Source organism: Triticum urartu, chromosome 4, assembly GCF_003073215.2.
Source record: "Triticum urartu cultivar G1812 chromosome 4, Tu2.1, whole genome shotgun sequence".
Classification (NCBI taxonomy): Eukaryota; Viridiplantae; Streptophyta; class Magnoliopsida; order Poales; family Poaceae; genus Triticum; species Triticum urartu.
Window position 1 is genome coordinate 89,718,380 of NC_053025.1, and position 71,284 is coordinate 89,789,663.

General features: G+C 42.7%; 4 protein-coding genes across 18 annotated transcripts; 3 read left to right on the forward strand and 1 right to left on the reverse strand.

Annotated features, from left to right (window-relative positions):
- Positions 1-14,843: 14,843 nt before the first annotated feature.
- LOC125550831 (aspartic proteinase Asp1-like) lies at positions 14,844-18,048 on the forward strand. The gene is made up of 8 exons (XM_048713927.1): positions 14,844-15,101; positions 15,497-15,614; positions 15,945-16,165; positions 16,252-16,488; positions 17,057-17,195; positions 17,277-17,459; positions 17,551-17,620; positions 17,708-18,048. Exons 1-8 carry the CDS (start codon positions 14,944-14,946, stop codon positions 17,818-17,820), a joined length of 1,239 nt encoding a protein of 412 aa, XP_048569884.1. The 5' UTR covers positions 14,844-14,943; the 3' UTR covers positions 17,821-18,048.
- Positions 18,049-30,247: 12,199 nt separating this feature from the next.
- On the forward strand, positions 30,248-46,765 carry LOC125553609 (aspartic proteinase Asp1-like). Its single transcript, XM_048717369.1, has 9 exons — positions 30,248-30,382; positions 30,495-30,621; positions 30,771-31,006; positions 31,088-31,309; positions 31,610-31,702; positions 46,103-46,148; positions 46,236-46,406; positions 46,490-46,565; positions 46,659-46,765. Exons 1-9 carry the CDS (start codon positions 30,270-30,272, stop codon positions 46,763-46,765), a joined length of 1,191 nt encoding a protein of 396 aa, XP_048573326.1. The 5' UTR covers positions 30,248-30,269.
- Positions 46,766-47,845: 1,080 nt separating this feature from the next.
- On the forward strand, positions 47,846-52,804 carry LOC125550832. Of its 4 annotated transcripts, none has more exons than XM_048713930.1 (7): positions 47,863-48,378; positions 48,449-48,553; positions 48,715-48,776; positions 49,661-49,727; positions 50,215-50,400; positions 50,598-50,803; positions 52,554-52,804. In XM_048713930.1, the coding sequence occupies exons 1-5, from the start codon at positions 47,884-47,886 to the stop codon at positions 50,227-50,229; spliced, it is 744 nt and encodes a 247-aa protein (XP_048569887.1). In that variant the 5' UTR covers positions 47,863-47,883; the 3' UTR covers positions 50,230-50,400; positions 50,598-50,803; positions 52,554-52,804. The 4 variants fall into 4 exon arrangements, with proteins under 4 accessions (XP_048569889.1, XP_048569887.1, XP_048569888.1 ...); XM_048713931.1 differs by lacking the exon at positions 52,554-52,804 and adding an exon at positions 51,693-52,091; XM_048713928.1 differs by lacking the exon at positions 52,554-52,804 and having other exon boundaries at positions 50,598-52,091.
- Positions 52,805-57,849: 5,045 nt separating this feature from the next.
- LOC125550833 lies at positions 57,850-63,758 on the reverse strand. 12 transcript variants are annotated; one of them, XM_048713936.1, is made up of 8 exons: positions 63,436-63,752; positions 63,240-63,320; positions 62,638-62,726; positions 61,765-62,113; positions 60,997-61,111; positions 59,781-59,930; positions 59,072-59,185; positions 57,850-58,221 (listed from the first exon to the last, which is right to left on the reverse strand). In XM_048713936.1, exons 4-8 carry the CDS (start codon positions 61,773-61,775, stop codon positions 58,195-58,197), a joined length of 417 nt encoding a protein of 138 aa, XP_048569893.1. In that variant the 5' UTR covers positions 61,776-62,113; positions 62,638-62,726; positions 63,240-63,320; positions 63,436-63,752; the 3' UTR covers positions 57,850-58,194. The 12 variants fall into 12 exon arrangements, 7 of the variants coding, with proteins under 7 accessions (XP_048569893.1, XP_048569895.1, XP_048569894.1 ...); XM_048713938.1 differs by having other exon boundaries at positions 61,765-62,101; positions 62,815-63,758; XM_048713937.1 differs by having other exon boundaries at positions 61,765-62,101; positions 63,240-63,756.
- Positions 63,759-71,284: the final 7,526 nt, after the last annotated feature.

A 71,284-nucleotide genomic window follows, 5' to 3' on the forward strand; every position in this document is an offset into this window, starting at 1 on the left:
CACAGCTACCTGCTACAGTGTATCATACCTAACCCTGACGGCAGGGGACAAGGGCCTTAAATGCCCGTCTGTGTCGCTTAAACAGTGCGAAAAGGGACCGCCAGGGACGCCACCGTTCGCCACGATGGCGATCTTGTCAGCGTCGCTTGCCATCGCGCACCGCAAGCTGCACAGCCTTCCGCCACGTATGCCTGGAGGGGTCCCAGAGTGACACGTTGGTGGATGTGCTGGAGCGCGGGCACAGTGGCATCTTGCCGCGGCAAGCGCCTTGCCGCTGTCGTTGTCTTGTCGCGTCCGGGAGCTTGTCGCTCACCGGGCCTTGCCGGGACGCGTGGTGCGCCGCGGCAAGTTCCCTGAAATGCCTTGGGTGGCCTTCCCGGCAAGCTCCTCTTGCCGGGGTCTTGGGATGCTTTTGTTAGCCTTCCCGGCAAGCTCCTCTTGCCGGGGTCTTGTCTTCTTAGCTTGGACACTTTGTTCTTGAATGGCTCCAAAGGAACCACGGAGGACCTTGGCGGTCACCCGGCAAGCCTTGCCGCGGGATGCTGCGACTGCCCGTGCACAAGTTCGGGATACTAGGGTACTGCTACTCTAGTATAGGGGCTCTATCGTAGTCCTTTCGATAAGTAAGAGTGTCGAACCCAACGAGGAACCGAAGGAAATGATAAACGGTTTTTAGCAAGGTATTCTCTGCAAGTACTGAAATAAGTGGTAACAGATAGTTTTGTGATAAGATAATTTGTAACGAGCAACAAGTAACAAAAGTAAATAAAGTGCAGCAAGGTGGCCCAATCCTTTTTGTAGCAAAGGACAAGCCTAGACAAACTCTTATAGAAGGAAAAGCGCTCCCGAGGACACATGGGAATATCGTCAAGCTAGTTTTCATCACATTCATATGATTCGCGTTCGGTACTTAGATAATTTGACATGTGGGTGGATCGGTGCTTGGGTGCTGTTCTTACTTGAACAAGCATCCCACTTATGATTAACCTCTATTGCAAGCATCCGCAACTACAACAAAAGTATTAAGGTAAACCTAACCATAGCATGAAACATATGGATCCAAATCAGCCCCTTACGAAGCAACGCATAAACTAGGGTTTAAGCTTCTGTCACTCTAGCAACCCATCATCTACTTATTACTTCCCAATGCCTTCCTCTAGGCCCAAATAATGGTGAAGTGTTATGTAGTCGACGTTCACATAACACCACTAGAGTCTAGACAACATGCATCTCATCAAAATATCGAACGAATACCAAATTCACATGACTACTAATAACAAGACTTCTCCCTTATCCTCAGGAACAAACGTAACTACTCACAAAGCATAAACATGTTCATAATCAGAGGGGTATTAATATGCATATAGGATATGAACATATGATCTTCCACCAATTAAACCAACTAGCATCAACTACAAGGAGTAATTAACACTACTAGCAACCTACTAGCACCAATCCCGGACTTGAAGACAAGAATCGTATACAAGAGATGAACTAGGGTTTTGAGATGAGATGGTGCTGATGAAGATGTTGATGGAGATTGCCCTCTCCCGATGAGAGGAGCGTTGGTGATGATGATGGCGATGATTTCCCCCTCCGGGAGGGAAGTTTCCCCGGCAGAACAACTCTACCGGAGATCTAGATTGGATCCGCCAAGGTTTCGCCTCGTGGCGGCGGAGTTTCATTCCGAAAGGTTGCTTCTTATTTTTTTCTCAACGAAAGACTTCATATAGGAGAAGATGGTCATCGGAGAGCCACCAGGGGGGCACGAGGTAGGGGCGCGCCCTAGGGGGGGCACCCCCCACCCTCGTGAGCAGGGTGTGGGCCCCCTGGTCTTCATCTTTGGTGAGGATTTTTCATTATTTATTATAAGGTATTCCGTGGAGTTTCAGGACTTTTGGAGTTGTGCAGAATAGGTCTCTAATATTTGCTCCTTTTCTAGCCCAGAATTCCAGCTGCCGACATTCTCCCTCCTTATGTAAACCTTGTAAAATAAGAGAGAATAGCCATAAGTATTGTGACATAATGTGAAATAACAGCCCATAATGCAATAAATATCGATATAAAAGCATGATGCAAAATGGACGTATCAACTCCCCCAAGCTTAGACCTTGCTTGTCCTCAAGCGAAAGCCGATAACAATAAATATGTCCCCATGTTTAGAGGTAGCGGCGTCGATAAAAATAAAATACGGACATGAGGGCATCATGATTATTCTCATAACAACAACATATATAGATATTGTCATATGATTACTTATGTTCAAGTGATGATCTATTCACAATGCAAAAGTATGAATCAGAAACCTTATTGAGAACCAACAAACTATAACCTCAATCATTGAAGCAATTGCAATTTATCATAACATCGGAAAGAGTCTATGTCAGAGCTAAAAAGCAAGTCCACATACTCAACTATCATCTAGTCCTTCATAATTGCTAACACTCGCGCAATACTTGTGGTTACGGAGTTTAATTCGGACACAAAGAAAGATAGGGGCTTATAGTTTCGCCCCACAACCTTTTACCTCGAGGGTAATGTCAACAATAATAACTCATGCCCCCCTACATCCAATTAGATATATATATATATATATATATATATATATATATATATATATCAGGTTCTTTCCAACATGCTGGGCTTGCCAAAGGATAAAATGAAAAAGGAAAGGTGAAGATCACCATGACACTTGCATAAGGTAGAAGATAATAATAAAAGATAGGCCCTTCGCAGAGGGAAGCAGAGGTTGCCATGCGCTTTTATGGTTGGATGCACAAAATCTTAATGCGAAAGAACATCAGTTTATATTGCCCCTTGTGATATGAACCTTTATTATGCAGTCCGTCGCTTTTATTACTTCCACATCACAAGATCGTATAAAGCTTATTTCTCCCACGCCAATCAATCATACATATTTAGAGAGCAATTTTTATTGCTTTGCACCGATGACAACTTACTTGAAGGATCTTATTCAATCCATAGGTAGATATGGTGGACTCTCATGGCAAAACTGGTTTAAGGGTATTTGGAAGCACAAGTAGTAACTCTACTTGGTGCTGAGAATTTGGCTAGCATGAGGGGGAAAGGCAAGCTCAACATGTTGGATGATCCATGACAACATACTTTATCTCAGATATAAGAAAACATAACCCATTACGTTGTCTTCCTTGTCCAACATCAACTCTTTAGCATGTCATATTTTGATGAGTGTTCCCAATCATAAAAGATGTCAATAATAGTATATTTATATGTGAAACCTCTCTTTCCTTATTACTTCCTATTAATTGCAACGATGACCGAAGCTATGTCTGCCAACTCCCAACAACTTTTAATCATCACACTCTTTCTATGTGAAGTCATTACTATCAATAAGATCAATATGAACTTTTGTTTCTTCTTATTCTTTTTCTCTTTTCTTTTCTTTTATTTGGGATCATGGCAAAAATAAGCAAGCCCTTGACTCAATCACCAATCTTTATTATATAACTCACGGACTCAATTACATAGAGAGATCATAAAGCAAAACTCGAAACTAGATCATGCCATAAACTTTATTCTACTAGATCAAAATACTACTAATAGGATCGAACTAAGAAAAACGGTAAAGATAGGAGTTGTGATTGTGATACGATACCGGGGCACCTCCCCCAAGCTTGGCAGTTGCCAAGGGGAGTGCCCATACCCATGTGATTATATCTCCTTGGTTGATGAAGAAGGTGGAGGTGTTGTTGATGATGTAGGCTTGTCATCCATCTTACAAGGCATAGGTTCACCATCATAGAAGGATGATCGAGTCTCCGGAATCCTCGAATCTGCAGCCAAACTCATTCTTTTGAATCTATATTCATACTCACAGTTTTGGTTTTGCGGGTCATAGATTTGGGCTTGGAGGTGCTCGTTCTTCTCATATAGCTTGAAGATGGCCTCCTCGGTGTTCTTGGCATCCGGCTTGTAGTTGTTAGTGAACTCCGTGAGCATTGTGTGGCTAGCATTGATTCCACGCTCCACCATCCCCTGGCACTTGAAAATTTGTTGCTCCATTGCTTCGAGCCTCGTCTCCACGCTTCCGGTTCCCTTTGGTCCCTCAGCATCGCGGATGTGCAGCAACCCATCACGCATCTCAATGGTTTTAGGGTGTCGCAGCACCTCCGCGAGGTAAGGGTTGATGACCTTCTCGAAGAACTTGTCCTTGGAAGCACTTGGGGACGTCATGATAATCTAAATCTGTCAGAAAAACAGCTCGAAACAAAAACAGGAGATTTTTGCGTGATACGGGAGTCAAAAACCCCCGGGAGATTATATAATGAATTTTTACCGACCAAAATACGTATCGTGCAAGAAAACGGAGTCTGGAAGGCACACGAGGAGCTCACGAGGTAGGGGGCGCGCCCTCCACCCTCGTGGGGCCCTCGTGTCCTTCCCAGACTGCTACTTAATTTTCTGTTTTTCTAAATATTCCAAAACGGAGAAATTTTGCCTTAAAAAATTTTTTGGAGTCGGTTTACTTACCGTACCACATACCTATTCCTTTTTGGAGTCTAAAACATTCTGGAAAGTGTCCCTTATGTATTCCTCCGGGGTTACGGTTTCTATAATATTGGTTTCAACATTTATGGGATTACCTGAGATATAGTGTTTAATTCTTTGACCGTTTACCACCTTCGGATTTGTGCCTTCGAAGTTGTTGATTTTTATGGCACCGGAACGATAGACCTCCTTGATAACATAGGGGCCTTCCCATTTAGAGAGAAGTTTCCCTGCAAAAAATCTTAAACGAGAGTTGTATAGCAATACATAATCACCTACATTAAACTCACGCTTTTGTATCCTTTTGTCATCCCATCTTTTAACCTTTTCTTTAAACAACTTGGCATTTTCATAAGCTTGGGTTCTCCATTCATCAAGAGAGCTAATATCAAATAACCTCTTTTCACCGGCAAGTTTGAAATCATAGTTGAGCTCTTTAATAGCCCAATATGCCTTATGTTCTAGTTCGAGAGGTAAGTGACATACTTTTCCATATACCATTTTATACGGAGACATACCCATAGGATTTTTATATGCGGTTCTATAGGCCCATAATGCATCATCAAGTTTCTTGGACCAATTCTTTCTAGATCTATTGACAGTATTTTGCAAAATTAATTTGAGTTCTCTATTACTCAATTCTACTTGACCATTAGATTGTGGGTGATATGGAGATGCAATTCTATGATTGACGTCATATTTAGCAAGCATTTTACGGAAAGCACCATGAATAAAATGTGAACCACCATCAGTCATTAAATATCTAGGGACTCCAAACCTAGGAAAAATAACTTCTTTAAGCATTTTAATAGAAGTGTTATGATCAGCACTACTAGTTGGAATAGCTTCTACCCACTTAGTAACGTAATCAACAGCAACTAAAATATGTGTATATCCATTAGAGGCAGGAAAAGGTCCCATATAATCAAAGCCCCAAACATCAAATGGTTCAATAACAAGTGAATGATTCATAGGCATTTCTTGACATCTACTAATATTACCAATTCTTTGACATTCATCACAAGATAGGACAAACTTATGGGCATCTTTGAAGAGAGTAGGCCAATAAAAACCGGATTGCAATACCTTATGTGCAGTTCTATCTCCCGCGTGGTGTCCTCCATAAGTTTCGAAGTGGCACTTGCGTAGGATCTGTTCCTGTTCATGCTCAGGTACACAACGTCTAATAACGCCATCTACTCTTTCTTTATAAAGATGTGGGTCATCCCAAAAGTAATGTCTCAAATCATAGAAGAACTTTTTCTTTTGTTGGTATGTGAAGCTAGGTGGTATAAATTTAGCAACAATGTAATTAGCATAATCAGCATACCAAGGGGTACTACGAGAAGTACTTATGACATTTAATTGTTCATCAGGAAAGCTATCATCAATAGGTAGTGGTTCATCAAGAACATTCTCTAACCTATATAAGTTGTCTACAACGGGGTTCTCAGCTCCTTTTCTATCAACAATACGCAAATCAAATTCTTGTAACAAGAGAACCCATCTAATAAGTCTAGGTTTAGCATCTTTCTTCTCCATAAGATATTTAATAGCAGCATGATCAGTGTGAATAGTTACTTTAGAATCAACAATATAAGGTCTGAACTTATCACAAGCAAATACAACTGCTAAAAGTTCTTTTTCAGTAGTAGCATAATTTCTTTGAGCATTGTCTAGAGTCTTACTAGCATAATGGATAACATTTAGTTTCTTATCAACTCTTTGCCCTAGAACAGCACCTACAGCATAATCACTAGCATCACACATAATTTCAAAGGGTAAATTCCAATCAGGTGGCTGAACAATAGGTGCAGAGACTAATGCTTTCTTAAGTATTTCAAATGCTTCTACACAATCATCATCAAAGACAAATGGTATATCTTTTTGTAATAAATTAGTCAGAGGCCGAGAAATTTTTGAGAAGTCCTTAATGAACCTCCTATAAAATCCGGCATGACCAAGGAAACTTCTTATACCTTTGATGTCTTGGGACATGGCATCTTTTCAATAGCATCAACCTTGGCTTTATCAACTTCAATACCTCTTTCATAAACTTTATGCCCCAAGACAATACCTTCATTAACCATAAAGTGGCACTTTTCCCAATTCAAGAAAAGATTAGTTTCTTCACATCTCTGCAAAACTCGATCAAGATTGCTCAAGCAATCATCAAAAGAAGATCCATAGACGGAAAAGTCGTCCATGAAAACCTCACAAATCTTTTCAGAAAAGTCAGAGAATATAGCCATCATGCATCTTTGAAAGGTAGAAGGTGCATTACATAAACCAAAAGGCATACGTCTATAAGAAAAAGTACCAAAAGGGCATGTAAAAGTAGTATTTGATTGATCTTTAGCTGACACAGGTATTTGAGAGAAACCAGAATAACCATCTAGAAAGTAGTAATGTGTATGTTTGCATAATCTTTCTAGCATTTGATCGATAAAAGGTAAGGGGTAATGATCTTTCTTAGTATCCTTATTTAATTTGCGGAAATCAATTACCATCCTATAACCTGTAATAATTCTTTGTGGAATCAATTCATCTTTATCATTAGGAACAACAGTAATACCTCCCTTCTTAGGGACACAATGAACAAGACTTACCCACTGACTATCAGCAACGGGATAAATTATACCTGCCTCCAGAAGCTTTAGTATTTCTTTTCTTACCACTTCATTCATTTTAGGATTTAGACGTCGTTGAGGATCATGAGCTGGTTTGGCATCTGCTTCCAAATTTATTTTATGTTGACATAGAGTGGGACTAATGCCCTTAAGATCATCAAGAGTATACCCAATAGCAGCACGGTGCTTCTTCAGAGTTTTCAATAATCTTTCTTCTTCATGCTCTGAAAGGTTAGCACTAATAATAACAGGATAGATCTTCTTTTCATCAAGATAAGCATATTTAAGATTATCGGGCAACGGTTTAAGCTCAAACACGGGATCACCCTTAGGTGGAGGGGGATCCCCTAGGATTTCAACAGGCAGATTGTGTTTCAGCATAGGTTCTTGTTTAAAGAATACTTCATCTATTTCCCTTCTTTCATTCATAAACATATCATTCTCATGGTCTAGCAAATATTGTTCTAAAGGATCGCTAGGAGGTACGGCAATGGAAGCAAGACCAATAATTTCATCCTTACTAGGCAATTCTTCTTCACGGTGTTGTTTACTAAATTTAGAGAAATTAAATGCATGAGTCATATCATCCAAGCCAATAGTAACAACATTCTTTTCGCAGTCTATCCTAGCATTAACTGTATTCAAGAAGGGTCTACCAAATATAATGGGACAAAAGCTATCTTGTGGGGAACTAAGAACAAGAAAATCAGCAGGATATTTAGTTTTCCCGCACAAGACTTCAACATCTCTAACAATTCCCATTGCTGAAATAGTATCTCTATTAGCAAGTTTAATTGTGACATCAATATCTTCTAACTCAGCAGGTGCAATTTCATGCTTGATCTTTATACAAGTCATAAGGTATAACACTAGCACTAGCACCCATATCACATAAGCCATGATAACAATGATCTCATATTTTAACAGAAATAACGGGCATGCCTACCACAAGTCTATGTTTATCTTTAGCACAAGGTTTAGCAATTCTAGCAGTTTCACCGCAGAACTGAATAACATGCCCATCAATATTATCAGACAAGAGCTCTTTAACAATAGCAATATTAGGTTCAACTTTAACTTGCTCAGGAGGTGTATATGTTTTAATATTTCTTTTACAAACCATAGTTGAAGCTTTAGCATGATCCTTTATTCTAACAGGGTAAGGTGGTTTCTCAACATAAGAAGTAGGAACAATTGGATCATTATAAGTGATAGTCTTTTCTTCAACTTTAATAGGTACAACTGCTTTTACTTCTATGGGAGGATCATATTTAAACTACTTCTCCTTAGGGAGATCAACATAACTAGCAAAAGATTCACAGAAAGAAGCTACTATCTCAGAATCAAGTCCATATTTAGTGCTAAACTTACGGAAAATATCGGTATCCATAAAAGATTTAACACAATCAAACTTAGGTGTCATACCCGACTCCTTACCATTGTCGAGGTCCCAATCTTTAGAGTTGCGTTTAATCCTATCGAATAAATCCCATTTGAATTCAATAGTCTTCATCATAAAAGAGCCAGCACAAGAAGTATCAAGCATGGTGCGATTGTTATCAGAAAGCCAAGCATAAAAAATTTTAATAATCATTTCTCTTGAGAGCTCATGATTGGGGCATGAATATAACATTGATTTAAACCTCCCCAAGCTTGAGCGATGCTTTCTCCTTCGTGAGGCCAAAAATTATATATATAATTGCGATCACGATGAACAAGATGCATAGGGTAATACTTTTGATGAAATTCCAATTTCAATCTTTTATAGTTCCATGATCTCGTATCATCACATAGCCTATACCATATCAATGCGTCTCCCTTCAAAGATAAAGGGAAGACCTTCTTCTTAGCAACATCATCGGGTATACCTGCAAGCTTAAATAATCCACAAACTTCATCCACATATATTAGGTGTTCATCAGGATGCTTTGTTCTATCTCCTGTAAAAGGATTAGCTAGCGGTTTCTCTATCATACCCGAAGGATACTCATAAGGAATTTCATTTTCATATTCATTTTCAATAGGTTCAGTAGGTTGAGGAGCAACTCTTTGCTCTACTGGTCGGGGTGAAGATACCCCGAACAAGCCCCTCAAAGGATTACTTTCCATAGTAACAAGTGACAGTAAATTTCAGCACACTATATAAATTTTTCCTTACCAAATTCCACCTACCAAAGGCGCTTCACTCCCCGGCAACGGCGCCAGGAAAGAGTCTTGATGACCCACAAGTATAGGTGATCTATCATAGTCCTTTCGATAAGTAAGAGTGTCGAACCCAATGAGGAGCAGAAAGAAATGATAAACGGTTTTTAGCAAGGTATTCTCTGCAAGTACTGAAATAAGTGGTAACAGATAGTTTTATGATAAAATAATTTGTAACGAGCAACAAGTAACAAAAGTAAATAAAGTGCAGCAAGGTAGCCCAATCCTTTTTGTAGCAAAGGACAAGCCTGGAAAAACTCTTATATAAGGAAAAGCGCTCCCGAGGACACATGGGAATATCGTCAAGCTAGTTTTCATCACGTTCATATGATTCGCGTTCGGTACTTTGATAATTTGACATGTGGGTGGACCGGTGCTTGGGTGCTGTTCTTACTTGAACAAGCATCCCACTTATGATTAACCTCTATTGCAAGCATCCGCAACTACAACAAAAGTATTAAGGTAAACCTAACCATAGCATGAAACATATGGATCCAAATCAGCCTCTTACGAAGCAACGCATAAACTAGGGTTTAAGCTTCTGTCACTCTAGCAACCCATCATCTACTTATTACTTCCCAATGCCTTCCTCTAGGCCCAAATAATGGTGAAGTGTTATGTAGTCGACGTTCACATAACACCACTAGAGGCTAGACAACATACATCTCATCAAAATATTGAACGAATACCAAATTCACATGACTACTAATAGCAAGACTTCTCCCTTGTCCTCTGGAACAAATGTAACTACTCACAAAGCATAAACATGTTCATAATCAGAGGGGTATTAATATGCATATGGGATCTGAACATATGATCTTCCACCAATTAAACCAACTAGCATCAACTACAAGGAGTAATTAACACTACCAGCAACCTAGTAGCACCAATCCCGAACTTGAAGACAAGAATCAGATACAAGAGATGAACTAGGGTTTTGAGATGAGATGGTGCTGATGAAGATGTTGATGGAGATTGCCCTCTCCCGATGAGAGGAGCGTTGGTGATGACGATGGCGATGATTTCCCCCTCCGGGAGGGAAGTTTCCCCGGAAGAACAGCTCTGCCGGAGCTCTAGATTGGATCCACCAAGGTTCCGCCTCGTGGCGGCGGAGTTTCATCCCGAAAGGTTGCTTCTTATTTTTTTTCTCGATGAAAGACTTCATATAGGAGAAGATGGTCATCGGAGAGCCACCAGGGGGCCCACGAGGTAGGGGGCGCGCCCCCCACCCTCGTGAGCAGTGTGTGGGCCCCCTGGTCTTCATCTTTGGCAAGGATTTTTCATTATTTATTATAAGGTATTCCGTGGAGTTTCAGGACTTTTGAAGTTGTGTAGAATAGGTCTCTAATATTTGCTCCTTTTCCAGCCCAAAATTCCAGCTGCCGGCATTCTCCCTCCTTATGTAAACCTTGTAAAATAAGAGAGAATAGCCATAAGTATTGTGACATAATGTGAAATAACAGCCCATAATGCAATAAATATCGATATAAAAGCATGATGCAAAATGGACGTATCACTGAGTCGTCTCGATGATGTCGGTGCAGATGTCCGGCTCAGGGCCCGGTTCACCGATCTTGCCGATGAAGACGTGGATTCCGCCAAAGGAGACCCGGTACCCGTACTCAATTGAGCCGGCCTCGGGGCCCCAGCCTACGTCGTCGATGTAGAGCTTGCCACGACGACTCTTGGCCATCCGGCCCACAGCGTACCCCTTGATCCCTTCAAAGCTGCCCTTCAAGAACTCAAAACCACCGTGCGCAAGCCCCACGGTGGGCGCCAACTGTCGTGGAATTGTCACGGCAGATGTCCTGGTGGAAGGACTTAGTTGTGGAGCCATTGCGACATAGTTAGCTTAAAGGGGTTAAAACGGGACAAAGGACACGAGGAGTTTATACTGGTTCGGCCCCTTAAGGTGAAGGTAAAAGCCTAATCCAGTTTGAGGTGGTATTGCTAGGGTTTCGATTACCAAGGAGCGAATACGCTTAGCCTGGCTTTCGATCTGTTGTCTCTTACCCTAAGCCGTTGCCGGGTCGTCCCCTTATATACACGGGTTGACGCTCCGCGGCTTACAGAGTCCCGGCCGGTTCATACAAACGTGTTCGGCCCAGTGACTTATCTTAAATGCCTTACAATACAAGTCACATATACATGGCAGTTTACACTTACGGGCCTTAAGCCGCCTTTGGGTTTTGGGCCCTTTAACAAGCCTACTAAATGAACCGCCATCTTCAACATATTCATGGGCTTGGTTTATGAACCGCCATTGGGATAACCCGGCCCCTCCTGGGCGGGTCATATCCAATAGTCATATCCTCGACAATCATCATCTTCACCACCAAAGGAGACTTAAGTACATGGGTATAGGCACTCCCCTTGGCTTGTGCCAAGCTTGGGGGATGTGTCCCAGTATCGTATCATCATCACTTTCATTACCTTTACCTATCTTAGTTCAATCTTTAGTTATCTTTTGAATTAGTTGAATAAAAGTTTAGCATGGTTTATTTTTGAGTTTTAGTTCTCGTAATCCATCTATCCATGTAATCGAGTGAGAGTTATATAATAAAGTTTAGTTTGAGTTTTTTCTTCTTTACTTTTATGTTTCAATCAAAATAAAAGAAAATAATGAAAAAGATCAGATCATATGCTAATCTTATGTTAAGTAATGACATCACATAAGGAAAAGTATAAGTAAAAGTATAAGTGGTAAAATTTATTAGAGATCGACAAACATAGCATTGGTCAATGATGCAATTCATGAAAGAATTAATAAGGGGAGAGAAGGTTCACATGCAAATACACTATCTTGGACATATTTTATGATTGTGAGTCCCCATCAAATATTATATGCCAAAATTGTTGATGTTGGACAAGGAAGACAAGTAATGATTTATGTTTGTTCATATTCACATAGAAGTTATATTGTCATAGATCCTTCAACATGTGGTGCTTGCTCAATATCTTTGCTAACCAAAAATCCGCACTAAGTAGAGATACTACTTGTGCATCCGAAAACCTTAAACTCAAAATCTTGTTTTGAGAGTCCATCATACCTACCTATGGATTGAGTAAGATCCTTCAAGTAAGTTGTCATCGGTGCAAAAGGGCAATAAAAATTGCTTCTAAATGTGTTGGATCATTTAGTGTAAGAGAAAATTGAGCGTTGTACGAACTTGTGATGGAAAAGTAATAAAAGCGAAGGACTGCATAATAAAGGTTGCTATCATAAGGGGCAATATAACATGACGTTCTTTTGCACTAAGATATTGAGCATACAAACCAAAAAGCGCATGACAACCTCTGCTTCCCTCTGCGAAGGGCCTATTATTACTTTATGTATTTACTTTCAGGCAATAGTCAAAGTATTCTTCCCTCTTCCTTTTTATTTTCTCTTTCTGCAAGCATCATGTGGTGAGAAAAGATCTAGGCACATATATCCAGTTGGATGTAGGTGAGCATGAATTATTATTGTTGACATCACCCTCGAGGTGAATACGTTGGGAGGCGAAACTTTAAGCCTCTATCTTTCTATGTGTCTAGTTGAAACTCTTTGCTCATGGGTATACAATGAGTGTTAGCAATCATATAAGATTAAATGACGGTTGAGTATGTGGACTTGCCAAAAGGCTCCGATACAAGACCCTTCTGGAAATATAATGAATTGTAATTGCAAGGTTGACTGAGAACATAGAGTGTTGGTTTTCAATAGAGTTTATGCTTTTACTTCGTTGTTGTGATGAATTGTCACTTCTTCATGAGAAGTTATGTGATAAAGTTTGTTGCTGTTATAATAAGCACGATGATACTATGTCTTTATTTTGTTTCTATCTACACCTCTCTCTCTAACCATGTGGGTATGTTTTTCGATATCGGTTTTTCGCTTGAGGACAAGCAAGGTCTAAGCTTGGGGGAGTTGATACATCCATTTAGCATCATATCTTCCTACTGTTATTTATAATGTTTTGATGCATAATAATGCTTTATTGAGTAATTATAATGATTTTTCTCTCATAATATGCAAGGTTCACACAAAGAGAGAGAATATCGGCAACTAGAATTCTGGACCTGAAACAACTACGTCAGGGCACCTATTCTGCACATCTCCAAATGAGCTGAAAATTTACGAAGAATTATTTTGGAATATATGAAAAATACTGGAGCAAATAACTACCAGAGGGGGGCCACCTAGTGAGCACAAGACACCAGGGCGCGCCCTAGTGGGTTGTGCTCAGCCCAGCCCACCTCCGGTGCCCATATTCTGGTATATAGGTCATTTTGACCTAGAAAAATAAATAAGGAGAGGACTTTCAGGATGAAGCGCCGCCGTCTCGAGGTGGAACTTGGGCAGGAGCACTTTTGCCCTTCGGCGGAGCGATTCCGCCGGTGGAACTTCCCTCTTGGAGGGGGAATCGAAGCCATCGTCATCACCAATAATCCTTTCATCTTTGGGAGGGCAATCTTCATCAACATCTTCAACAACAATATCTCCTCTCAAACCCTAGTTCATTGTCGCTAGGTGATCCACGGACATCGCTGTAATTTTTGTACTATCATGATTAAAGATGAATAGATTGAAAGTTTCTCAAAAAAAAGTCAGATGTGTGGTGCGCATAAACGTCTTGTACCCTAGAAAATGTTGTGCAAATTTTAGACAGGCTTGTCCCTCTTAGTCACGCCAAGGCCATTTAAAAAGAGAAGTGAAAACGACATCAGACCATCAATAGGACTGAAAGCTACAAGCAAGTGATGGTCTGATTACTTAACACGGCGTCTCTCCGTGTTAGTTTACGCGACATGATAGCAACTCAAGTCTCGGCTCAAAGTCTTTTGGTCGTTGGTCTCCATTTTTAGGTGAAGAAAATGCAAGGAAAATTATCCACTAGTCCACACGGAATTAAAACCAGAGTCCAATACATATATACTGTACCTTTACTCCTTTAGCATCTTACACACAAATTTTCATGTTTGACGTAAAAACAAATTAGTATACAATGGAAGTATGTCAAACTCAATATAAATCACAATGTGTGTATTTTTGTATGTATACGGCGTAGGGTTTGCCTGAATTTTCAGGCAGATTGAATATCCAGCGAATGTCAGATTTTCAGATATGACAATTGGAATTTTTTTAATGATAAATTATGTTAGCTGAGGATGGCAAGTTTAGTTGATGCATAGCAAATCCTCATCAGTTCAATTTTTTTTTATTTTTTGCCAGAAATTATCATGCTCGTCAACTAAATTTGCCATCTGCGCGGCAATATAAATTTCCAGGAAAAACGTATTTGCCATGCCTAAAACTCTGATATCATATTGTTAACATTACTGAAAAAAGAATCTCCCTTTTTCTAGCCAATAAATAAATAAAATTAAAAACAAGAGAGAGATAAATGAGTAACCGGGCAGAAGGTTCGACGGAGGCATGGAGCGCGTTCTCCTTCCGCCCACTATAAATACCCCCTCGCGGTCCGCGTTTCCGCTTCCAACCAAAAAACTAGCGCGACAGCTGTTCACACTGCTGACTGCTCCACCCTCGAGCGATCCGTCCGTCCGCCGCCGCCACCTTCCTCCCTCCCCTCCCGCCATGGCGGCCGCCAGGTGGTCCCCGGCCGCCTTCCTCGCACTCCTCCTCCTCCTGCTCCCGTTCGCGCCCAGCCCAGCACGCGCCGCGACGCCGGGGAAGTCCCCGTCGTCCTCGTCCACCGCCGTGTTCCAGCTCCAGGGTGCCGTCTATCCCATCGGGTACGCGGTCTCCTCCCCCCTGCCCTGATCAGATTGGGTTGGTTCTCAGGATATCCCCGGGTTCTGTTCTGTGCGCGCAGAACAGATACGCAGATCTTTGGGGTTTATTTGCAGCTTTGGTTGGTTGGTTTCTGACGAATGCAGAGTCGTCGATCGTCGTCTGCGTGGCTCTGCCGGCGTTGATGTTAATCCCGTCCAAGTAGCCGGCACAAAGTCCAAGAATCCTCTTTGACTTTTGCTCCATGAACTGACTTTTTTCTGTCTATCTATTTATTTACTTTTTGTTCTGAAGATAGGGATCCACTGAACTGTTTTCTGTTTGCATCCTCTGTTTATTTTCTCATCAGTTCTTTCAGGATTTGTTTGTTCAGAAATTTTCTGTGCCGTTTCTGCAGGCATTATCATGTCACCATGAATATTGGGGACCCGGCCAAGCCTTACTTCCTGGACGTCGACACCGGCAGCGACCTCAGCTGGCTGCAATGCGACGCCCCCTGCCAAAGCTGCAACAAGGTGCACTACGCCTCAATGTTATATCTTACGTACCTAATTGCTTGAGTTGCACGGAGAATTCAACTCCAGTATTCAAGTTCATAGCTTTTCTTTCTGCCACTTGATTTAGTTCAAGAATTGGTCTCTCTTCTGTGTTAAGATTGTGATCTTTTCCGTCAAAACATAATAATATTGTGATATTTTCTTGCTTGGTTTGCATCAAAGTCACTGATTATCCTAATCCACGACTGGCTTAATTCTAGTCCCAGATTTGATGTGGAATGCAGGCCTTGTTTTTTTTTCCATTCCACAAGGTTTTGTGATTGATTTTCTTCCTGATTGTTGTTGTAGGTGCCACACCCATGGTACAAGCCAACAAAGAACAAGATTGTTCCCTGTGCAGCTTCGCTCTGCACTAGTTTGAGCCCTAACAAGAAATGCGCCGTACCACAGCAATGTGATTACCAGATCAAGTACACGGACAAGGCAACTTCACTCGGCGTGCTCATCGCTGACAACTTCACACTGTCCCTGAGGAATTCATCCACTGTCCGTGCCAACCTCACCTTTGGGTAATAATATATGCCAATTTATGTTACATTGACTCGTTATTGGTGTTTTAGTTCCGTTCTTGATGTTTTATTGCTTCTCTTTTCAGCTGTGGATATGATCAGCAAGTGGGAAAGAATGGCGCAGTGCAGGCGGCGACGGACGGCTTGCTTGCGCTTGGGAAAGGATCAGTTAGCCTGCTCTCGCAGCTCAAGCAGCAAGGGATTACCAAGAATGTTCTTGGCCATTGCTTCAGCACGAATGGAGGAGGCTTCCTCTTCTTCGGGGATGATATCGTACCCACCTCGCGTGTAACTTGGGTTCCCATGGCTCGTACCACATATGGGTAAGAATGCATTGTTCTTAACATTTTGATAAAATGTGTTGTCAATTGCAAATCATGGATTTATTTTAGTCTAAGAATTAGGCTACATTGGTATTTGGTTGATTTCTTGATCACCAGTGACATGGCATGGACCTAATAAAATGGCCCTATTGCTGAAACAACATGACAACGTAAAAATTAATAAATTTGGAAGCTATCCTTATCTTTTTGTGCTTTGTAGCTACAGGAGGGTAAAAAAAATCATCAACTTCACATGACAACTCAGTGATAATGCTCGTGTACAGTTGATTGCAACCCTGTTGAATGTTTTCAGTCTATCATTGAGCAGTGTATTTCATATTAATATCAATAAACTACAATAATAATTCAGAAAAAGGGTAAAAACTTTAGCGTCTTAAAACATGTTAGCTCAGACTCTCTCTTTTTTGCTGGGAACTCAGACCACCTGAACTGAATGCCTGTACCTTATATAGGATTTGCATTCCGTGTCAACAGAAAGTTTTGTAAACTGTATAAGGTTTCAGTAAGACCTTTTGGCTTCACACGTTATACAATATTTTATTTTCAGGAATTACTACTCACCTGGCTCAGGAACACTGTACTTCGACCGACGCTCGCTAGGGGTGAAGCCAATGGAGGTGGTATTTGACAGCGGTAGTACCTACACCTACTTTGCGGCCCAACCATACCAAGCAACTGTTTCTGCGGTAGATTTCAAACACAGTTCATTTTAACTGCCATGAATTTGAAGAAAGAAACAGTTAATCAATCGGATACTTGTCTTGTAGCTCAAAGCTGGTCTCAGCAAGTCACTTAAAGAAGTCTCAGATGTCAGTCTGCCTCTTTGCTGGAAAGGGCAGAAGGTATTCAAATCTGTGTCAGAAGTCAAGAACGATTTCAAGTCACTGTTCTTGAGCTTTGGCAAGAATTCTGTCATGGAGATCCCTCCGGAAAACTACCTCATTGTCACTGTAAGCGTTCGATAACCCAACTTACAGTAATTTTACCAAACATTTTACTGAAAAAATGAAAGCTAAAATGTTCTCGTCTTTTTTGTGCCAGAAATATGGGAATGTGTGCTTAGGTATCCTTGATGGTACGGCTGCTAAACAGACATTCAACATAATTGGAGGTATAAATTCATACACACAGTACCCAGTTTCTAAAATTAGGATATCTGGGATCTTGTAATAATTGCAGTTGATCTTCTATTCTGTAGACATCACAATGCAGGATCAGATGATAATTTATGACAATGAGAAAGGGCAGCTTGGATGGATCCGTGGGTCATGCAGTAGAAGCTCTAAGTCTATTATGTCTAACTTTCCATGATCATTAATCAGATCCAAATCATTAACCTGTCCGTTCAAACACTGGCTGCACCTCAAGCACTATAGGGTGCCATCCAAATAAAAGTACTGTGTGTTGTAGTGTATTAACATGAGCCTGAGGAAAATGAGGCAGAAAGGAGAGGAGAAGAGCCATGCAGATGTAGGCAGATAAAGTTACTGATATGTATTCTCCTCCTGTTCATAATGAAATGAAGTCTATATTTTACCATCTCCTTTTACTTGCAGCTCTATCTTTCTATATGCAAGTATACGGTGCTTGCGTGCTTCAAATGTTGCAGAACTGAATGCTGCACATAGTGGACGACTTAAATAAATCATACCTGCACATACCGAGCTATATGGAGCTATCCTGCATTAACTGTTTATACTGAGGAATTGCACGTGCTGACATATACTACTTCTAACATTGAACGCAAATCATACCAAGAGTTGTGTTCTGATCACGCGGTCTCTTACAAGAAGAAAAAGAATAAGATGCAGGTTCAAATTTGCACAGATCACGGTTCAGCTGTTTTGAGTTTGAATAATGACAGAGAATATATATACTAAACTATCTGATGGCGCATGCTTAACATTGTAGACATTCCAACTGCTGGTATGAAAATTCCACTTCAAATGGGAGGTTCATTCAGTTGTAACCGTATACCGTAATAGCCTTGCCAGTTTCTCTAGGATATTACTAGCAATAGCTTGCTTAGCACATTTCTCTTTTAATAGCAAGACAAGATGCCCCCTCCGTTAAGTTTAACTATTATCAAATAGCTGTTGCTTTATTTTGCAATGTAGCACTGTATATCTTTATAATGTGAGCCAAACTGAGAGTAGAAAATGACAGAAAAGGGAGAATGTTTCTAAATACAATGAATTATTCGAGGTGAGATACAAGCCAGTTGCAACTATCTAACTGAATGCCGTTACTGTCACCCAAATAAAGTCTGTACTGTCTTAACATGCCTGGCCAAAATGAGGGATGAATAGAAACAAAGATGAGTGTGTAGAGACAAATGTAAGTTACTTGTATGCTCTTCCTGTTCATAATAAGACGGAATCCTTACTCTTGCATCCCATTTACTTGAATCTTTTAAAAATTGATACACAATATATCTGATTCTTGCATGCTTTTCAATTTTACTGAAAGAGTGTCATGCTTTTTAACGGACTCGGAACTGAATGTTCCACTGGATCAGGCAGGTAGCATTGTGAGTAGGTCTTGTCTAATCATATTTATCTTTTTATAGCATGATGCTTGCTTCTGTTAGAGTTATAATATAAGTCATGTACCCCTTTGTATTTATCCCATTGTATAAAGGGTTTCCTGCATATGTTTCACACCTGTACATGTATATATATCGGCCTATGGCCTCATGGGAATACAAGTTGCATATTCCTAACATGGTATTAGAGCCTTAGAGTTTCTTTTTAGCACGCGCAACTCGTGCTCTCGATCCAATCTCCCGTCCACGCAGCCGCTGCCGTTCGTCTCTTGGCCGGCGCTGCTCTCCGGTGCCTTCACCACCGCAGGTCAACCCTGCTCTTGGGCCGTCGCAGCTCCCGTCAGCAGGTCCGCCCGAGCGATCCCGAGCGATCACCTTCCGGACGACCGCTTCATCCCCGCGCCCCGAGCCGACGGTGGACAAGGCTGCTCCAGATCCATCGATCCCGTCAGCAGCTCCCGTACGACCGCTTTCCATCGATCTACTTCCGGCCGAGCGCTCCAGATCCATCGAGGTGGCGCAGTTCGAGGGGTTCGAGGGCTCCACGATCTACTTCCCGGACGACCGCTTCGACAAGGCTGCAGTCTCGTTCCCAGCCGGCCCTAAGCGACGGGGCCCTGATCTCCTGCTCCCGCTGATCTCTGCCTAAAAAAAATGTCTGCTGCATCGGGCTATGTTGCTGTCCCTCGCTCTCCGGTGATCTTCGATGGTACTAACTACACTGAGTTCACTGGCTTCATGCGCATTCACATGCGTGGCATCCGTCTCTGGGGTGTTCTTTCTGGCGAGGTCTGTTGTCCGCCACGTCCGATTCCTCTGGTGGCTCCTATTCCGCCGACTCCACCGGTTCTTCCTCCGGATGCTAATCAGGCCGCCAAGGATGCGGCTAAGCTTGCTGATGAGGCTGCTGATCGTGCTTATGATGAGAGGGTTTTGGCTTATGAGGAGGCTCTTCAGACGTATCATGGTGCTCTGTCTGTTTACACCCAATGGCTTGATGATGATGCTCGTGCTGCAGCTGTTCTCACTGCTAGTGTTCTGCCTCAGTTTGCTTCTGAGTTTCTGGGTCTTCCTACTGTCTTTGAGATGTGGACCCGTCTTCGTCAGCGCTATCAGCCCTCTGGTGATGCCTTATACCTTTCTGTGGTCCGTCAGGAGCATGCTCTTCAGCAGGGTGACTCTACTGTTGATGACTTCTATGCACAGAGTTCTGCTATCTGGCGCCAGCTTGATTCTCTCCTCAGTGCTGGTTGTCGTACTTGCCCATGTTGCCAGGCTGTCTAGGCCAATTTGGAGTTTCATCGCGTCTATGAGTTCCTGTCTCGGCTCCGTAAGGAGTTTGAGCCCCGGCGTGCTCAGTTGTTTGCTCGTGGCCGTATTTCTCTCATGGAGGCGCTTTCTGAGATTCGTGCTGAGGAGACTCGCTTACGTGGTGCTGGTTTGCTGGAGGTTCCCTCTGTGCTCGCTACTCGTGCTCCTACGCCACCTGCTGCACCGACCCCTTCTCGCTCGAGTGCTCCGCCGCTCTTGCCCACTCCTTCTGGAGGCTCAGGTCGCCCCCGTCCACATTGCGACTATTGCAACAATGATGGTCATCTTGAGTCTCAGTGCTACACGAAGAAGAAACACCTGCGCAAGGCGCGATCATCATCTTCAGGGACTTCGTCATCTACCTCGACAGCTTCAGCCATTGCTTTGACTGACTAGGATATTCTGAGACTTAAGCGTCTGCTCGAGGCTTCAGGTTCTTCCTCGACGGGTACTGCTGGTTCTGTGACTGATGCTTCCCGCACTGAGCAATCACCCTCTACACAGTCAGGTACATCCCCATGGGTTCTGGACTCTGGAGCTTCTTTTCATATGTCTTCTCATTCTTCCACTTTGTCCTCTCTTCGATCACTGGATTCTCCTGTTCATGTCTTCACTGCTGATGGTACTCCACTTTCTGTTGCTAGTAGAGGCAATCTTACCACTCCTTCTTATTCTATTCCTGATGTTGCTCATGTTCCTCGACTTACCATGAATCTGTTTTCTGCTGGTCAACTTACTGATTCTGGTTGTCGCGTCATCCTTGACGTTGACTCTTGTTCTGTCCAGGACCGTCGCACGCACACTCTGGTTGGGGCTGGCCCTCGCCACCGTGATTCTCAGGGTCTTTGGGAGTTGGACTGGCTTCATGTTCCTTCCGCTGCCACCACCATCGCCAGTTCTTCCGCTTCTGTCGCCTCCGTTACTGGTTCCTTCCAGCAGTGGCATCATCAACTTGGTCATCTGTGTGGTTCTCGGTTGTCTTCTTTAGTTCGTCGAGGTCTTCTGGGGTCTGTCTCAGGAGATGTCTCTTTAGAGTGTCAGGGTTGTCGTCTTGGCAAGCAGATTCAGTTACCATATTCACATAGTGAGTCAGTGTCCAAGCGTCCTTTCGATTTAGTCCATTCTGATGTATGGGGTCCGGCCCCTTTCGCTTCGAAAGGTGGTCATAAATACTATATTATTTTCATAGATGATTTCTCTCGTTACACATGGCTTTATTTCATGACTTCTCATTCTGAGGTGTTGTCTATTTATAAGCATTTTGCTGCCATGGTTCATACTCGGTTCTCTTCACCCATTCGTGTTTTTCGTGCTGACTCCGCTGGCGAGTATATCTCTAAGATGTTGCGTGGTGTTCTTGCTGAGCAAGGGACTCTCTCTCAATTCTCTTGTCCTGGTGCTCATGCTCAGAATGGTGAGGCTGAGTGAAAGCATCGACATCTTCTTGAGACAGCTCCTGCCTCATTTTTGGGCTGAGGCCGTCTCCACATCCACCTATCTTATCAATATACAGCCTTCCGCTACTCTACAGGGTGGTGTTCCTTTCGAGTGACTTTTTGATCGTTCTCCCGATTATTCGATGCTTCGCTCGTTTGGTTGTGTTTGCTATGTTCTTCTTGCCCCTCGCAAACGCACCAAACTGACCGCTCAGTCTGTTGAGTGTGTCTTCTTAGGCTACAGTGATGAGCATAAGGGCTATCGTTGTTGGGATCCTATCGGTCGTCGAATGCGTATCTCTCGAGACGTGACTTTTGATGAGTCGCGTCCCTTCTACCCACGCCCATCTTCCTCGACTTTTTCAGTGTAGGATATCTCTTTCCTCACTTTTCCTGACTCACCTATCACCCCCGTCGAGCCTGTACCTCTCCGTTCCACTTCCTCTCCTTCTCCACCTCTAGTTGATTTGCAGCCACCATCCTCCCCGGTCTCCTCGCCTAGCATGTCACCGGGTTCTCCACCTTCATCTCCGGTGACTTCCTCCCCGGTCTCCTCTCCCAGCATGTCACCGGATTCTACACCTTCATCTCCGGTGACTTCTTCGTCGCCACCCCCCCAATTCTACCTTGACGATTCCTCCTTCTATTATTCCATCTTTTCCTCAGCATTACACTCGTCGTCCACGACCAGTCGATGCCTCTGTGGATGAGTCGTCATCTTCCTCTCAGCCTACTTATGGCTTGCGTTCTCGTCCTCGTCCGCCTGTTTATCGCTTTGGATTTCCCACCGCTGGTGCTGCTGTTCTTGAGCCGACTTCTTACCGTCAGGCTATTGTTCATCCTGAATGGCAGTTTGCGATGGCAGAGGAGATTGCTGCTCTTGAACGCACTGGTACCTGGGATCTTGTTTCTCTTCCTCCCGGAGTCCGTCCGATCACTTGTAAGTGGGTCTACAAGGTTAAGACTCGCTCCGATGGTTCTCTTGAGCGTCACAAAGCTCGTCTTGTGGCTCGTGGTTTTCAGCAGGAGCACGGTCATGATTATGACGAGACTTTTGCTCCTGTGGCCCATATGACCACTGTTCGTACACTTCTTGCCGTTGCCTCTGCACGCCACTTGTCTATATGGTGAGCTGCGTGAGGAGGTGTACATGCAGCCACCACCTGGGTATTCTGTTCCTGATGGCATGGTATGTCGTCTTCGTCGCTCTCTCTATGGCCTTAAGCAAGCCCCTCGCGCCTGGTTTGAGCGCTTTGCCTCTGTGATCACTGCTGCTGGTTTTTCAGCAAGTGCTCATGATCCAGCATTGTTTATTCACCTTTCTCCTCGTGGTCGGACTCTTCTTCTTCTCTATGTTGATGACTGAAGGAAATATGCCCTAGAGGCAATAATAAAGTTATTATTTATTTCCTTATATCATGATAAATGTTTATTATTCATGCTAGAATCGTATTAACCGGAAACATAATACATGTGTGAATACATAGACAAACAGAGTGTCACTAGTATGCATTTACTTGACTAGCTCGTTAATCAAAGATGGTTATGTTTCCTAACCATGGACAAAGAGTTGTTATTTGATTAACGGGATCACATCATTAGGTGAATGATCTGATTGACATGACCCATTCCATTAGCTTAGCACCCGATCGTTTAGTATGTTGCTATTGCTTTCTTCATGACTTATACATGTTCCTATGACTATGAGATTATGCAACTCCCGTTTGCCGGAAGAACACTTTGTGTGCTACCAAACGTCACAACGTAACTGGGTGATTATAAAGGTGCTCTACAGGTGTCTCCAAAGGTACATGTTGGGTTGGCGTATTTCGAGATTAGGATTTGTCACTCCGATTGTCGGAGAGGTATCTCTGGGCCCTCTCGGTAATGCACATCACATAAGCCTTGCAAGCATTGCAACTAATGAGTTAGTTGTGAGATGATGTATTACGAAACGAGTAAAGAGACTTGCCGGTAACGAGATTGAACTAGGTATTGAGATACCGACGATCGAATCTCGGGCAAGTAACATACCGATGACAAAGGGAACAACGTATGTTGTTATGCGGTCTGACCGATAAAGATCTTCGTAGAATATGTAGGAACCAATATGAGCATCCAGGTTCCGCTATTGGTTATTGACCGGAGACGTGTCTCGGTCATGTCTACATTGTTCTCGAACCGTAGGGTCCGCACGCTTAACGTTACGATGACAGTTTCATTATGAGTTTATGTATTTTGATGTACCGAAGCTTGTTCGGAGTCCCGGATGTGATCATGGACATGACGAGGAGTCTCGAAATGGTCAATACATAAAGATCGATATATTGGAAGCCTATATTTGGATATCGGAATCGTTTCGGATGAAATCGGGATTTTACCGGAGTACCGGGGGTTACCGGAACCCCCCCGGGGGTTATTGGGCCTACATGGGCCCTAAGGGAGAAGAGGAAAGGAGGCAAGAGGTGGCCGCGCGCCCCTCCCCTCCCTAGTCTGAATAGGACAAGGAGAGGGGGGCGGCGCCCCCCCCCTTCCTTTCCCTCTTCCTCCTCTTTCCCACTTCTCCTTCTCCAACTAGGAAAGAAGGGAGTCCTACTCCCGGTGGGAGTAGGACTCCCCCTTGGCACGCCCTCCTTGGCCGGCCGCCCCCTCCCCTTGGCTCCTTTATATACGGGGGCAGGGGGCATCCTAGAACACATAAGTTGATCTTCGTGATCGTTTCTTAGCCGTGTGCGGTGCCCCCCTCCACCATATTCCACCTCGGTCATATTGTAGCGGTGCTTAGGCGAAGCCCTGCGACGGTTGAACATCAAGATCGTCACCACGTCGTCGTGCTGACGGAACTCCTCCCCGAAGCTTTGCTGGATCGGAGCCCGGGGAGCGTCATCGAGCTGAACGTGTGCCAAGAACTCGGAGGTGCCGGAGTAACGGTGCTTGGATCGGTTGGACCGGGAAGACGTAGGACTACTTCCTCTACGTTGCGTCAACACTTCCGCTGTCGGTCTACAAGGGTATGTAGATCACAGTCTCCCCTCGTTGCTATGCATCACCATGATCTTGCGTGTGCGTAGGAATTTTTTTGAAATTACTACGTTCCCCAACAATGACATGATCATCACGGGGGATGACCCCGAGTATATTGCCTTTGTAAAGGCCCGTCTTAGTGAGCAGTTTCTTATGTCTGATCTTGGACCTCTTCGCTACTTTCTTGGGATTGAAGTCTCTTCTACCTCTGATGGCTTTTTTATATCCCAGGAAAAGTATATCCAGGATCTTCTTGCTCGTGCTGCTCTTACTGACGAGCGCGTTGTTGAGACTCCTATGGAGCTCAATGTTCACCTCCGTGCTACTGATGGTGATCCTCTCCCTGACCCGACGCGTTATCGTCATCTTGTTGGCAGTCTTGTCTATCTAGCTGTCACGCGTCCGGACATCTCTTATCCGGTTCATATTCTGAGTCAGTTTGTCTCTGCTCCCACCTCGGTTCACTATAGTCATCTCCTTCGTGTTCTCCGATATCTTCGAGGCACGATATCTCACCATCTATTCTTTCCTCGCTCCAGTTCTTTACAGCTTCAGGCCTATTCGGATGCTACGTGGGCTAGTGATCCTTCAGATCGCCGTTCACTTTCTGCTTACTGTGGTTTTCTTGGTGGTTCTCTCATTGCCTGGAAGACGAAGAAACAGCTTGCAGTTTCCCGTTCGAGTGCCGAGGCTGAGTTGCGAGCAATGGCTCTTTTGACGGCAGAGGTGACTTGGTTACGGTGGTTACTTCACGATTTTGGTGTTTCTGTCACTACACCGACTCTGCTCTTATCTGACAGTACAGGTGCTATCAGCATTGCGCGTGATCCTGTGAAGCATGAGCTCACCAAGCATATTGGTGTTGATGCTTTCTATGTGCGCGCTGGTGTGCAGGATCAGGTTATTGCTCTTCAGTATGTGCCTTCCGAGTTACAGTTGGCGGATTTCCTGACGAAGGCCCAGACTAGAGCACAACATGGCTTTTATCTCTCCAAACTCAGTGTTGTTCATCCACCATGAGTTTGAGGGGGGGTGTTAGAGTTATAATATAAGTCATGTACCCCTTTGTATTTATCCCGTTGTATAAGGGGTTTCCTGCATATGTTCCACACCTGTACATGTATATATATCGGCCTATGGCCTCATGGGAATACAAGTTGCATATTCCTAACAGCTTCCATATACAAAAGATCCAAAATGGTTGGACCCTCCCCTGGACCCTGCGCAAGAGGGAGCTACGTGCACCGAGCTGCCCTTTATAGTATGATGCTTGCTTCCATATACTTCTAATTTCAAAATAATTATTGCTTGCTTGAGTGGAGATTCAAACCATCTCCATGTTCCTTACCTATTTTGCACTTTCCACAATGATTCCTTAGCACATACTCCCTCCGTCCCAAAATAAGTGTCTCAACTTTGTACTAACTTTAGTACGAAGTACAAAGTTGTACTAGAGTTGAGACACTTATCTTGGGACAGAGGTAGTATTTTGTAATGTAACCCAAGATATCCTTTTGTTGTGAACAAAATTGTGGAAAGTGTGCTTAAAGAACAATTGAAACAGAAATGAGAACCTTTCTACTCTAACATTATGGGGAAAATGACCATGAATTTTAATTTCTGCATTAAATATATGCACATATCTGGAAGTTGCATTGCATATATGTGTATCATGTACAGCTAAGTAGAACAAAATAAATTGGTTTTCGAATTTCCAACGTAAAAAATTGATCCACAAAAATGTGTCATTTGGTATGCCATAACTTATCAAATGTATCTTCTCTACAGCATCTTTTTTTTTAAAGAATCTCTACAGCATCTTAATGGAATTGTTTAGGTCATTTAGCCCTACAAGTAAATCCATCTCTAATATTATTGTTAGAGAAGGGAGAATAATTCTAAATACAATGAATTATTCTAGGTGAGATACAAACCAAGTCAGCTGTAACTATCTGACTGAATCCTGCTATTGCCATCCAAATAAAGTCTGTCCTGTCTTAACATGCCTGGCAAAAACAAGGGATGAACGGAAACAAGTGAGCATGTAGTGGAGACAGACAAATAGTAAGTTACTAACCTCTTTGCTCTTCCTGTTCATAATAAGACGGAATCTTTAATTGAAGCTTTAAAAACTTCAATACACAATATATCTGATGCTTGCATGCTTTCCAATTTTTTTGAAAGATTGTTTTGCTTTATATCGGACTCAGAACTGAATGTTCTATTGGATCAGGCAGGTAACATTGTGAGTAGGCCTTCTTACCTGTTTACTTTTCTGATCAGCTGCGTTCATGTAAACAGGATAGCTCCAACTCTTGTTTCAAGAGTGAGTTTCATGCTGAAATTGCATACTTGTAAATATGGGTTACTTCTCAAATCTGAGAAATTTAAAAATCAATCCCCATTGCTGACTGATGGTGTATATATAGTTATGGTATATGAAGATGAACTAGGCAAAAGAAAAATAGCTTTTACCTTTGAAATATCTGTGTACAGAATTTCCAGCTCTAATCTGAAAAATTACAATTGGCAAATTCTGATCATTAATTTTGTCCTTTAAAATCAAAAACCTACTGTCTGCACAAAAAAAGCCATACTACTGTTGTTTGTTTAGTATTCATAATTTAAACATTGACAGAGTAGAAATGATGACCTGTAGCAAGGATGATGTGGGATTATGATGAACAACAATTTACTACTTTTATCTCATGGCACATACAAAATTCCAAACCTTGTAGTCATTTATTCCTCGCTTTCCACATGAGTACTGAAATCAAAATTCAATATCGAATGGATAATTCGAATGCCCGTTACGTTGTGTCATATATTGTAAATGACCTTGTCAGTTGTGATAATCATGAGTTGCAACAGTGTTAGTTGTCAGTTGATATATCATATTTGTGTTTTTATAGCATGATGATTGCTTCCATATATTTCTTTCAAAATAATTGTTGCTTGCTGGAGTGGAGATTGAAACCGTCTCCATATTCCTTATCTATTTCTGCGGTTTCCACAATGGTTCCTTGGCACATATTTTGCAATTTAACACAATATATCCTTTTTTGTGAACATAATTGTGGAAAGTGTGCTTAAAGAATGACTGACACAGAGACAGAAATGAGAACCTTTCTAATCTAACATTCGGCAAAAGTATGACCGTCAGTTCTGCCGTTATCTTACTCGAAATGGACCACTGTTTTGATATGTCTTCATGTACTCTATATATGTTCACACAATTAAAGATTTTCGCATTAAATATATGCACATATCTGGAAGTTGCATTGCATATATGTGTATTATGTACAGCTAAGTGGAACAAAATAAATTGTTTTTCGAATTTTCGAGGTCGAAATGTTTAGTTCATTTGGCATGCCATCATTTATCTGAATGTATCTTCTATACAGTATCTTGATGAGAATGTTTAGATCATTTAGCCCTATAAGTAAATCTATCACTAATCATTTTTTGGAGTAGGGAGAAAAAAAATCCAAGAAGGGAGAGTTTTTCTAAATATAATGAATTATTCAAGGTGAGATACAAACCAAGTCATTTGCAACCATCTAACTGGATGCCGCTACTGGCATCCAAATAAAGTCTGCTCTGTCTTAACATGCCTAGATGGGGTATATGGAAACAAGGATGAGCATGTAGTGGAGACAAATAGCATGTCACTAACCTGTATGCTCCTCCTATTCGCAATAAGATGGTAACATCCCATTTATTTTAACTCCAATTCTTTTATACACAATATATCTGATGCTTTCATGCTTTTCAATATTTTCGAAAGATTGCTATGCTTTGTCAGACTCAGAACTGAATGTTCCACTGGACCAGGCATGCAACATGTGAGTAGGTCTGCTGTAAGCCTGTAACTGTATACTTTCCTGACCAGCCTCGTCCACATAGACGGGATAACTCAAACTCTTGTTTCAAGAGTGAGTAGTATGCTAAAATAGCATATATTTTTTAATATGGATTAATTGTCAATTCTGAGAAACCTTAAAAATATTAACAGAGTAGAAATGATGCCTTGCAGCAAGGATGGTGTGAGATTGTGATTAACAACAATTTGCTACTCTTATCTCATGACACATACAAAATTCAAAACCTTGTAGTCATTTGCACTTCAGTTTCCACATGAGTATCAAGATCAAAATTCAGTATCGAAGATTTTTATAATTGCAATGTCCATTCTGTTGTGTCATATATTGTAAATGACCTTGTGAATTGTGATAGGACATTTTGCTCAAAAAAAATGTGATAGGACATGAGTTACAACAGTGTTAGTTGTCAATTCATGTATAGTATCATATTTGTCTTAATAGTATTGTGTTTGCTTCCATATATTTCTAATATCAAAACAATTGTTGCTTGCTGGAGTAGAGACTGAAACCGTCTCCATATCCTTATCTATTTCTGAGGTTTCCACAGTGAGCCATTAGTACATATTTTGCAATCTAGCACCATATATCCTTTCTCTGTGAACATAATTGTGGAGCGTGTGCTTAAAGAATGACCAAAACAGATATGAGAACCTTTCTACTCTTACATTCTGGGAAAAGACTTGCGAGTTTTGCGGTTATCTTACTGAAATGGACCACTATTTTCAGATGTACACTATATGTTCACACAATTTTAAAATTTATGCAGTAAATATATGCACATATCTAGAGGTTGCATTGCATATGTGTATCATGTACAGCTAAGTAGAACAAAATGTGATGCCCATTAGTTTGCTAGACATGTATCATTGGCATGCCATCATTTATTTAAAATGTACTGTATCTTCTATGCAGTATCTTCATGGGAATGTTTGCATCATATTTAGCCTAAAAATAAGTAAACATATCACTAATTTTGAGTAGCATGCACCTCATCACAATTTACTGGTCATTTATTTGTGTGAATTCTTAAAAATGGATGGCTGGTATAGTTATATCACCACCCCTTGTGCTCCAGCCAACCGCTGTTTTCAATCGAGTGATATAAATTATAATTATGTAAATCCATTTCTTTGTGACTTAATCTTCTTGCTGGCCTAAATTTCACTGAGTCTCAGTTGGAACACATGGAATTTGATATAAATTTGTTCTATTCCTGCTAGAATTTTGGAAAATTCCGTTGTTTTAAACAAGGATGTAATAGTCAGGGAACTCTAAGCCATTTGCTCATTAGGAAAGGCAGGGGTATACTATTTTTGAAAACATAACTATACATTATGAACCCCCGCCCTGCATAAGTTGCTAAGCCCGAATACAACTTCACTTGAGAAGAAAATCAACATTAAAGCCACAAAAAATGCAAAGGAAAATAAACTAAGGCGTACTACAAAGCAGTGGAGGAAATTAAGCTCTGAAGCCAACGGCTATAAATACCTGACCACCCTGTTCGCACCATCCAGAGAAGCAGAGTTTCAAATCACACTGCTGCCTTCTCCCCCCACCATGGCTGCCATGTGGTCTCCAATCATCGCTCTCCTCCTGCTCCTGCTCCCACTCGTGCCATCCTCCTCCTCCGTCATCACCCTCCCGCTCCATGGCAACGTCTACCCTGTCGGGTATGTATGTTTCTCTGATCTTTACATGGCAATTGACAAGCTTTGATCGTCCTTCTCAGGCTTGAAGTTTTCTTTCTCCGTATATTTGACACGTTTTTCTGTACCATTGCAGCCACTACTATGTAACGATGAAGATTGGTAAACATCCGAAGCCCTACTTCCTGGACATCGACACCGGCAGCAACCTCACCTGGCTGGAGTGTCACCACCCGCAACTCGGCTGCCAGCACTGCACCCGGGTAACAACACTCAATTCTGTGATATCACATACTATCTTACTACTGTAGCATTTGTGTTTGATGCCAAGTGTTCTGTTCTGTCCAAGGTTATTGGCAAAAAATGTACTGCAATCTTGGCATAATCTTTGTTTTGTGCTTGATTTTTCCAGCATCTAAAACACCCACATTACTCGCCACAACTTAGCAACTTGAAGATGGAATGTCAACACAAGTACTGTGATGCACTACGGAAAGACCTGGCAGGTAATAACCCTCAATGCCCACATCAGAAGCCACATCAATGCCACTACCAAATTCAATACCTTGATGGGACGACAGACGGTGTCATCTCCATTGACACGATCTCTCTCAGGGGAAATGAAAAATCCAGTTTCATTGCCTTCGGGTAAGATACTGACCGTTCACTGTCAGTTCAATGCTTACTGGACTTGGATGTTGATGATTTTTCACCTTTCATTTTGCGCAGATGTGGATACAACCAGCTACCACAGAAAGAAACATCGCCCGTAGATGGCATCCTTGGTCTTGGGATGGGAACGGTAGGTTTTGTCCCACAACTCATGCTGAACAAGATGATCACCAAGAACATCATTGGGCATTGCCTTGGCAAGGATGGAGGGGGCTACCTCTCCTTTGGGGAGCAGTTTGACCTGGAAGGCATAACCTGGGCACCCATGAGAAAATACGAGTAAGCACCATTGCTTATCAATTTCAAGAGCTTGTTTATGATCATTAGTTGAAGTTTTGGGTGCCAATTTCAGTTTTTGGTTTTTGCTCCCCTGCTAGCCTTGCATAACTGTAATATCTAATAGTCGAAAGGGATTGTATAGTTAGAAAACTATATCGTTGATACTCCCTCTGTAAACTAATATAAGAGCGTTTAGATTACTAAAGTAGTGTTCTAAACGCTCTTATATTAGTTTGCGGAGGGAGTACTTGTTTTCTTTTCACTTGGTTCTAAACATTTATACAAGACTATTTGTTGCAGACTTTTCTACTCACCTGGTCAAGCAACACTACACCTGAATGGACAGCAGATATACAAGCATGGAGTGAATGCTGTCTTTGACAGTGGTACCTGATAGCATGCTTTGGATCGATATAGGCTAGTGATTCCGGTAAACCTACCTTCTCTCTGAGTCGATGATCCCGCCGAGGTGCCATGGTGGATGGCGATGGCGGTGATGACAGAGAGTGGATGGCGGTGGTAGTGGAGCTTCCCGTGAGCACCGCGCTAACCCTAGATCGGTAGGGAGTATTCGGTGGGGTTGGTGGCAGCGTTCAACCTCGTGAGTCGTGCCCCAGCCCCCACCTCTGTTATATAGCGCGGGTCACAGGGGCCCACCAACCATGGTTTGGTTGGGCGCCCCCGATCAGGGCACAAGTCAAGGGCCCGTTCGACCCGTTGGGTTCGAACGGGATAGAGATCAACCTAACATTCTCCCCCTTGATCTCAACTTTACTTTTAACTTTATACTTTCTAGTTTTTTTGTCTCATCACATATTGGTACATAGAGCATGTTTCATCGTCACAGCTTAATTGCCGTTAGAATCATACAGCTACAACATACGTTATGTTCAGAAGCAAATTCTGTTCCTTTTGGGCCTATCCAGGAATCATAAGGCTTTCCCTTAAACCCATGCCGGCTAAGTGTTCCTTGAACACATTGGGTGGTAAGCCTTTCGTTAGCGGATCCGCAAGCATATCCTTTGTCCTTATATGCTCGAGACTTATAGTTTGATCCTGGATTTTATCTTTCACAACATAATACCTTATCTCTATTGTTTTGGCAGCATTACTCGACTTGTTGTTGTGAGCGTAAAATACTGCGGGTTGGTTGTCGCAGTACATCTTTAGTGGTTTGTGAATACAATCTACCGCTTTCAAGTCGGGTACAAATTTCTTTAGCCATATCGCCTGCCCCGTGGCTTAGAAGCATGCTATGAATTCTGCATACATCGTGGATGATGCAACTATCGACTGTTTGGAGCTTTTCCACGAAATAGCTCCCCCAGCGAGAGTGAAGACGTGTCCTGACGTGGATTTTCTATCATCTCTGTCCCCCGCAAAATCTGCGTCTGAATACCCTTTTATCTCTAGGGAATCACTTCTCCTGTATATTAGCATGTAGTCCTTCGTGCCTTGCGCATAACGCAATGCTTTCTTTACCATCTTCCAGTGCTCCATGCCTGGATTCTCTTGATATCTACCGAGTACCCCGGTGATAAAAGCTAAGTCAGGGCGAGTGCACACTTGTGCATACTGTAAGTGTTGGAAATATGCCCTAGAGGCAATAATAAATTAGTTATTAATATATTTCCTTGTTCATGATAATCGTTTATTATCCATGCTAGAATTATATTGATAGGAAACTCAGATACATGTGTGGATACATAGACAACACCATGTCCCTACTAAGCCTCTAGTTGACTAGCTCGTTGATCAATATATGGTTACGGTTTCCTGACCATGGACATTGGATGTCATTGATAACGGGATCACATCATTAGAAGAATGATGTGATGGATAAGACCCAATCCTAAGCATAGCACAAGATCGTGTAGTTCGCATGCTAAAGCTTTTCTAATGTCAAGTATCATTTCCTTAGACCCTGAGATTGTGCAACTCCCGGATACCGTAGGAATACTTTGGGTGTGCCAAACGTCACAACGTAACTGGGTGGCTATAAAGGTGCACTACGGGTATCTCCAAAAGTGTCTGTTGGGTTGGCACGAATCGAGATTGGGATTTGTCACTCCGTGTGACGGAGAGGTATCTCTGGGCCCACTCGGTAGGACATCATCATAATGTGCACAATGTGATCAAGGAGTTGATCACGGGATGATGTGTTACGGAACGAGTAAAGATACTTGCCAGTAACGAGATTGAACAAGGTATCGGGATACCGACGATCGAATCTTGGGCAAGTACAATACCGCTAGACAAAGGGAATTGTATACGGGATTGATCGAATCCTCGACATCGTGGTTCATCCGATGAGATCATCGTGGAATATGTGGGAACCAACATGGGTATCCAGATCCCGTTGTTGGTTATTGACCGGAGGACGTCTCGGTCATGTCTGCATGGTTCCCGAACCCGTAGGGTCTACACACTTAAGGTTCGATGACGCTAGGGTTATAAAGGAAGTTTGTATGTGGTTACCGAATGTTGTTTGGAGTCCCGGATGAGATCCCGGATGTCACGAGGAGTTCCGAAATGGTCCGGAGGTAAAGATTTATATATGGGAAGTCCTGTTTTGGTCACCGGAAAAGTTTCGGGTTTTATCGGTAACGTACCGGGACCACCAGGAGGGTCCCGGGGGTCCACCAAGTGAGGCCACCGGCCCCGGAGGGCTGCATGGGCCAAGTGTGGGAGGGGACCAGCCCCAGGTGGACTGGTGCGCCCCCCCACAAGGGCCCAAGGCGCCTAAGGGGAGGAGGGGGGCAAACCCTAAGGGCAGATGGGCCTTAGGGCCCATGCCTGGTGCGCCTCCCTCTCCCCCTCCCCTTGGCCGCCCCACCAGATGGGATCTGGGCTGGCCGCTGCCCCTAGGGTGGAACCCGAGGTGGGAGCGCAGCCCCCCCTCTCCCCCTATATATAGTGGAGGCAAAGGAGCAACCCATAGACGAAGTTTCTTCTCTTGTTGGCGCAGCCCTACCTCTCTTTCTCCTCATATCTCGCGGTGCTTGGCGAAGCCCTGCTGGATCACCATGCTCCTCCACCACCACCACGCCGTTGTGCTGCTGCTGGATGGAGTCTTCCTCAACCTCTCCCTCTCTCCTTGCTGGATCAAGGCATGGGAGACGTCACCGGGCTGTACGTGTGTTGAACGCGGAGGTGCCGTCCGTTCGGCACTAGGATCTCCGGTGATTTGGATCACGACGAGTACGAATCCTTCAACCCCGTTTTCTTGAACGCTTCCGCTTAGCGATCTACAAGGGTATGTAGATGCACTCTCCTTCCCCTCGTTGCTGGTTTTTCTATAGATAGATTTTGGTGACACGTAGGAAAATTTTGAATTTCTGCTACGTTCCCCAACAGTGGCATCATGAGCTAGGTCTATGCGTAGTTTCTATGCACGAGTAGAACACAAAGTAGTTGTGGGCGTTGATTTTGTTCAATATGCTTACCGTTACTAGTCCAATCTTGATTCGGCGGCATTGTGGGATGAAGCGGCCCGGACCGACCTTACACGTACTCTTACGTGAGACTGGTTCCACCGACTGACATGCACTAGTTGCATAAGGTGGATAGCGGGTGTCTGTCTCTCCCACTTTAGTCGGATCGGATTCGATGAAAAGGGTCCTTATGAAGGGTAAATAGCAATTGGCATATCACATTGTGGTTTTTGCGTAGGTAAGAAACGTTCTTGCTAGAAACCCATAGCAGCCACGTAAAACATGCAAACAACAATTAGAGGACGTCTAACTTGTTTTTGCAGGGTATGCTATGTGATGTGATATGGCAAAGAAGAATGTGATGAATGATATGTGATGTATGAGATTGATCATGTTCTTGTAATAGGAATCACGACTTGCATGTAGATGAGTATGACAACCAGCAGGAGCCATAGGAGTTGTCTTTATTTATTGTATGACTTGCGTGTCATTGAACAACGCCATGTAATTACTTTACTTTATTGCTAACCGGTAGCCATAGTAGTAGAAGTAATAAGTTGGCGAGAAAACTTCATGGAGACACAATGATGGAGATCATGGTGTCATGCCGATGACGATGATGATCATGGAGCCCCGAAGATGGAGATCAAAAGGAGCAATATGATATTGGCCATATCATGTCATTATTTGATTGCATGTGATGTTTATCATGTTTATACATCTTATTTGCTTAGAACGACGGTAGCTTAAATAAGATGATCCCTCACTAAAATTTCAAGAGAAGTGTTCTCCCTAACTGTGCACCGTTGCGAAAGTTCATCATTTCGAAGCACCATGTGATGATCGGGTGTGATAGATTCTTACGATCGAATACAACGGGTGTTGACGAGCCTAGCATGTACAGACATGGCCTCGGAACACATGCGAAACACTTAGGTTAACTTGACGAGCCTAGCATGTACAGACATGGCCTCGGAACACAAGAGACCGAAAGGTCGAGCATGAGTCGTATGGTAGATACGATCAACATGAAGATGTTCACCGATGATGACTAGTCCGTCTCACGTGATGATCGGACACGGCTTAGTTGACTCGGATCATGTAACCACTTAGATGACTAGAGGGATGTCTATCTGAGTGGGAGTTCATAAGATGAACTTGTTTATCCTGAACATAGTCAAAAGGATTTTGCAAATTATGTCATAGCTCGCGCTTTAATTTTACTGTTTAGATATGTTCCTAGAGAAAAATTAGTTGAAAGTTGATATTAGAAATTATGCAGACAGTAGAAGGCTTATGTCCTTAATGCACCGCTCAGTGTGTTGAACCTCGAACGTCGTCTGTGGATGTTGCGAACATCTGACATACACATTTTGATAACTACGTGATAGTTCAGTTAAACGGTTTAGAGTTGAGGCACCGAAGAAGTTTTAAAACGTCGCGAAACATATGAGATGTTTCGAGGGCTGAAATTGGGATTTCAGGCTCGTGCCCACGTCAAGAGGTATAAGACCTCCGAGGATTTTCTTAGCCTGCAAACTAAGGGAGAAAAGCTCAATTGTTGAGCTTGTGCTCAGATTGTCTGAGTACAACAATCGCTTGAATCGAGTGGGAGTTGATCTTCCAGATGAAATAGTGATGGTTCTCCGAAGTCATTACCACCAAGCTGCTAGAGCTTCGTGATGAACTATAATATATCAGGGACATATATGATGATCCTTGAGATATTCACAATGTTTGACACCACAAAAGTAGAAATCAAGAAGGAGCATCAATTGTTGATGGTTGGTGAAACCACTAGTTTCAAGAAGGGCAAGGGCAAGAAGGGATACTTCATGAAACGGCAAATCAGCTGTTGTTCTAGTGAAGAAACCCAAAGTTGAACCCAAGCCCGAGACTAAGTGCTTCTGTAATAAGGGGAACAATCACTGAAGCAGAACCACCCTAGATACTTGGTAGATGAGAAGGCTGGCAAGGTCGACAGAAGTATATTGGATATGCATTATAATGTGTACTTTACTAGTACTCCTAGTAGCACCAGGGTATTAGATACCGGTTCGGTTGCTAAGTGTTAGTAACTCGAAACAAAAGGCTACGGAATAAACGGAGACTAGCTAAAAGGTGAGATGACGATATGTGTTGGAAGTATTTCCAAGGTTGATCAAACATCGCACGCTCCCTCTACCATCGAGATTGGTGTTTGCGTTGAGCATAGACATGATTGGATTATGTCTATCGCGATACGGTTATTCATTTAAGGAGAATAATGGTTACTCTCTTTATTTGAATAATACCATCCCGATCGTAGTGATACACATTTTCATGCCAAAGGTATAAGATAGTAATGATAATACCACACAAATATGGCACTGCAATTTGAGTCATATTGGTATAAAACGCATGAAGAAGCTCCATGTTGATGGATCTTTGGACTCACTCATTTTTGAAAGGATCGAGACATGCGAACCATGTTTGTTGGTAGATATGCATGAAGAAACTCTATACAGATGGATCGTTTGGACTCACTTGATTTTGAATCACTTGAGACATGCAAATCATACCACATGGGCAAGATGACTGAAAGCCTCGTTTTCAGTAAAATGGAACTAGAAAGCAACTTGTTGGAAGTAATACATTTCGATGTGTGCTGAGGCGTGTAGTGGATATCGTTATGTTCTTACTTCACAGATGATTTGAGTAGATGTTGAGTATATTTACTTGATGAATCACGAGTCTGAATTATTGAAAGGTTCAAGTAATTTCAGGGTGAAGGTGAGAGATCGTCGTGACAAGAGGATAAAATATCTATGATATGATCATAGAGATGAATATCTGAATTACGAGTTTGGCACAGAATTAAGACATTGTGGAAATTGTTTCGCAACTAATACAGTCTGGAACACCATAATGTGATGGTGTGTCCGAACATCATAACTGCACCCTATTGGATATGATGCATACCATGATGTCTCTTATCGAATTACCACGATAGTTTATGGGTTAGGCATTAGAGACAACCACATTCACTTTAAATAAGGCACCACGTAATTCCGATGAGATGACACCATATGAACTATGGTTTAGAGAAACCTAAGCTGTCATTTCTTAAAAGTTTGGGGCTGCGACGCTTATGTGAAAAAGTTTCAGGCTGATAAGCTCGAACCCAAAGCGGATAAATGCATCTTCATAGGACACCCAAAACAGTTGGGTATACCTCCTGTCTCAGATCCGAAAGCAATAAGGGATTGTTTCTAGAATCGGGTCCTTTCTCGAGGAAAAGTTTCTCTCGAAAGAATTGAGTGGGAGGATGGTGGAGACTTGATGAGGTTATTGAACCGTCTCTTCAACTAGTGTGTGGCAGGGCACAGGGAGTTGTTCCTGTGGCACCTACACCAATTGAAGTAGAAGCTTATGATAGTGATCATGAAACTTCAGATCAAGTCACTACCAAACCTTGTGGGATGACAAGGATGCGTACTACTTCAGAGTGGTACGTAATCCTGTCTTGGAAGTCATGTTGCTAGACAATAATGAACCTACGAGCTATGGAGAAGCGATGGTGGGCCTGGATTCCAAAATGGCTCGAGGCCATATAATCCGAGAGAGGATCCATATATGAAAACAAAGTGTAGACTTTGGAATAACTACTTGATGGTCGTAGGGCTGTTAGGTGCATATGGATTTTAAAAGGAAGACGGACAATGATGGTGAGTATCACCATTAAGAAATCTCAACTTGTCGTTAAGATGTTTTCCGACAAGTTCAAGGAGTTGACTACGATGAGACTTTCTCACTCGTAGCGATGCTAAGAGTCTGTTGGAATTATATTAGCGATTACTGCATTATTTATGAAATCTTGCAGACAGGATGCCAAAACATTGTTTCCTCGACGATTTTCTTGAGGAAAGGTTGTATGTGATACAACCGGAAGGTTTTGTCAATCCTGAAAGATGCTAACAAGTATGCAAAGCTCCAGCAATCCTTCTAAGGACTGGAGTAAGCATCTCGGAGTTGGAATGTATGCTTTGATGAGATGATCAAAGTTTTGGGTGTATACAAAGTTTATGAGAAACTTGTATTTCCAAAGAAGTGAGTGGGAGCACTATAGAATTTCCGATGAGTATATGTTGTTAACATATTGTTGATCGGAAATGATGTAGAATTTCTGGAAAGCATGCAGAGTTATTTAAAAAGTGTTTTTCAATGGAAAACCTGGATTAGGCTACTTGAGTATTGAGCATTAAGATCTATAAGGATAGATCAAAACGCTTAATAGTACTTTCAAATGAATACATACCGTGACAAGATTTTGAAGGAGTTCAAAATGGGATCGGCAAAGAAGGAGTTCTTGGCTGTGTTATAAGGTGTGAACATTGAGTAAGACTCGAAACCTGACCGCGGCAGAATAGAGAGAAAGGACGAAGGTCGTCCCCTATGCTTTAGACGTAGGCTCTACAGTATGCTATGTTGTGTACCGCACCTGAAGTGTGCCTTGCCATGAGTCAGTCAAGGGGTACAAGAGTGATCCAAGAATGGATCACAGGACAGCGGTCAAAGTTATCCTTAGTAACTAGTGGACTAAGGAATTTTCTCGATTATGGAGGTGGTAAAAGAGTTCGTCGTAAAGGGTACTTTGACACTAATCCAGATTATTCTGAGTAGTAAACTGGATTCGTATAGTAGAACAGTTATTTGGAATAGCTCCAAATAGAATGTGGTAGCTGCATCTGGGAGATGACATAGAGATTTGTAAAGCACACACGGATCTGAAAGATTCAGACCCGTTGACTATAACATCTCTCACAAGCATAACATGATCAAACCCAGAACTCATCGAGTGTTAATCACATGGTAATGTGAACTAGATTATTGACTCTAGTAAACTCTTGGGTGTTAGTCACATGGGGATGTGACCTTGAGTGTTAATCACATAGCGATGTGAACTGGATTATTGACTCTAGTGCAAGTGGGAGACTCTTGGAAATATGCCCTAGAGGCAATAATAAATTAGTTATTATTATATTTCCTTGTTCATGATAATCGTTTATTATCCATGCTAGAATTATATTGATAGGAAACTCAGATACATGTGTGGATACATAGACAACACCATGTCCCTAGTAAGCCTCTAGTTGACTAGCTCGTTGATCAATATATGGTTACGGTTTCCTGACCATGGACATTGGATGTCATTGATAACGGGATCACATCATTAGAAGAATGATGTGATGGACAAGATCCAATCCTAAGCATAGCACAAGATCGTGTAGTTCGCATGCTAAAGCTTTTCTAATGTCAAGTATCATTTCCTTAGACCATGAGATTGTGCAACTCCCGGTTACCGTAGGAATACTTTGGGTGTGCCAAACGTCACAACGTAACTGGGTGGCTATAAAGGTGCACTACGGGTATCTCCGAAAGTGTCTGTTGGGTTGGCACGAATCGAGACTGGGATTTGTCACTCCGTGTGACGGAGAGGTATCTCTGGTCCACTCGGTAGGACATCATCATAATGTGCACAATGTGATCAAGGAGTTGATCATGGGATGATGTGTTACGGAACGAGTAAAGAGACTTGCCGGTAACGAGATTGAACAAGGTATCGGGATACCGACGATCGAATCTCGGGCAAGTACAATACCGCTAGACAAAGGGAATTGTATACGGGATTGATCGAATCCTCGACATCGTGGTTCATCCGATGAGATCATCGTGGAACATGTGGGAACCAACATGGGTATCCAGATCCCGCTGTTGGTTATTGACCGGAGGACGTCTCGGTCATGTCTGCATGGTCCCCGAACCCGTAGGGTCTACACACTTAAGGTTCGATGACGCTAGGGTTATAAAGGAAGTTTGTATGTGGTTACCGAATGTTGTTCGGAGTCCCAGATGAGATCCCGGACGTCACGAGGAGTTCCGGAATGGTCCGGAGGTAGAGATTTATATATGGGAAGTCCTGTTTTGGTCACCTGAAAAGTTTCGGGTTTTATCGGTAACGTACCGGGACCACCAGGAGGGTCCCGGGGGTCCACCAAGTGGGGCCACCGGCCCCGGAGGGCTGCATGGGCCAAGTGTGGGAGGGGACCAGCCCCAGGTGGGCTGGTGCGCCCCCCCAGGGCCCAAGGCGCCTAAGGGGAGGAGGGGGGCAAACCCTAAGGGCAGATGGGCCTTAGGGACCATGCCTGGTGCGCCTCCCTCTCCCCCTCCCCTTGGCCGCCCCACCAGATGGGATCTGGGCTGGCCGCCGCCCCTAGGATGGAACCCTAGGTGGGGGCGCAGCCCCCCTCTCCCCTTATATATAGTGGAGGCAAAGGAGCAGCCCATAGACGAAGTTTCTTCTCTTGTTGGCGCAGCCCTACCTCTCTTTCTCCTCATATCTCGCGGTGCTTGGCGAAGCCCTGCTGGATCACCATGCTCCTCCACCACCACCACGCCGTTGTGCTGCTGCTGGATGGAGTCTTCCTCAACCTCTCCCTCTCTCCTTGCTGGATCAAGGCATGGGAGACGTCACCGGGTTGTACGTGTGTTGAATGCGGAGGTGCCGTCCGTTCGGCACTAGGATCTCCGGTGATTTGGATCATGACGAGTACGACTCCTTCAACCCCGTTTTCTTGAACGCTTCCGCTTAGCGATCTACAAGGGTATGTAGATGCACTCTCCTTCCCCTCGTTGCTGGTTTCTCTATAGATAGATCTTGGTGACACGTAGGAAAATTTTGAATTTCTGCTACGTTCCCCAACAGTAAGCTGCCAACTGCCGAAGCATATGGTACTGCTTTCATTTGATCGATCTCGTACTGGTTCTTGGGACATTGGAATTTCCTAAAACTATCGCCCTTGACTATAGGAGCAGGTGTGGCTTTACTCGCATGCATATTATACTTTTTAAGAACCTTTTCTAAATATGCTTTCTGCGATAGTCCTAAGACTCCATTGTTCCTATCTTGATGAATTCTATGCCCAAAACATATGATGCTTCACCAAGATCTGTTATGTCAAAATCTGAGGATAAGAACTTCTTTGTTTCTTGTAGTAGACTAACATCACTGCTAGCAAGTAGGATATCATCCACATACAAGATTAGGAAAATATATTTCCTATTTTAAACTTTGCATAAATGCAGTTATCCTCAATTTTTTTCTTTAATCCTAAACTTTTAATCGTTTGATTAAACTTTAGATACCACTGCCGAGAGGCTTGTCTTAATCCATAAATGGATTTCTTCAGGCTGCATCCCATATTTTCCTTGCCTTCCATGATAAAACCCTTAGGTTGTTTCATGTAGACATTTTCTTTTAAATCACCATTCAGAAATGTCATCTTAACATCCATTTGATGTAACTCTAAATCAAAATGAGCAACTAATGCCATTATGATTCTGAAGGAATCCTTACATGAGACTGGAGAAAATGTCTCATTGTAATCTATCCCTTCTCTTTGTGTAAATCCTTTTGTCATGAGTCGTGCTTTATACTTTTCTATATTCCCTTTAGAGTCATACTTAATTTTGTAGACCCATTTACAGCCTACTGTTTTGGCTCCTTTAGGAATTTCCTCTAAGTCCCAAACATCTTTGGAACTCATCGATTTCATCTCGTCTTCCATTGCCTTCATCCACTTCGATGAATGAGGGCTTCTCATGGCTTCTTCATATGAGGTGGGATCTTTTTCCATATGAACCATTTCTGTGTTATAAACTTTAAAGTCAGTAGAAATAGCTGACTTTCTAGGTCTTGTAGACCTTCTAAGGGCCTCAGTTTCTGGCACATTCTGTGCCTCAACTTCTGGCACTGCTTCTAAAATTTGTTGTTGCACCTCCCTTTCATGCTCAACAACGGGTTCAGTCGACTCCTGACGGACAGGTTCCGGGTCTACCCCCATAGTTGTCATGGGTGGAGTTGCAACTGGTAGTGAGAAAAATGGCTCTTGAATCATCGGATTAGGTGCATGCACCCTCTTCTCCTCAAGATCAATTTTCCGAGCTACCAAGCTTCCCCTCATCATTTCGTCCTCTAAGAAGACTGCATGTCTCGTTTCTACAAACTTTGTATATCTGTCTGGGCAGTAGAAACGAAAACCCTTTGATCTGTCTGGATAGCCAATGAAGTGGCAACTCACTATTTTGGGATCTAACTTTGCAATGTTTGGATTAAACATTTTGACCTCAGCAGGGCACCCCCACACCCTGAAGTGTTGTAGGGAGGGCACCCTTCCTGTCCATAGCTCGTACGGTGTTTTGGGCACCGACTTGCTTGTCACTCTATTGAGAATGTGAATGGCGGTTTTAAGCCCCTCCATCATAATCCCAGTGGCAAGTTGGAATAACTCATCATGCTGCGCACCATATCCATAAGTGTACGGTTGCACCTTTCAGCTACTCCATTCTTTTCTCCTAGAATGAGATACATTAAAAAACACATGAGTTATCATATCTTTCTCTTGCCAAAATTTCTCCCGCCATACGGGATTTTTGACATAATATCTTTTCCCGCCATGCGGGTAATTCCCTGTAAGGGAATATGAATGCCAGAATTGGCTCTTTTGACTGCATATTCAATCATCAAATTTAGGAATAAATCCGAATGGTCTTTGACACACATGCTTGATCCGACGTTGGTCAAATTAAACACACATGTTGCTTGTTTCATCTCAAATCATGTTGACTGAGAAATCTTCTTCATAGAGAGTACATGAAGGACATTCATCAACCAAGACTCTCAATGATCTATCTTTTTTCTTTTGATGTCATTCTTTAGAGAGAACATACTTCCTCATGTTATGACCTTTCCTGGTCATCTTTCGGGCCACAAGTACCCAGCCATTTGCTTTCATGAATGAAAGCATGAAAAACTTTTAGTCTGAGAAAACATAGCCAATAATCAACAATAATGAGCATAAAAATAACCCTACGTTGGTCTGGTTAAAAAATATGCACATTAAACTTTTGTAAAACTTCCTTTTTATACTCTAAATCACCGTTGTGGTAGAATTAGAATAAAACTCATTCTTCAACATTAATTCCATATCACCGTTGGGCGGAAATGGAAATAATGCATATAACTCATAAACAATGTGATGATAGTATTTCTATTAAACAACTTTGCTAAGAAATAATAATCATCATCAACTTTATTGCAGCGGAAAACTAGCAATATACATTTCTCAGTCTTTATCAAATTCTCTGAAAAAAGGTCACTTTGATACAAAATTTATCAGAGATTTGAACTTTTGAACATAAGACTCATAGAATTATAGTACTGTTATCATCAACATTGGTCAGAAAATAACAATACCATATTTTAACTTTAAACAAATATCTTTCTTTTGTCATAGCAGAAACTATCTGCATCTTATTTCACCCGTAGGGGAAAAAATTACTAAGAACATTTCTTTCAATTAAATTTTTCCGTTGGTTCCAATTTAATTGGATGATAAAACTTTTACTTTGCACAGAAGCTTTACAATATTCTATTCAAAAACAATTATCTACTCTTTTACTCTCTAAGAAATTTTAACCGGTTGGTTCAAAAATGCATTAGAGAAGCAATAATTTAATCTTTTACTTTAGTTCTATTCACTTTTTAAAAGAGCACCTTTAATTTAAATAATAAAGCATGATCATGTTATTAACAACGTTGGTCATAAAAATAACATAATCATATTCATCACTTTAATAATCACTTTAACATGCTCTTAAAAACTAATACTATATAAACTTTTATTTTCTTTGTAAAAGAGCACTGATTATTTACGCAGCGGAAAAACATGAATAAAAATTCATGAACTTTTTACATTTTATAGAAACTTTTATGTTACTAAAACAAAATTCATGAACTTTATTATGTCCTTTATAAAATTCATGAACTTTTCTTTTTCTGAAAATTTTACTTTTCTATTTCCAGATACTTTTCTACTTTTTTTAATATCTTTTCTATTTTCTAAACACAATTTTCGTTGGAAAAATTGCATAGAAAAACTATTTAGAATCTGCCCAGAAAACTGGACAGAAAACTATATATATAAAAAAAATGCAGCTGGCCTGTGGCCTGCTCACGCGCACTCTGCGCGTCAGCGCGTCGCGCCTGGCCAAAAACGGCCCGGCCCAACGCCCGCCAGCGGCTGCAGCCGGCCTTCTCCACTTTCGGCCCATCGGCCCAGTTCGGAATTAGGGTTTTCATCATGGCCGTTCATTGCGATCGGACGACCATCCACGCTTTTCTCCCGAACAAAACGGTGAGCGAGGGAGAGTCGAGCGCAGCCTCAGTCAAACCCTCTTTCCCCCCGCGCCGCTCGCACGTCTCTACGCCCGCCCCCGTTCGTCTCTCTCTCTTCGAGGGTTGCGGGCCACGCCGGCCGCCGGCGACGTGTGACGCACCACCGCGGCGCGCGAGTCCCTTCTCTTTTTTCCTTGCTCTCGCGGTCTCGTGCAGGTCGCCTGACCACCGCGCCGCGTCCTTCCACCGGCGACGGCGTCGAGCGCCACCTCGCCGCGCCAGGGCGCCGGCGCCGGCGTCGACGGCAACCGCGCCGCGCGGTCTTTTCCTTCTCCTTCCTGTTCTCCCCGTCCATCGCGAGCCAGTGGCAGAGAAAGACGTGAAGTCTAGCCCTCCTCTGCTCCACTAAATATGACGACGGTGGATCACCCGACGGCGGCGCCGTGGTCAGCCCCTTCGCCGGTAGCGCGTTTTCCCTTGCGGGAAGCGCGCCGCCGTCGAATGGATTGGTTGCGTTGCCCTTTGCCCCGACGGGGTCTGTTCTTTAGGCAGCGGCGAAGGCGTGGTGCCCCCCTGCCCGTGTTCTTCTTCTGAATGGCTCGGCATGCCGATGCCCATCCGGATCGAGAGGAACGGCACGGCCATGACAGCGGCGCTACTTTCTCCATTGAGGAATTTTTCTTTGCCCTATCTAGGGTTCGTTGGGGGGAGGGGGATCTGTCTTTCTCTGTATATTCTTTTTACCGAAAATCTTAGCCTAGCATGGCCTGATACCATTGATAGCATGCTTTGGATCGATATAGGCTAGTGATTCCGGTAAACCTACCTTCTCTCTGAGTCGATGATCCCGCCGAGGTGCCATGGTGGATGGCGACGGCGGTGATGACAGAGAGTGGATGGCGGTGGTAGTGGAGCTTCCCGTGAGCACCGCGCTAACCCTAGATCGGTAGGGAGTATTCGGTGGGGTTGGTGGCAGCGTTCAACCTCGTAAGTCGTGCCCCGGCCCCCACCTCTGTTATATAGCGCGGGTCACAGGGGCCCACCAACCATGGTTTGGTTGGGCGCCCCCAATCAGGGCGCGAGTCAAGGGCCCGTTCCACCCGTTGGGTTCGAACGGGATAGAGATCAACCTAACAGTACCACCTACACCTACATACCTGCCCGGATATACAATCCCTTTGTTCATACGGTATTTATTGAACCGCACTGCATCATGGTGCCCATGCATTTGGATAGAGACATGTAACATGCAAGTCGTGGCATTTGGATCTTGCAGGTGCAAGATATGATCGGCAGTTCACATAGGGAGGTGCATGATGATGACCTGCCACAGTGCTGGAAATTCAAATCTATTGACGAGGTTAAGAGGTTGTTCAAGCCACTTTCATTGCAGTTTCACAACAAAATTGCCATGCATATCCCTGCTATGAACTACCTCATCCACACGGTAAACGTTTGATGACTCGATTGACTGCAAAGAGTGAAACGGCAAATTACAGAAGCTAACACGTCCTTGCAAATTTATGCCAGAGAAGCAATAATTGGTGCTTGGCCATCCTCAACGGAACGCAGATCCCTGATGGAGACCGACGGATCTTAATTGGAGGTCTGAACTTGACAAACATGTTCCATTTTCTGAAACTAGTGCATCAGGCATACATGCTTGTAATGATCTCCATTTTGATCTTTTGTTTTGCAGACGCTACAATGCGGGATATGCTTGTGATATACGACAATCAGCATGGTATGCTGGGATGGGTTAACAACCAACAGTGCACCAGGCCTCATCCTGCTTCGCGTCTCTGAGTAAGTTTGCATGGAGATACATCTTGGTAAAAGATAGATGGGCTTGGGAGTAGGCAAGGGGTCATAACTCTTAGCAAGAATGAAGTGATGATGTTGATAGGTCTTGTATGATCCTCTTGCTCATAATAAAATGGAGTTCTTTGGTTGCATTCCTGCGTGTGTATGTTTATCTGAACAATCTAAAGCTTTTTTTTACGGGAACCTGAACAATCTAAAGCTGACATGCCAACCTAGTTTTACAAGGAGGTAAAGCAGAAAAGGGGAAAAGCTTACATATTTACACATTCCTGACTTTTTCTTGAACAGTTTCTTCCAACCGGAGAGCATAGCTACGTTCAGTTTTCTTACATTTTTTGCTGCCATGTGCGGCTGTACCCCCTTTGTGCCCTTGCACTCTTGTATTTTCAGTGAAATCTCCGTTTCAGGTGGGGTGCTTCCCCACATTTACCGTTTAAGAAAAAAAAACAGTTATAGAATAGCTCATCGCCAGAATTACTCTCTGCAAGCAGCTGAAATCCACAGAAAGAGAAACTGAATAAAGAGGACATGAGTGAGAACGAACAGTTAGGAGTGAGCAATCGAACGACTCGGAGGGTGACCCGTCGATTGCATCTATCAATCGAACCACCTTCATCCCCCAGACTCCTGAAATCTCACAAAATAGATAGAGGGACGGACGAATAAATGTAGGAAGAGAGATAGTGATAATGATAGAGTTTCATCATATTAAATCTTATGAATTAAACAATCATATTTAAAAAAATACGGAATCCTAATCCTCCAAAATTCATATGAAAATTGTTCGTAAACATTATAATATTTAAAATTGCGTTATTCTAAAATCTCAAGAAGCCACTAACATGGTAAGTACCAAAAATTGAGCCATTTGAAGTCACGTGATCGGATTTTTTGCCACCTCATGTAGCTTTATTTTTCTTATTATTTGTTTTCTAGCAACCAGGCAGGCAAAACAGGCTCGCTCCATCTGTATGATGCAGCTTGCTTCAAATTGAATCTCCATCACCCCTTATTATATGGAGCTAACCCAACATTAACACAGACAACCATCAGCTTGGTACGGGCATCCAAAACAATAAGGTGCACTTGCTGGGCGACCAATGAGCGATGCCACCTGTCTAGGAACGATATTGAGGAGGAAAAAAAAGGCAGCGATTAAGGAAGAAAGAAAGGGCGATGCCTGTTGCCTTTCCCACGAAGGCTTAACCCACACACGCAATCCTCTCTGTCGTTTCTTCCCTGCCGATTTGCCGCCGCCTCCGCCTCCGCCAAATCCACATCGCCGACGTGCCCCGTTGCCGGAACGAGACAGGGGGGGTGGGAGCCGAACGAGGGCAGCGCGGCTTTCCGTGGCCGCGATGGGCGGAGGGCGAGGGCGAGATGGGAGGCGGGACGAGGGCGGCATGGCGTTCCGTGGCCGCGGTGGCCGGTGGGAGAGGGAGAGAGGGGAGGCCGGACGAGGGAAGCGTGGTGTTTCGTGGCCAGAGTTCGCCAGGAGAGGGTCCAGGCTGCTCTGCGAGGTTCTTCTCCGGCGACGACGCGACAGAGTTTCGCTATCAACAAGCTCCTCTCACACCCATCTTCTTCTCCCCTTGGTTCGGTTCGATTCAATTTGGATGCTGCGTTGCTATTACTCGCACAAGTCTGATTTGTTTTCTCACGCAGGTCGTCAACGCCTGTAGCTGGCTGCGACCAAGCATGGGCCGGCTACCTCTAGATGGGCACGGGCTGCTCCACGCACGGACGGCAAGCACGGCGACCATGGCCAAGGTGCTATGGCCCCTCTTTTCTTCCGCATTCCCCTCTCCCTCTCCCCCTGCTCGATTCCGCAGATTTGGTTGACTAACTGTTCATGGTACGAACTGCAACCTATATGTGCATCTCCGAACTAATACATGTCTGACATTCACATATTTGAAAATCTCCTATAGGAGGAGGGCATGATGTGGGATTTGAGGGAGCGTATGAAGAGCAAAATGATGAAATCCATCAGGCAAGAATTGGTTTGTTGTCATCTTTTTCTTCTAAATTTTTTCTGATGCTTAAACTTGGACCTTGTTCATGCATTTACTTTTCAATATGAGGGCTTCCAAGGATGAAGAGGTGGATAAGTTAGTTGCTTTAGTTACTACATACTGTATTTGATAGCCTGTTCCAGCTTGCTTCACAGCCAAGCCCTACACATAGAAAAGCTATCGTCATATGATTTTCTTCACATGCATGTTTGTAAAGTTTACCAACATTAGGTAGGAGATTGTTTTCTTTTTTCCTATTTAGGGCCCACATTTTTTTTCCGGCAGCTAGCCCTTGAATTCTTAGTTACGACTTATACGACCCTGTCTCTGTAGTAACCACATCCTGGCCGCTGCAGCCGCTGATTTTTTGGTAATGCAATTTTTGGTCGACTCTTACAGGCCTAGGAAAGGCCGAAACTAGGAGTTCATCATGGTTTAATGAATATATACATATTGAATTCATTTCTGTTATTTCATTCCTGTGTAGTAGTGGAGTTTTCTTGATTAGTATAAAAAGATATAGACACTGTTTATTGTCCATGTGGGTCATAGCGCTGTAAGATTTTTCCGTTTTTCATCTAATAATAGTTACTAGATTTATATTCTAGACGACGACATGTGCTTAACTGCCTGTGAATGGAAATGGACTGTGGAGTTCATTGGTGCATCTCGATTACCTCTACAGCATACTTAGCTGTTCATTAATGAGATCTTCAAATGTTCACTTGATGCATTCTGAATATCTGATTGAGTAGTTCATTTTTTGTGAGAAGATTGAGTAGTTCACTGGCTGAACCCTTGCACTCATTGATAGAAAAGTTCAGTCTGTGAAATGTGTCTGACAAAAAATGCACTCTGACAGGTCTCTGCTATGTAAGCTGGAAGCTGGCATCTTAATGTTTGTTATCCCCATCCTTCTTGGACACCTGGTAAACTAGATACCTGAGATTTAGCACCGTACCTCAAGCATACCAAGACTGGATGGTGGATGCAAAGATTCACCTATATATCTCTTGCATTTGCTTCCTGAACTTATGGAGTATGCTTTAATGGACAATGGTGCAAAATTGGGCTTCTGAAGAGTGTGGATGGCACTCTTCACCATGATCGCCGCAGGGAAATTCAAGCAGTATTATTTAATTGGGCCTCTTAGGAGTGTGGATAGTTCAAAATCCGTTGTTCTCTTCATAATTTAAGCTTATAAAAGTGCATTCTTTGTCATGTTATTCCTTATTATTATTATTATTATTATTATTATTATTATTATTATTATTATTATTATTCAACTAACAAAAGTTTCAGACTTTGAGTTCTTCTTAGTTTTCAGATTGTTCTCTCTTACATTTTTTTTGACGAATTGTTCTCTCTTACATTATCTAATGCATGTCTTTTTTATTACCTTCAATCTCGATAAAGGAAACTCATGGGTGAATCGTCAGTACATCAGGATTTAGATTGCTGACCCAACCTTCTCCTCTCGGATCCATGCTCTTGGATACATGAGTACTGATGTTTGGACCACCTATTAAAGATTTAGGTGATGTGTTAAGGTATGCTTTGTCCACACACCAGAAAACTGGGGATGTCACCGAAAATCTCAAGGTTAGTAGTATCAGCACCTTGGATTCAGTTGAATGATTCGAGCTTTCAAGCTGGTAGCAGAGATCTAAATTTTCTTAGAAAAGTAGAAAACAACTATATGTTTTCTCATGTTTAGGTATTCTGCTTTGCTAATTTTCGAGTTGCCTGGTTTTTGCTGGTCTAGAATCCTAATAGTTTTAACCCTTTGCTAATTGTAGAATTATATGTTAAGAAGCAGAGTTATGCGAGCACCATTGGTTTGTGCAAGCGTTGCCGCCTCAACCGGCCGGTCCAAGCTCCAACCCACCAGCAAGACGTTATGATTTCGTTTGACTCCTGCACCAAGAGGCCGGATGAAACCCACCACCAACACAACGCTGTTTCACCTGTCGAGCCCATTTTTAATTGCCGCAGATCTGACCAGGTACCATGATTTCTCTCCTCTATAAGCATCACCTCTTTCAAACTTACCAAATCCGCATATTTAGTTCCACAGATCTAATTCATACTGCACACTTTTGAAGTATCCTATACAGTGTGTATGTAAATGAGGCTAGAGGTATATATCCTACCGTGAACTAAGAATCTATGGTAAAAATACACGCTCATGGTACTGCAGGTTCTTGTAGTCTACTTGAAATGTTTGTCATAATCTGATTTCGTTTCGAATGTTTATGTGTTGCTTTTCTCCAATTCCTCAACTGGTATTGTGCGATTAGTTCAAGAGTCATCTCATGAACATAATAGCAGCACCAGTAAGATGTGCTTGAGAGGTTCTTACAACCCCTGTACACCAGCTACTTTTTTATTTTTATTGGGTAATGGACAAAACTTTGGCCAGATGATGTTTGTAACCAGTTAATTTGTTGGGTACTTTACATGGCATTTTTCTATTAATATATGTTCTTGTTGCAATTTCTGAAACCAAGCTCAAATAATCTTAAATGAGTGCAAGTTGGGAAAATATGAAGGAGAACCTGGGTACCAGCGCACCCTATATGCAAAAAAAATAGTAATTCAAAAAAAGTTTAAAAAATTCCGAATATTTTTTGGTATCAAACATGATCAAATATTGTAGTCATACAAAAAGATTGGTCAGAGAATGACTTCCGTTGTAGCAAAAAAAAAACGCTATATATAAGTACTATACACGCTATATTATCGTCATAAACTTGTCTTTTTTGCCCTGAAGTTAATATAAATCATTTTTTGTCCAAACTGTTTATATGAGTACAATACCTGATCATGTTTGATTCCAAAAAAAGATTTGGAATTTTCTGATTTTTTAATTACTATTTTTTTGGCACATATAGGGTGCGCGGGTACCCGAGAGCACCAAGTTCCCGTCCGTGCAAGTTGGTACTACTTTGTAGTTAGACTTTCCATTCCAGCCACCTTATAGTCTTATTCTTTATTGTCATTGTCATGCTGCAGTAAGACACATAGAATAAAAGGTTCAGTCATCACGACTGATAGTACATTCAGTTGTTGAGGATCTCGCATGTTGTCCCATTAAAAGGTTCAGTCATCACGACTTTCTTCAAACGATATACCTGTATATGTTGTCTTAAATGAACTACTAGGTTAGCTATGAATTGGCTTTCCAGTTGGTCATGTACATATGGCTAGGCGGATTAGCATGTGATTTCTGCTTTAGATAGGAGCTGTTTTGTTGCCACAGAAGCTACACAGTGAAATATACATTTTACTCATATTGGATGCTATTTGTAGTACTTCAAGCAAGTTGTCAGTTTGTAGTTTGCTGGAAATGATTTCATCTTTCACAAAAGGACATAAAGTACAAAAATCTTACTAGCATTTATGTTCTGGTTCATATCCACATACTAACTCATCACTACATAGAGTACAAAAGTAAGCAGGTTTATCTTGCTTTCGGTAAATGAAAGCTAGCCTTACCGTGAACCGTTTCACCTTTGGAGGACGCAAACATACATGATTTCACGTTTTGTACAAGGCACATTTATATCCATTTGCACTACTAAAGTTCCTGGTGACATACATACATCTTGCTGTTTTGGAAACTGCTTCTTCTTGGGAATAATGTTGGATCTTTCCTGAGATGGTTTGTTGTATTAATGCCTTGAAATCATTAGGCCAGTAATAAGGTTGCATTTCATTACACTCAGGTTACATTCTAATTTGTGCTATTACAGGTTCAGAAGGTCGGTGAAACCTGAAGGATCTAGGGATCAACACCTCTTGGTGCAAACAACCTTTCACTTATGATATTTGTTTTCTGTTGAAACTGCAAATTTTCATTCCAGGGCTAAATGCCTAAATGTTGATATATGCATGCTTGTAAATTTACATCATGAATTATATTTATGCTGCTACTTTTCTCCCATAATTTGTATCTCTTTCGTCCAAAGCGTGATAATGTGCACTGCATTTGTACTGCTCTATCTTATTGTTATGTTTGCATCTGACATTGCTTTCATAGTCTATATTTTGGCTCTGATTTGAAGCATATCATTGCTTGCATGCACCTGTACGACATATATCGCCTAAAACTAATCGGAAGGGGCAAATTCTCACCTGGCACCGCCCATCTACCTCTCAAGAGGCCCGCAATGGAGGGCCCCAACCACTAGTGTAGCTTTAGACCGGGAGCTCCTGTGAGCATCAAATTGAGGAGCTTTTGCTGAAGGCAGGCGAAAAATGGGCCTGCCCATTCTTCCTGCAAGTTGTCTTTCTTTTTTCGGTTGTTTTTTGTATTGAAACTTTAAAAAAATATGATTCTTAAAATGTGAACAATTTTAGAGTGAACAAAATTTGGAAAAGTTACCAATTTTTTTGAAAATAAGACATTTTTTGTAATCACGAACAAGCTTCTAATTCCCAAAATATGTGATTGTTTTTTAAAAAGTGATTTTTTTAAAACGTGAACACTTTTCACAATATGAACATTTTTAAAAAATTGTAAACAAAGTTGAAAAAAAGCGAACAAAATTTTAAAAAACATGAACTTCTTTGAAATTTTGAATTGTTTTGAGTTGTGAACATATTTTTTTAAATGAATTTTTGCAAAACATGTGCAGTTTATGAAAATATGAAAAAGAAAATAAAAACTATGAATATTTTTTAAAATTGTGAACAAAATTTTGAAACTAGAATATTTTTCAATTGCAAACAATATTTAAAAAATAAAAAGAAGAATAAAAATGAAATAAAAAGGAAACACAAAATAGAAAAAAATAAGAGAAAAACAATGGAAAAAAAAGAAATAGAAGCAACTCATTAAGTGCGCCGGCCCAAGGGGGCAAGGCCCATAGCGTGGCCAAGCCCCATGAAAGAAAGAAAAGTTTTTCTGTCACTTATAGGTGGATTGCGGGTTGATTATACAAAATGTCTTGGGTTTTCCGTAAAATAGCATAACAGACGGGCAGAAGTGGTTCCTATTTTATTAGTAGGGATAGATATAGAGGTATAAATATAAATTAATTCCTAATATGCACAAGAGGGATGTCGCGTCAACAAGTAGAGTTTGGTGCTTTGTGGCGATCGAATTCAAAAAATAGTGAAACGAGCTACCCGTGTTTAATCAGTGTACGACATATGGTCATGAACTCATATGACGCTCGGTTAATTAGTGTACAGCACATGGTCATGATCACATTTAAAAAAAACTCACGAACATTTTTAAACTTTTGCATGACTGGACTCAACATGGGCTCATGATTCCCATCGCAAAGTACAAATGGCATATCCTAGCAGCCGGATCCCCTGTCACGGCACCCGAGGCGGAGGTGGTGGCGGGCCCCAGCGGCGGCACGCAGCGCCTCGTCGCCGTCGATCGTGAGCAAGCATTAAAGAAAGTGGTACCTACGTACATGGTCGCTACCTTGGCGAGCAAGAACCCCCGTGTGTCAACGATTCCACCGTCGGTACTGCACTCTGATTCAGAGTCGAGTCGACATGTCGTTTAATTTATATCCCTATGCCTGACTGCCTGTGCTTCTGTGATGATAGTACACAAACTTGTACTAGCAGTAATCTTTATGCCAACTTGGTTAAAAAACTCAAATGGTTCCCCGCATCTCACTTGTCGCAGATATGGATGTATCTAGATGTATTTTAATTCGTATTTTAGTTCTAAATATATTTATTTCTTTGACAAGTAATTTGGAACGAAGGGAGTACTAATCACCAAAGCATCGCATTCCTGGCATGCAAGGCTGCTGTGGTGAGCTCATTATGATCTGTGGCGAGGACGGGGCGTCGACCCGTTGGTTGTGCAGCTGAGGTTACTGCCAGCCCATCCGAGTTCGAGCCCGGACACGGGCGCATGGTGCTCACGGAGTTTCTCCTATAAAGAAAAGCCAATGAGGGTTAGCTCTTGGGTTGGTCTTATTTTTTTTTATTATAAACTATGGCAAGAACAGAGCATGGTCGCATTGCTTTCATTCAGAATTATTTGTCGCGAAAAATGAATAAAAGTAAATGCATATAAAACTAAAATACGTTTAGATACATCTATTCCTTTGACGAGTAATTTCGGATGGAGTGAATACTACGTAGTACGTTGCTGTCTGCAGATAATTTTTTCACGGGTGAACTGATGGGTCATGGACTACTGATGGTCGAGCAAGTGCTGGCACGGTCCGTCGTGACAGGCTTTTTTCATGCAGGAATGTCTTGATATCGGAACTTTGTGCTTGCATGAAAGGGTTATAGGCCGCTATCCAAAGAATAGAGATTTCCATACATCTGGAGGTGGATTCTTTTGCAACAGTTAACATGATCAACGATAAGAATATGGACAGATCAAACTTTGCTTCCTTGGTGGGAGAGATCAAGCATATGAGGAGTCTTCGCAGAACTTGTGTTTCCCATGTTACCCGTAGCCAAAATACTGTTAGTAATATTTTGGCTAAGTATGCTAGAACCGAAGATAGGACTGTCCTTTGGTTGAACTCTGGTTTTTCAGAGGTAGTTGATCTTTGTTTATTTTTTTTCCTTTTTTCTTTTCTTTTCTCTTTTTTCTTTTTTTCTTTTTTTGTCCCTCCCTCTCCCTCGCGTTGTCCTCTTGAGGGCGACCAACCTCCCCGTCCGTCTCCTCCCCTTCTCGATTCCTCTCCTCGCCGCCGTCGGGGACGGGCGCCGGGTCCCTCGCGCAACCGCCGATGAGGGTGGCGGCGAGGCCCTCGGCCGCGACGTCGCTCGGGCTCGGGCCTAGGGTTTGAGGCGGCGGCCTCTGCTGGTGAGGGCGGCGTCGTCCTGGTGGCGGGCGGCGCTCGCCGGAGTTGAGGGCCGCGTCTACTCGGCCGCGCGGGCGGCGAGTTGGCGGTGGATGCGGGCGCTGCGTGGAGGGATCCCCTGCTGCTCTCCTTTGCCAGATCTGAAGACGGCTCCCCCGTGCTACTGCTTCCTTCTCATCAGTCCGGTCGGATCCGGTGGCGGACTGCGCGGATGTGGGGTTGGGAGCTCTGGATCGGAGTAATTTCTTGGCCGGCTGCGGCGGCCACGACGCCGGCGGCGCTCCAGGCGTTGTTTCCTTCTTGAAGGCGGCTTCGAGATCTAGCTCCTCCCCCTCGTCCTCCCCCTGCACCCGGGTGAAAACCCACAACTTTGGTCGGGCGGCGGCGGTGCCCGGCTCCGTCACCTTCTTGAAGGCGCCGCTTTGGGTCCGCGGGGAGGTGGGACAGCTGCAGCACGTTTTTGTCGTTCCTGATGGCGGCGGTTCTCTCTTTAGTGGTGTCGCTTCGGCATGGCGGTCGGCTGGTCCGGCTCTCGTGGTGATTGTGGTGCCCAACTCTTCGCCGTGTCTTCCTGGGGTGCTCCGGTCCCGTTCAGAGAGGCTGGCGGTGGAGCGGCTTCATCTTGCACGGAGTTTTGGTGGAGATGTCAAGTCATGCCTGACCGACGGGTGCTACACTTTGTCATGCCTGGTCGGCAGGTGCTACGCACGACAGATTTTCCAAAGACTTTAAGCTGTGTCGGCTGGTGGTACCTGACAGCATGGTGCCGAGGTGTATCAGTGGCGACCGCGACGTGCTCAGCTGTTTGCGCGCGGGAAGAAGGTGTCGTTGGGCGCCGTGGTGGCGTCGACGATAGCTGGACTGGGCAAGGTTGATGCATCAGTACAGTTCTGAAGATGAAGCGGTGACAGTTGGCGACGGCGGTCTCTGAGTGCACGCCGGACCAGTAAGACTCATACCCGGCAGGCGTCCTGGATGGAACCTCAGGTCTTAGATACTAGGTTTGGCTGCGATATCTGTTTGGTATTAGGCCCAGGCTATCCGCGCCTTCATCAACTGGATAGAGTTGCTTAGACGGCGGCTTTAATTTTACTGTTGTATTATTTTGTAAGATCTTATAAGAATAATTAATAAAATGACCGTATGCATTGCCCAAGTACAGAGGTCGGGGTCATTCTCCATTTTAAAAAAACCAGGAAAAAGAAAAGATTGTACGCAGGACATTGTCGTAGATGGTCGGCCCCGCCGGGCACGAGCACGCAACTCGGCTCCGCATTAGTACGGAGGACTCTGCACCCACCACCCACCTGCTTTGCTACCGCATAGTCTATCCATCATCTAATTTTCCTTTCTTTAGATTTTTCTCGGTTTGTGCAGCTACCAGCGCTAGCAACAACTCATCTACTACCTCTACTAGTAGGCTGCCCGTGCGTTGCCACGGGCTTTGTAAAATTTGTACTGGTTGCATATCGAATTTAATATGGACAGAAAAGATAGCCAATAACACAAAAAATGATTTTAAATCCCCTTCACTTGCAATGTATTTCGATAAAAAATCGACCGTATAATAGAAAGACCTATCATATCTGATTCACAAAATAAAGAAGGGGCTACAAAAACATTGAACTCTTTATTGTGCTCTGCATTACAAATGATAATAACACTTGAATGCCTTTATTATTTATGCTTAAGATACCATCTCACAAAAGCAAGTGTATTGTTATTATCCATTAATTGAAGACAAACACATGGAGTATTTTGTTCCCTTTAAACAAATGTTCGAACAAGTCACAACCAGAAACTCAATTCCATAAAAAAAGAACTTGATTGCAATATGCAAAAGCCTATATTCTAGAACATGCAATTCACCATTTACGTACTAATGCAACAAAACACATCTTCTAGAACATGTTACCTATCTTGGGAGAGGTAAATACATCAATCTTTGATAACATTTATTGTTAAAAAAATTGTGTATACATTTATTCTGATTTTTATAATATTGTGATAAATCCATTGATGATTTTCTTCTAGTTTGTTTGAGCGGTGTAACGCCTGATTTGGTGTATCGGTTCAAAAGTAACTCACATAAGACTCAAAAGGAAATGTGTGTTGTAGTGTGAACTCTGACATAAACCGACCGAAGGGAAAGCCTAATTCGGTATACACTAAGACTTTAAGCTCAAATATAAGTGTGAATCATAGGCAGCATCAATTGTGAACAACAAGGCTAAAATTTGCACGGAGAATATGTTGTCGCAAGTTTAAAACATATGTTTTTTCCCGTTTTAGCACAAAACTTGGAAAATACACAGTCGGATTGAGGAGAACACAAGTCTATAAGGTTAGTCCTATCAATTGTTCATTATTCTATTAGCAACTAAAATAGAGAGATAGATAGATATATAGAGAAACAATACCTAATCAGATCCCCCAAACATCATGAGGCAATATAAAATGTCTGGAAAAATATAGTTCTCTGAAATATTGCAAGGGAGCCCCAAGACATTGACATTCTAAATTGCTTAGAGCTTAAATGCTTAATACAATCATGCTTCTCCATTTTGAGCCAATCCACCTAACGTGGACTACTTCATTAATACATGCAATCATTCCAGATAGCCTGCAAAACAAGAGGTAGAAGTCAGTAAATATTGTACAAATAAATTTTTTAGTTGAATTGAAAGGCTCAAATTAAAAATCAACAAATATATGCAGGGTTATTTCATACTGCTAGTTTATTGAGCACCATTAACCTCCTTGTCGGCATATAATGTATAATCCAAAATCATATTACCAATTTTGGGGCAACTTTATACTACTTGCGAATATAAAGAATATGATTAACTAACAAATATTGGATTGTAACAGATGTGAAAAAAAAATACTTCTATACTTCAAGGAATCATATGGTGTGAGTATCGTCTGAAAGCTTTTAGGATAAATAAGGATAGAGGGCTGTTTTGTTCAAGGAAACAGAATGACTCTCCTTACACCAAGTCTAAGTTCATCATCATTCATCATTGTTACATGTATAAAACGGGGAAATACACAATGAATAAGAGGAATAAGGATAGAGAGCTGTTAACTTCATCGCACTGTTCATTTGCTTATACTGAAGAAATCTATTTATATTGACAAATGAATTCCCTCCATTTGTCAAAAAGATGCCTATTTGGTTGATCTGGAAGGCAAAGGAGAATTTGTAAACATGTATATGGTACCTTGCTAGAAGGAAAAAGATAACTGATATACTTGTCTCAAAATCAGAATGGATGATAGAATTACATAGAGCGGTTTGCCCATTTCAAAGATTCTCAGTGTTGTAAGGAACTGTGTCAACGAATTCCCACAGAAAATATAGCGTCTGATTCCAGGAAATGATTTATTTCTGTTACTCACAAACAACATGTACAACATTGAGAAGCTCCTCGTGAATCAAGCTTACAACACTGAGCATTAGAAAATCATACTCTCTTCTTGTTAGCCGGTGGTGAGAAAACATGTGCTGCAATTAGTATTGAAATGTTCTTCTTGATAGGTTCATGAAGAATGCCGGCAATGAGAATCTCATCCAGTATATAGGCCTGAAAATTTCACCATTGGTACTCATGAGAATTAGTCAGTACTAAAAAGAATGGTGTAGCTCTCGCAAGAAATTTCATATAACTCCACTGCTGGTTCTTCGGTGTCCATGGGCCTTTGTTTTCTGATTACACATATAAATATAATGCATATAGTTCAGCCGGTAGTAAGTCTGTAGTTCCCCATCAAAATAATATATAATGCATGTGAAAACTTACATATATAGAAAAGATAACCCGCAACAATTGGAAAATAATTGAAATCCGCTTCACTTGCAATGTAATTTGACGATGTACATACAAAACGGGCAATGATCCAAATAATTATCTGTTACAAACTAAATTCTACTTGCTACACTTGAGATATTCCCGTACAACACCGGGAATGTTGTCTTTAGCTTCGTTCGCACGCTACTTCAACAAGTACAATAAAATTTTCATTTTCAGCTCATAACCAACCAGCACAAGCAATGTATATAGTTAGCATGAAGATTTCACGTGAAAGATTTAAGTATGTGCAACAAAGAATACTCAGCGTTCATTGTATGTAGAATATGGTTATATATTCTGACCATATATATACAATGCAGTGTCTCACTTTATCCGGATGCCCCTCGATGACTCTCCTCCCATGATGCGGGTTCCTCGACTCCTTTCTCTGCTGGCTCCCGCAACAACTTGTTGGGTTGCCTCCACCATGTGTGAATAGAGCATGAACTTTGTAATCTCCCAACATTTTAACACCCGACTAAAAAATTGAATGAAGTAAAAAATAATACTTTTCAACAATATATCCTTAATAGATGGATTTAACTATACAAATTGGCGAGTAAACAACCGTTTTACAAAAACAAAATAGTGAATTAATCTTTATGCCTCCACATAAAAAACATTTTACAGTCCATTTTCTAGACACCTTCACAGATGTAAACCTCTAGAAGTTTTCAGTTATTACTCCTTAATATCAACAAATTGTAGAGATAATTTTTTGTATCAAATTAAAACAAAACATCACATATAATCCTTGCTATCAACCTATGAACCTGCCTAAGCATGTAAGTTAGTAAATTTTTCCATTGGTGATGTGTCTCCAAAGCAATATGTGATATATTTATTTTTATTTGGATGGATTAGGCATGCTCTTCTCCTTTTTTATTTCAGCTCCCACACTTGAGAAGTTGCAGTCCTATCCAAAGATTGAGATAAAAAAACCTGAGAACCCAAAATAGCATGCAGATGCAGACACTCAAAATTGCATGAATCCTAAAAGATTGAAGAATGGGGATTTTAAAAATAAAGTTATTTAATTAAAGTGCCCCCTTAGTTGAACTTCTTATATTTTATTATTCTAAACACATTGACTTATGGTGACTTGCATTGTACAAATTTACTACAACACATGGACAAATATTGTACTACCAAACATCTCCTAATTATCATAGGTTTATGTATGCATCTCCTAACTATCAAAGGTTCCAATCAGCATCTGCGGACCCCATACATGAGTCAGCGCGTTGCAATGCCGATTTGGCACTTGAAAGACATGGTCTTACTACTTTTTAGTTCTTTAAACAATTCTTCGAAGGACAACTCCATCCTCCATCATGTAATTCTTTAACCAGAACCAAAAGATTAGAATTTAGAAACTAATCATTTGCTGTGAGAGAACAGTGTTTGTATGCGTAAAATATTATGTACGCCAATGACATTACCACATGGATTTAGGTACACTGCAGTGAAATTAAATCGTAAGATATATATGAAAATAAAACGGGCATCACATCATATGCATGCCTCTGCCACATAGTGCATACCTTTCTCATGACTTTGGCTTGTAAGATGGTAGCAACAACTTCACTTGTTGTCTTCAAGCGTTGAGAAACATCAAATAGTTGCTGCGGTTTTCTCTGTTTCCTAAAGAAATGCTTGCTGAAAAAATTGCCAAAAGTTTACAAATAAAATATAACATAAGAGCATGTTCTTAACGACAAATGATATTACCAGAAAATGAAATCTAGCTGACAACAGGAACTGTATTCTGACTAATATAGTTTCGAACCCTGGTTTTTAACTAAGGTAAGTGAGATGTTTTAACAAAAAAATTACAGTTTACTCGGCTCTTGGTGCTAGTTCTTCTTGAGAAAACTTCAAAGCTTCATGTATTTTTCCCACACGAATCAACTCTATCAGATTTTGTGCTTCCAGATGGAAGTATTATAGAGAATTTTCAAAATTTGAGTCAAGATAAGATGTCAATACCAAATGAAGGCTTCAAATTGTACATATGGTTGTGTCCAAACGCCCAAACCTCTGTGAAAAATGCACAATAAAAACCTACACCCACTTTACAGTAGTTATACAATACTTCACTCAACAGTATACAAACAATATCTTATTCAAACCATGCTGTACAAACCGTATCACCTCCAGGCTCCCGCTAAAAGGAGCAAATACAATTTTTTGAGTTAAGCAAAGATATAATTTCTCATACGCATATATACCTTAATTTCATGTAGAAAAACAACTTCTAACAAAAAAAGCATTATCTAAAGATAAGCCACATTTTTCATACGCATATATACCTTAGTTTCATGTAGAAATACTACTTCTGACCAAAAAAAGCATTGTCCACTATGCTATGGGGTATTTTTCAGATGAGAAACCGGCCGGTAAACATAATGGAGAACCCGGAAGGTCCATTAGCACATATATGACTAATGACAAGAAAGTTAGCCACAATTGTCATATCATTGCTCCTGCTCCAAACTTTTCTGACAGCCCAACAACGAGGTACAAACTGAAATTAGGATCGTGGGGTTAAGATCGTTGATCTTCTCGATAGCCTTCCGAGCATTTCCCTGACTTGCCCACTTGCTTCACCTCCATCCGGTTGGTGATGGTCCACCAGGTAAATGTGAACTGCACACAAAGCTGCATGAATCACACTTCAGTGAGAGTCCAGTGGCTAAATCTCATGTACTATTCCAGGAGTATTGCAGGAGTAAGACCAGCCAGATTTAAACATTTTATTTTAAATAGCTTGCTATAGCATTTAGAAGATGTCCGCCTCTAAGAGCCTTAGCGCGTTATTAAAACTTTGGGCGTGTGTCTATTACAAAATATTCTTGGAAATGTACAGTCACAGTTAATGAGAGGTTGTAAACTATGGAAGTACATTAGGTACCAAACAGTCTATCCACAAGTGACTCCACTAATAGTCCAATAAGACATTTGCACCCAAGAGCATCCAAATGGCAAAGTAGTCCTTGAATTGACTAATAGTAAGATTGTTATTTTAAATAGTAGTAGTATTATAGAAATTAAGATAGACGAGCAAATCTGCATGGATGATATGAAAATTTTCTATCTTAAAAAAAACAATTCAACGGGCACTACGATATTGCAAAGTTACTCTTATCTAGCTGTACAAATGAGTAAATCAAGATATTAATTACCTCATCCATGCTGTCATTGCATAGTTCATCCGGCAACTATTAGTCAAGATCAGCATCCAGAACATCACCCTTCTTGATCTCTTGTAGATCTACGCCACAAAAACATTATATCAAACTGCAGAAACATATAGCTAATGAAACGTACATCGGACATCGACCGTCCGGCAATTCTTATACCGACGAACGACATGCAACGGCGGTGCGCCACCGAGATCCCTTCCAAAAGGGTCTCCAGCGAGATTCCCTTGTTCACCCGCCACGATATAGGCACGAGGCGAAAAGGCGGCGGCAGCATGCGTACAAGCTGCGTGATAAACTGCTCCTAATCGATGTGTGCGTTATGGCTATGCATCTTCCAGCTAGGAAGCTGCTGCTAGCTGGGCAGGCCCCTTTCTCTTAGTAAGGATGTGTAGGGAGAAGCAAAACGGGACGATGGCTTAGCAGTCGCTGTGTGTTCCTGGAGGGGGCCCCTGGAGCAGATGGCAGATGGCCGGCAGGGGCACCCTAGCGGCCACCATGAAACACGCGACGAGGACGAAAAACCCACTAAAACCAGGATCAAGCGCAAAATAAATGGACGCCCAAATTAGGATTGAGAGGACCTGGACGTGGGCGAGGCAGGCCGTCATCGGAGGGGCACGCAGCCCATGGCGGCAAGCTCCATGACGCGGCCATGGCGGCACCTGCAGAGAGGAACGACGCGCAGCTCAGAGGAGAGAGATAGGTAGCGGGAAAAAGGAGTAGGGGGAGACGGAGGCATGGCGGCGGGGTCCTCTCTGGTGCGCAGGCGAAGTGGACCTGTGGCGCGGCGGCGGGGGAAGGGGTCGTTGGCGCGCAGGGCAGCGGCCGCGGTGGGAAGTGGGGGCGGCGGCCGCGGCTAGATCTGGGCGCGACGGCCACGGCTGGAGCTGGGGCGGCGGCCGCGGCGGGAGGTGGCGGGGGCGGCCGCGACGGGCGGTGGCGCACCGCGAGACGGGTTAGCGTTTGAGGGAGGAAGATGGGGGAGGGGATCGGCGGCGGCTGCGAGGGCGAGGGCAACGGCGAGGGGATCTCGTGTGGCGTCGCTCGAGGGCACCTGGAGGCTTCGCTCGCCCGCTCGCTAGTTCGCACGTTGCCAGTCCAAGACGGGTTTTTTTTCGCTGGTTTTCTTTCGACGGTTTATTTTCGTCCGTTTCTTTGGCGTGGAGGGGAGTACCTGGAGGCATCGCTCCCTCGTAACATGGTTGGTTCGATTTTTTTGGTTTTCCGCGGTTGGGAGGGAGGTGGAAAGTAGTACCAAAGAAGTACCAAAATAGACCGGGTTAGGTGGGACGAAAATAAAACCCGGAACGCGACCTACCAATTGAGACATTAGGAGTAGATATAAAAGCACGAGAGGGTGGAGAACCAAATCATCCTATCCATCAAAACCTGCAATCCGATAGTCTACATCCCTCCAGCCTACTAAACATGTTTTATGCTTTAATTACCCACCATGCCATTGGGTTAATCTACTGCCATTATAATCACACAATCCCCACCGCACGGTTCGTAAGTCTTTCCTCTCAGCCTGCCGCGATCGATCCCAAAAAATCGCTCGCTCGCCTACGCACGTCCCCAGTCAACCAACCCCCGCACGCACGCTCCTCCACTCCCCCGCCGGACCAATAGCCCACCACCGCCCGCTCCGCTTGGCCTCCGCCGCCGCCGCCGCGCAACTCGGCCTTAGTCGCCGCTGATCCTCTGCCCGCTGTTCCACTCTGCCGCCGTCCGCCGATGGCCTTCTCCCAAAGGCACTGACGGCCGAGGATTCTTTGGGAGGGGCGGCAGCCGGCAGCCGGCAGCCGGCAGGGGACGCGGAACGACCCGGAAGACATCCGCCCTCACGCGCTCATCATCTTGCTAGCCTACCCGATGGCTGCCGGTGAGCGTCTTCGCGACGGCCGCGGCGAGAGCTGCGTCGACGTGACGATCCAGTGGTAAAATTGTTCTATTTTCTGAGCTCTTGAACATTTGCCTGCACAAAAAAATCTATAATACTTGCCTTCTCAGTCCAGTGGTAGTTGTATACATCATTTATTCAATCCTAAACTTTTGAATGGGCAACGTGGATTAGATGCGAAAACGGCTAATTCACATGTTTGTCGTCTCCATGTTAAACATTGAAGAAATGTGGGTTCTATCTTTTCAGATTAACAAGGCGAGAATAGCTATATTGCTTCTCTGTTCTTTCTTTTTTTCTCACGCAACAGAAAAACTGAATGTATTTCTTTTGTACTTTATGTTTCTTAATCACCTACTTACTCACCTAGCTTTCCTGGATTCAAGAGTATGACTATTGGTTGTTGTACACTGAAGGTTGAAACAATTTACTGTTTGCCACCAAGGAAGCTGCGGGTCTGATGTAAGCAAGCAAGTTTGTTCTTATCTGTTCTTACAAAAGAATGTGATGTGACAGAATAAAGTATAGTCAATGCAATGTACTCATATGTACAACTGTATAAATTATTCTGCTTTTACATGATGAGCCATTCTTCTAAGAAACTACACCTATAAGCATACGTCTTTGTACAGTTTTAGTCTGGTGTTGACAACAAGCCAGGTAACGGGGACATGTAGCACATGAATTTTATCTGGTGTTGACAACAAGCCAGGTAATTTTAGTACGATTTCTGTAGGAATGAAAAGACAGCCATTTCTATTTTTCTGTTTTTACAGCACATAATATTACATTCGTGGATGAACCAATCTAGGGAAATCCGATTGCGTCTTTGGTTCCTTTATACTTTTGCTTAGATTTTCAGTAGTTCAGAAAGCAAGTAGTATGATGGTCAACACTGCCTCTTTGACGGAATGTCAGCATGTATTGCCTTATACCGGTTTGTTCCTGAATTATAGCATTAGGTGTCATCTCTTATAGGTCCTCACAAACTCTCTCAGAAAGGCAAGGTCTTCATTTTTCTTTGGTGTTCCCCAGTGTGGCTATAGTGCAGCACAAATCCAACATGGAGAAGTATGTTTTTCTTCACATACCTTGTGGGGTAAAAATGGATTGTCTTCCTATCAAATGTTGGTTCTTGCCGTCCTTGGGGTTCTGATTTCAAATATTTCCCCCCTTCCGTTCCAGCTGTTCAAGTGACATATATCATGCTCGTGCGAGGCTACATGGTCACATGATGGAAGCAATTTATAGCCAGTAAAATTTGCTCTTGTTGTTTCAAAATTACACTTATTCATACTGAATATAGAGTGTTGTGATTGTGGTGTTGAATTTGCAAAGGTGCAAAAACAAGAACAAGAAGTCCTATGGCTAATGCTTGCACTCACATTTTTCTCACTGGTTTTCACTCCATACTTGGGTATGTTTTGCTTATGGATAGTGGATCGATCCAATTAAAGACTTGATGATAAATTCTACCATTGTTTGCTTGATTAGTATTTTCTTAGTACAGAGCAAAAGAATGTTGTTTTTTGGTCACCTACAATAAAATTTCTTTCTTTAACCAACATATCATTTATTATTCTTCTCTATGAAACACGAAAAATGCAAAGATTTGCTGAAATTTCAGCTTTGCAAAACCCATGATCCAATCTATTGCTGCCCTTGTCCTTCCAAATAGATAAACACAAGGGATTGAGATGGCTGCTGCAGATGCTTCTTGTCAACATTAGATGATGATTTTGTAAGCGGCTATTTTGAAAAATATTTTCTCAGACTACACAGTAGTCTTGTTTTTGAACTGGCTCAGGTATGTATTTCATATGTGCGCTGGACGCATGAAGTTGCAAGTTTCTTCTTCTTACAAAGGGAAATATCAAGCATTCTTACCAAAGCCTTTGAAAAATAGTCTTGTATGGAACTAAACAAAGATTCATGCTACACCAGTTACTGTGTTCTTTTAGTTGGGTTCATATAGCTTTAAAAAAAATAATTTATTTAAATATGTCACACATTTTTTCATGTAAGTATAATTCAATGCACATTATGTAGCTGATGCCACTGATAGATTATTTAGAATGGATATTTTATTTTGAAATGTTGATTTTCAGTTGTTTAGTTTTTTCTTAGAAGACATAAAAGGCATCTAGACTGTAAATTTAGGATCCCATAGTTATTTTTCTATGGAAGAAGACGAGGAAATTCATGTATTATCATTTTGAATTCTATATGTGATTTATCAATTTAAGTCAAATGCAATTAATTATAAACATATGTGAATTTCTTGAGCTTCCAACTTGTTCCTTTTGATTATTATTAGTTGAAACTTAACACTTATAATGTTGTCTAGAGCTTCAACATTCTCTCGGGAGAGACACAGGGATTGTTAAATTTTCAACATGAAAGAACTTCATTACACTGTCAAAGTTTACTTTATCAAAATAAGGGTAGTTTAATTTGTCTGAATCCTCTCTTTGCAAGATGAAAGATTTAGCTTCTCTCTATCTTTATGTTTCACTCGAAATGGAAGCTGTGAAAAGACTCCACCAAAATGCATTTTGATTGTCACTTTTAACAAATCAAAAAATCTTGGTGCATACAAATTCAGGAGATCTCCAAGCTCAGAAGCTTGCACCAGCTCGGAAGAACTACAGTAGAAAATTCAGTGCAGCTATAACGTGTTGAGATATTGACAGAGCCACAATCATCTAGGGTGAAGCGGATCCTTCTGCGGGGGCAGAGCCACAATTGTCGCGGCGGGGCAGCGACGCTGTTAGCTCGCGTCGGCGACCTGCTCGCCCAACTCCTCTATGGCATCTTTCCGTGACGTTACAAGATGGGGCGACCTAGCTCCATGCAGCATTGGTGCTGGCCGCACCAGCTTTCTGCGGCGCCCCCCTTCGACTGTATTGTCTCCCTTCAGCAGCTCCTATAGAGTAGAAACGGAAACGGACAGTCCCAAGACATAGCCAACAATTTACCTATAATTATTGAGAGGGGTTATCTACAAAACATACTCAAGTGGATGGTCAGAACCACACATGTGATATGCCACCATTCGTTGCCGATCTACATAGCAAGTTTGCATATTTTCACTAATTATGGATTTTCTGAATAAGTCGCTCAAGAAAAAAATGTGTAGGTATATGATTGGTAATTATAAATGTTCCCATCTACTTGAATCGATCAGCTATGTTGTTCCATGAATAATTTGAATTTTAAAGTATTCACAGTGTTCGAGTAAGTACATATATTAATCGGGACGTGCATTGCACGTGCAAGCTTACTAGTGAAAAGAAAGGAAAAAAGGAAACGGAGAAGGACTAGCGGCCGGACGCAGCCTGCGTTTGGCACCAACTTTCCAAATGTGTCAACTGGTTCCACCATTCCTAGTGCAATCTGATTCATGTTACTTAGTGGATTCTCAAACTCCATGACGTTATTTCATCTTATGGTCTTGACTAACTGGTGTGCTAATGCATTTGATTGTTTAGTTACACTTGTACTCCCTCTGTTCCGAATTACTTGTCGCAGGTATGGATGTATCTAGATGTATTTTAGCTCTAGATATATCCATTTCTATGACGAGTAATTCGAAAAGGGAGTAGTACCTTTATGCCAACTCGGGTGAGGCTGCAGCAGTCGACCAACCTACGCATCTACATCAAGCCACGCACGTGGATATATACTACTCTCCCTGTTTTGAAAATATTTGAAATTTTAGGTTTGTTCGAAGTCAAACATCTTTGAATTTTTCCAAGTTTATAGATAAATATATCAACATCTACAATATCAACAATATGTAGTAGTTCTATGATGAATCTAATGAGACTAGTTCTATGTTGTAGATGTTGGTATACTTTTCAATAAACTTGGTCAAAGTTAAGTGTTTGACTGAAGGCAAATCTAAAAATCCATGAAGAATGACATGTATGTAGACACTATTTGCGAGCGGCGTGCAAAATTCATAAAGACACTATTTACGAGCAGCATGCAAAATTCATGAAGACCGGTGTCGATATGCCGAATTCGTTAGACCGTTTTTTGGGCTGAGAATGATACGGATGTAGGCCATTATCATGATGATGATGTGTTGCTAGTAGACCTAGCCATGGGCAGTCCGGCCTGGTCAGCCCGACCCGACCTTGTCCAGGGGTTGGGCTCGGGCCTAGATTTCAAGCCCGATGGCCGAGCTCGGGCCTATCGTATTTGCACGTTAACAAAGAGGCCCGGCCCAAGGCCCGGCGGGCTTTTAGCATGATGGGCCGGGCTCGGGTCTGATTTTTAGGTCCGATGGCCGGGTCGGGCTTGGTCCTAGGTTTTTGCATCGGGCTTTGGTAGGCCCGGCCCGGCAGATGGCCAGGTATAGCTGCTAGAGTTGCGCTTGTTTAATTTTTACATTATTACCACTACTATGCTGCCAGCACCTGGCGCACCGGCCGGACTGGCTCGATCGACCAGGTGGAGTTGGTGGTGTCCGGGCGTCGGCCATTGGCAGCCGCGAGGCGCTGCAGCCACCAGTCCCCACATGATCTTCCGTCGCCTCCGCTGGACTACATGATGAGCGGCGGGGCCCGGCCGCCGATGCTCGCGGGATATCCGGGCTCAGGTATCCGTACGTCGCAGTTGACCGGCCTGTGCGCTGCCGCCTACATGCGCCGTCACATGCCTCCAGTGTATTTCTCCAAGAAAGATGCCCGATCACATGATACTACTGAATCTATAGCGGCAGGGTGGAGCATCGAACGTACAATTATTTTACGTTCTGCCCATGTGCGACCGGAGCGTGCATGCATGGCCGTGCATGGAAACATGGAAGAGGTCGTCCTAACAACCTCGTTCTAACCGCATTGCAGGCATTGCTAACAGCCTCATTGTTGCCGCATTGCAGGCACGGATCATGCACCACAAACGCGACTGTTCTGCAGATTATCCATTGTGCATCTCGAATACGTGATCTTGAGTTTCTGGATGAAAAACGTAAATTGGAATTGCTCAAAGTTTGTTTGGACTTGATCTTCATATGAAAACCCACTAGCTCACCTTCGATGGTTGGATGTGGCGACGGTGGCACTTATGTGTTGTCTCCTTTCTGGAGGCGTTGCCATTTGAGAACGTCCTCGCAGTCCTTGTGTTGTCAAAAGATAATTAGTGTTGCTGATCGTTGTCGTATCGCTTCGAGGTATTTTCTTTTTCCTCCATCTAAGCATAGTTATGGTCCGGTAGACGTGTGATTGTGTGTCTTGATATCGTTGATCTATGTGCATCCCAATGGTGTGGAGGTTGTGTGTATACTTATAATGTTTGTATCCTTGGTGCAACAATATTAGTACTCAATAAAAAGCTACCTTTATCGTAAGACAAATATTTATTGTAACATAACATGTTTAGCTAGCTTCTTGAGCCACAAAGAATTTTGCAACTATTGTATGTGTGAGTGCCCTGCCATAGATACAATGATTGCTTAAAATTGGATGTCCCTCCGTTGGTAGAGTAAATTTACCTCTGGATGCATGAGTTTTTCTTTTCTGAGTACAGCAATAGTTCATCCGCAAAAAAAAAAGAATACAGCAATAGCTCCAAGGTGCTTAATCTCTCCCTAATAATAAAGTACGGATTGACTCCGTGGGTTCACCGTCACAATACGCTTCTTTCCGTGATTTTACACCTTCAGTTTGAATTTAACATATATCCGAGGTGATTCTAAAACGTGCATCCGTCCGCCAGAAAATACGCAGCCTCCCTATACTTGTACGTCCGGCTGGGCCTTGTGCTTCTGGCTGGGCCTTGGCCGAAAGAAGCACACACAATATTTCGTCCATCCTGATCCTTGCTAAAATATCTGCTTGTACATGAGTCGCATCAATGGCCTCTTATATCTCCCTAATAATAAAGCACGGATTGACTCCGTGGGTTCACCATCACAATACGCTTCTTCCCGTGATTTTACGCTTTCAGTTTGAATTTAACATATATCCGAGGTGATTCTAAAACGTGCATCCGTCCGCCAGAAAATACGCTGCCTCCCTATGCTTGTACGTCCGGCTGGGCCTTGTGCTTCTGGCTGGCCCTTGGCCGAAAGAAGCACACGCAATATTTCGTCCATCCTGATCCTTGCTAAAATATCTGCATGTATATGAGTCGCATCAATGGCCTCTCATATTTAAAAGTACCATATCGGTCTTTCACATCCACCTAGACCAGTTAATATACCTCTAGAAAACTAGCAATCACGTGGCACCTGAGACGTGGGAAAATAGCAAGAGAAAAAGCAGGCATTCATGAGGCGACGTGGGAAAACGATAGGAACATCAGCCACCCGGCCGGCACCACCATGAGCACGAGCCACGCCCGTCCGGTGCCGCCTCGCGTGGAGAGGCAGGGGATGCTCTCGATGGCCGGGAGCGCGCCGCTCGGCCTTAAACACCGCGCAAGGTGCGGAAGGCCAGACGGTGCTCAGGCGGCCGTGGACGGGCTAGCAATATCCACGGGGAGGCTAGCTAATAACTGCTTTAATTAAGCCGGTGAAAAGGGACGCGGCTTCAGTGGGAGAGAGAGAATCGATCAAGTGGCTAGCTAATAATTAAATAAAGGAGGAGCACACCATATACTTTGAGACATGTACGTGCATGATGATGCCATCCATACTTAAAATCTCCTTTATATTGATATTTTAAATTTTTTGTGAGAAGGACCCCAAATTATATTGATATTGAAAATAAGCAGTGA

What these genes read in the sequence shown, in the direction of transcription:
- LOC125550833 (XM_048713938.1), bottom strand. An exon ending in TCGAGGGGCATCCGGATAAA is followed by an intron (nt 59,186 to 59,780) that starts GTGAGACACTGC and finishes TGAAATTTTCAG; the next exon opens with GCCTATATACTGGATGAGAT. An exon ending in CACCGGCTAACAAGAAGAGA is followed by an intron (nt 58,222 to 59,071) that starts GTATGATTTTCT and finishes CTTGTTTTGCAG; the next exon opens with GCTATCTGGAATGATTGCAT.
- LOC125550831 (XM_048713927.1), top strand. Translation starts at nt 14,944, where the DNA reads ATGGCGGCCGCCAGGTGGTCCCCGGCCGCCTTCCTCGCACTCCTCCTC. An exon ending in GGTGCCGTCTATCCCATCGG is followed by an intron (nt 15,102 to 15,496) that starts GTACGCGGTCTC and finishes CCGTTTCTGCAG; the next exon opens with GCATTATCATGTCACCATGA. An exon ending in CGTGCCAACCTCACCTTTGG is followed by an intron (nt 16,166 to 16,251) that starts GTAATAATATAT and finishes TTCTCTTTTCAG; the next exon opens with CTGTGGATATGATCAGCAAG.
- LOC125553609 (XM_048717369.1), top strand. Translation starts at nt 30,270, where the DNA reads ATGGCTGCCATGTGGTCTCCAATCATCGCTCTCCTCCTGCTCCTGCTC. An exon ending in GCTGCCAGCACTGCACCCGG is followed by an intron (nt 30,622 to 30,770) that starts GTAACAACACTC and finishes TGATTTTTCCAG; the next exon opens with CATCTAAAACACCCACATTA. An exon ending in ACAATCCCTTTGTTCATACG is followed by an intron (nt 46,149 to 46,235) that starts GTATTTATTGAA and finishes TGGATCTTGCAG; the next exon opens with GTGCAAGATATGATCGGCAG.
- LOC125550832 (XM_048713930.1), top strand. Translation starts at nt 47,884, where the DNA reads ATGAGCGATGCCACCTGTCTAGGAACGATATTGAGGAGGAAAAAAAAG. An exon ending in CCCATCTTCTTCTCCCCTTG is followed by an intron (nt 48,379 to 48,448) that starts GTTCGGTTCGAT and finishes TTTCTCACGCAG; the next exon opens with GTCGTCAACGCCTGTAGCTG. An exon ending in GCACGGCGACCATGGCCAAG is followed by an intron (nt 48,554 to 48,714) that starts GTGCTATGGCCC and finishes AATCTCCTATAG; the next exon opens with GAGGAGGGCATGATGTGGGA.